At 37.9% G+C, this 63,678-nt stretch overlaps 3 protein-coding genes and 1 long non-coding RNA gene across 12 annotated transcripts; 1 reads left to right on the top strand and 3 right to left on the bottom strand.

Moving 5' to 3' along the window:
- Window positions 1-20,526: 20,526 nt before the first annotated feature.
- On the bottom strand, window positions 20,527-21,990 carry LOC132034330 (uncharacterized). The gene is made up of 2 exons (XR_009409049.1): window positions 20,644-21,990; window positions 20,527-20,559 (listed from the first exon to the last, which is right to left on the bottom strand). It is a non-coding gene; the product is annotated as an uncharacterized LOC132034330 (long non-coding RNA).
- Window positions 21,991-31,371: 9,381 nt separating this feature from the next.
- Window positions 31,372-34,212, bottom strand: LOC132035026 (uncharacterized). The gene is made up of 3 exons (XM_059425349.1): window positions 34,028-34,212; window positions 32,514-33,030; window positions 31,372-32,223 (listed from the first exon to the last, which is right to left on the bottom strand). Exons 1-3 carry the CDS (start codon window positions 34,210-34,212, stop codon window positions 31,372-31,374), a joined length of 1,554 nt encoding a protein of 517 aa, XP_059281332.1.
- A 4,233-nt stretch (window positions 34,213-38,445) lies between these two features.
- LOC132034329 (uncharacterized) lies at window positions 38,446-42,436 on the bottom strand. Of its 9 annotated transcripts, none has more exons than XR_009409045.1 (3): window positions 41,238-42,436; window positions 39,557-39,995; window positions 38,446-39,472 (listed from the first exon to the last, which is right to left on the bottom strand). XR_009409045.1 is itself a non-coding variant. In XM_059424643.1 (2 exons), exons 1-2 carry the CDS (start codon window positions 42,210-42,212, stop codon window positions 39,987-39,989), a joined length of 984 nt encoding a protein of 327 aa, XP_059280626.1. In that variant the 5' UTR covers window positions 42,213-42,436; the 3' UTR covers window positions 38,447-39,986. The 9 variants fall into 9 exon arrangements, 4 of the variants coding, with proteins under 4 accessions (XP_059280626.1, XP_059280628.1, XP_059280627.1 ...); XR_009409044.1 differs by having other exon boundaries at window positions 38,448-39,688; window positions 39,919-39,995; XR_009409046.1 differs by having other exon boundaries at window positions 38,449-39,472; window positions 39,919-39,995.
- Window positions 42,437-42,625: 189 nt separating this feature from the next.
- LOC132032396 (nibrin homolog) lies at window positions 42,626-49,213 on the top strand. The gene is made up of 10 exons (XM_059422014.1): window positions 42,626-42,879; window positions 43,241-43,550; window positions 43,657-43,745; window positions 44,583-44,713; window positions 45,927-45,973; window positions 46,079-46,187; window positions 46,496-46,564; window positions 47,026-47,188; window positions 48,277-48,545; window positions 48,619-49,213. The coding sequence occupies exons 1-10, from the start codon at window positions 42,843-42,845 to the stop codon at window positions 48,667-48,669; spliced, it is 1,275 nt and encodes a 424-aa protein (XP_059277997.1). The 5' UTR covers window positions 42,626-42,842; the 3' UTR covers window positions 48,670-49,213.
- Window positions 49,214-63,678: the final 14,465 nt, after the last annotated feature.

The raw sequence follows: 63,678 nt of genomic DNA, 5'->3' as shown, positions 1-63,678 counted from the left end.
AATCCCTTCACATCAAGTTCATAGTGTGATAAAACATTAGTAGCTTGTACATTTCTATGAAGCATTATTTGCTCCAAACTTCATGTTGTTAGAGTTATCGTAAATTTTAGCACATTTAATCACTTGCGACCTTTTTCTCTTTTAGGGTGCCCATCTTAGCTTGCCAAAGGGATTCCAATCAAACGGAATCTTGTTTTTATTTGATTTAATTCATTTTTATTGAAGGTAACTTACATAAATAGATATAGTTTGTAGGCTTCTAACCAATAATAGTTATTAATATCGTATGAAGTTTGTATAAAATGTTGTCGTAGTTGTATTAAATTTCATCCGAATTTCAAAGCGAGATTCAAATTTGTATGAATATTGTATGAAAGTTGTATTAAATTTCCAAAAACCTAACATGAACCATATATAAAATTTTATACAATTATATACATATTTCATACCTTCTTATAACGTTTTCATACACGAAAAATGTGAGAATTCTAAGCCTTGAGCGAGATATACATAGTTCATACAGTTTTCATACACAAAAATTTGAGTGAAATTTTTAAGCCTGAAGCGAGATATACCCATTTCATATAGTTTCATAAGCAAACTATTGAGCGAAACTTTTAAGCCTTGAGCGAGATATACACATTTCATACAGTTTTAATACATAAAATCGTGAGCGAAAATTTTAAGCCTTGAGCAAAAAAAATTCGTATATGTTTTGTAAGAAATCTATCGTTATGTTTTGTAAACTGAAAAGTATCGTCATATTTTGTAAATATACCCTATTCTTATGTATATATACATCACTCTCCCTTTTGTAATTACGATTCGTATCTACGTTTTACCTGTTTCGCATGTATTCGAATGTATTCAAATATTTAGTTTCAAAAATACAGTCAGTCAAATACATATGTATATAGATCAATTGAACAATACATACAGTCAAATACTTTACTTTGTCAAAATACAGTCAACCAAATACATATGTATATAGATCAGTCAAACAACACATACAGTCAAATACATCTAGTTTGCCCAAAAATACAACCAGCCAAATACTTACAGTCAAATTTTGAAACTGTATATTTGAATACACGTGATACAGGTAAAACATAGTTGCAAATTGTAATTATACCTTATACCTATGGTTTGTAATAAAATTAAAGTGTAGTTATTATACTTCAATACCTCTTATATGTGAGCTACAACACGTTAATATTCCTTTATTTAATCTTACAAAGCCAGCTCATGTACAACATGAGTTCTAGCATGATTATAGGACTCATTGAGTCCCATCAGGAATTTGCCAAATTTTGTGTAATTGAAAATGTTCATTGTACTGCTTGATTCTGGACAAGGACATGAAGGAGGGGGAACTAGGGCACCAAATTCATCCCAGAATTCCCTAAGTCCAGAGAAGTAAACAGATACAGAGGATACTCCTTGAGCAAGAGTAGCAACTTCTCTATGCAAGTAAAATGCCCTTGAAGCATTCACCTTATCGAATCTCTCTCAGATCTTTCCACACAGTGTGAGCATCAGATCCGTAAATCACAATACTGACCAAACCCTTAGAAACTGTGCTCATAATTCAAGCTAGTACAATCGCGTTACACCTATCCCAAAACTCATGTAAACTAGTATCATAACTGTCCTTGCGACAGGTTCCCAAAACAAAACCTAGTTGATTTTTACCTAGTAGTACAATTTTCAGAGATTTACTCCATAAGGAGTAGTTCTCAGAGCTTGAAGTTTTATAGAAATGAGAACCGAACCTTGTGTATTCGAATGATGAATGTATAATGGATGACTTGTAGTTCCATTCGTAGTTCCGATTGTTCCGTTGTTGGATTCATCAATTGTTGCCATTGTTAATCCTTAATTTGAATAGATCTAACACATGCAACACTTGAATCCATTATAATTGATACGAAATCGAACTTGGATCGATCAAACAGAGATCACAAATTGCGACTTTTTCTTTGAATCAAATCGTACAGAAATTTCTTCCGAACAGATAATTCACCTTGGCTTCAACTATACTGAGCTAATAGCAGGCTTAACCTGGTTGCTATTGTACCATGTTGAAGAGCTCAGTTATGGAAGCTTTAATGGAGGATGAATTCTCAGAGAAGGCAAAAGGAGGGAAAAATATCTCTTTTCTGTATTGAGAAGAAAGAATGGAATTGTACAATGTAACAAACTAACTGCCTAGTCTATATATATGCAAGTAGCCTACCTACTGTAAAATATCTAATTGGCTAGTGCTAATCAACTAACTAACTAATTACATTGTTAAGTATAATTAAGTTACAAAGCCTTTGGCCCCACATTCCTCTACGGATCTCAAGACTAAGAGGTTGTTTGGATTCGCTTATAAGCTGGTCAAACCTGTTTATAAGTCATTTTTAATTTTTTGAAGTGTTTGGCAAAATAGAAAAGTGCTTAAAATAAGTTAAAAACGGCTTAACATAAGTCAAAAGCAAAAAGTTGGTGGACCTAACTTATTTTTTTTAGCTTAAAAAGTTACTCCTTTGACCAAGTTTATTATCTTTTTACCCTTTATATTTTCTTATAACCTCCAAAATATCAATTACTAGTAGTCCCAAAACTCTTACCCCACACTCCTTTCGTCTTCTCCATTGATTAATACCGAGCATTCTTCATTTTGTTTTTTGTCATTTAACTTGAATAAACAATGAACAAGTAGTTAACCTGCACGTTCGATATTAATAATCTAAGGGATCAATTTAACTGAAGTCATTTAACTTTTCATATATTACACTGAAATCACAAATAAATTAATTATAAGTTGTTCTTTCAGTTAATAATTTTTGTTTAGTTAAAAATTAACTATAACCAATTTTAGAGTTAATTGAATTGAGATGTAAATTAAAATTTTGCAATAATCAATTTAGTTTTTGTCTTAATAGCTTTAAGGTCATTTCAGTCATTTTAACAGAAAAAGTACTTATCAAACCCTTCTATCCAAACATGTAACTACTTATTTATAAAATTAGCTCAAACACTACAAGGTGCTTTTCAAACTTGGTACTTAAAAGCTACTCCTTCCGTCTCAAAAATATTGTCTTACTTTTCTTATTAGTTTGTCCCAAAAAATTGGCACATTTCTATTTTTAGAAACATTTTAACTTTATGAGATGATTTACAACCACACAAGTATCTAAGTCTTGTTTTGGACAACACATTTAAAAAATCTTCCTTTATTTCTTAAACTCCGTGCCAAGTCAAACTAAGACAATCTTTTGGGACGGAGGGAGTACTTTTTTTAAGCCAATGCAAACAGGCTCTAACTGCAAATTTGTTAGTTAACTTGTGCTGAGCAGAAATGAAAGAAAAAAAAAACACTATTTTGGCCACAATGGGGTAAATTCATATGATTATTTAGGTCAAATTTAATAATTTATGCTTACTTAATGTCATTTCTATCTTTTCTTCACAAAGTTTATCTTAATTTAAAATTATACAATAAAGGTTATGGTGGTTTTTACATAAGTGTGGCCAAATTTGGGTCAAATTGGTGTGACAATTTAGCAACTCTCTTAGTTAATTACATTCGGAGTGTTAGATTATGGAAAATTAGTAATTAAGCACCAACAGGCACTTAATTGAATTAGCAAATTATGCACTCTCATAACTTGCTTTTTTCTAGGGAATTCTTATTATAAAACGCAACCTCTTAGTGCTACTTGTCTTACACCATTATTTTCGTGTGAAAAGTTGAAAAAAGTTACATGGATAATCATCTTTTTTTAGGTTCATAAAAGCAACTTTTTCGGGGGTCGCTAACGAAGGAATAAGTTTCAACAATCAGACAATTCTCAGCTATTTTTAGAACGCAACAAAAGCTTTTCCGATGCTCCAATTTTTATGGCGACTTTAATCACATGAAAGGTCTCATTTAGTGTGTTTTATATAATCCGGTTTTTAGCCCAATTTAATCCAATGCAACTCAGCTCAGCCTAAGTAACTTTTGGGCGGGAACCAATTATTAACTCAACCTGTTTCACCTGCACAAATTTAGCTCAACTCACCCGTTTGACACCACTTGCTGGAACCACAAAGCACTCTAACCCCATTTTATATCCACGCGGGGAAACTGCACATCTATGGAAATCATACTGTTATTTAAGCTTTAGTAAAACATTTGCGCTAGAATTTCTGTAATGTATACAAATTTTTGGAGCTTGACACCTATTCAACTACAAATATGAAGATATCAACAGACAACCATGTTGGCAGTGACATAATTAAGATAAAATCTAAAGTATTTAAGCCAGTAGAATACGTCGTTCTTAGCAGCTTGGCATTGCAAAACACGAATCTTGTCTGTTGTTAGCCAACGCGAGCTTGGGTGGAGTACAATGACAGAAATAGCCAATGCTATACAAAACACTTGTGTAGATCTATGTCTGCCACACGGGAACACAACCAAATGTGTCTTTGTTCCAATCGCCAAGTTAGCCCAATACAAAGGATAGGCTGCTAGTTCGCGTAAACGGAATCTTTTTTACGATCAGGTGACAGGTCTGAATCATGTAAATTGGTGGAAGTAATGGTGGCTTTAGATCCAGGAACAACTTTGGGAAGTCCTCTCTCTGTGAGCATTGCAAGTTTAAGGGACACATAAGATACTTGCTACAAACTACATGGATATCCCTCAGATTATAAGCCTAAAAAGAAAGAAGGATACTCAAACAGCTATGCCAACAATGTTATCAACACTAGTGGTCCATATCCTGACGAGGGCTATTCTCCTCAGATCAATGCACCTCCTCCTCCTCCTCAGTTCAATACAAGTCCATCAGTTCCAATCTTTTCTACAGAGCAGTATTCCCAGATCATTAATATACTGAGCCAAGGAAAATCTAAGGTGAATGATGCAGTAGTAAACTCTGCAATAGTTATTTTTTCTTCCAGCTTCGAACAATGTTCCCTTGGGTCTTTGAAGCTTCCAACATTGTCTGGGTGATCCATTCCACGGTTATGAAGTTGAAGGAGGTTCGCCTGATGAAATTTTTGTTTCTTTTTGTCCAATCGTACCAAACATCTGCTGTGTCCGATGTTTTCAGGATGTCGTAGGACTTCAATCCCCCTGAAAAATAGATGATGTTCTCCATATTGGTTCTGAAAAAAAGGCTAGGACAAGGAAAGAGGGAGAGAAAGGGAGGAAGAAATCTGAGAAGACTGGAAAAAGTCGCCGGAACAGATCTGAGGTTGGAAAAAGTAGGCGAGTTGCAGGGGAGGTCGGACAAGGACACATAAGCTTTGTCTTCCAATAGGTGAAAGAGATTAGACGCAAGAGTTTAATGCTTCAGTTAGTTAAGTAATCCACTTAATTTAGTTATGCCTTTTTCTTTTCGTTTTCTCGCTTTCAGAAGCATCCTCAGAAGAAAGATTGGACTTACCAAATTTGGAGGATGGCACCAAGTGTGAGCAGGGGCAGAGCTAGGAATTTTGTCAAGGGTGTTCGCATTCATATAATCTATATATTAAGGGTGTTCAATATGCAATATATGTCTGTAATACGTAACAATTGACATGTTTACACGGTATAATTTTTCGGCGAAGGGTGTTCGGTTGAACACCCTTGCCGGGCTGTGGCTCCGCCACTTAGTGTGAGTACAGACATCTGAGATAGCTTCGAAAGTGATATAAATAATCAATAGACTGCTCCTAAATCCCAAATTAGTTGAAGTTGGCTATATGAATCCTTTGTATGTGCCTTCTCTATTCACGCGCACTTCATTGAACTACTAAAATAATGACTTAGCAGAGGCAAATAAGGGGTTTTCTAAAACTAAAGATTCTTTAAATCTCACACTTATCCATGTACTAGTTTTTGAACACATGTGTTGCATGTGCGTCTCTAAATAAAGTACGAAGCGCTAGAATGAACTGTTCTTACAAGAAGAAAAAAAAAAAAAAACATGTGATTTTTACGGCCAATTAAGCCAAACTTGCTGAAAATTAATCAATTCTTGTTACTCCGTGTAATGTTTAGGTGATATGGTTTCAAAGAAAAGTAATAATATTCATGTCGATCTAGATTACTAAATATGTTTGGTTATCACCTTTTTGCTTCCATATACATAATAGTTGGATAACTTATATACTAATCTATGAAAGTCTTACAGGATACCAAAAAAGATGTGAACTAATAAATATTAGCAATATCCATATATTATTTATCATCTCTATAGTCGGTCCAATCAGCTAAAGCTGTTGTCTTGAGAACTAATCAACTAAAATGCAAATCCTACATAAAATACATCAGAGTTAACTATATATATAGAAATTATGCATATGAATATAAAACAAATATCATTAATACCTGCAAGGATGAAAACTTACAGTAAGTTGGAAGCTTAGTCCAGAGGAGTATGCAGTTCCAAGTTGTTCAGCTCCGAAATTTTCAGGTTTTGTTAACATTTTCTTCTGGTAATGGCAATTGTTAATGAGTGGTCAGCAGAAGGGCCAAGATTGTCTCCAAAACTATCAAGAAGTGAATAAGAACCAATAACTTATTTGGATAACAGAGAAATATCAACGTCATTTGCATCAACTACTTGTAATTCCAGCCAAGCATGTGGCTTACTCTATTTCACACTTACTTTTAAAATCAGAAGGATGTGCTGAAATTCTTTGGCAACTTGCACTTCCTAAACAACAAAAGTAAGTATTAGTGTATGGAAAATCAACTCCTAGCTAGATATAATTAGTTAAAGTACGTATGTGTGAGGTGAGTATTTACTTTATAAGACAAAATAATATACAGTACAACCGATCATTTACTTTATAAGACAAAATAATATACAGTACAACCGAAAACTAAGTAATAAGGAAAATGCAATTGCATGATCAAGTTGTTTCATGACCAGGTGAGAAGGGTAAAGAATCATCACTAATTTCTTTATTGATAGGAGAATCGTTGGTCTTGACGGATTGCTTCTGCTGCCGGCTAAAAAAATTGGAACTACATATTCACCTTTTCATCTCCATCAATGCCCCATATGATACTGATGCATAGCAATTAGTCTTGATATAATGGGGAGAAGGTTCTAAAGTCTAAAGGTTTCAGGTTAAGCAGGACCATAACAGAGCACCTGGAGTGCAAATTCAGTGACATAACATATGAGGCGGAGGTGAAAGTGAAGATTGATACACTATTCACACCCAAGAGGGAAAGCTTCAGGTATCTTGGGTCCATAAGATTGACGTCGCACACTGTATTGGAGCGGGGTGGGTGAAATCTAGGTCACCTTCGGGGTTCTGTGATAAGAATGTGTCGCCAAGGCTTAAAGGTAAGTTCTGCAGAGTGGTAGTTAGACCAACACTGTTGTATGGGGTTGAGTGCTAGCCAGTCAAGAACGTCCACGTTCAGAATATGGAGGTAGCGAAGATGAGGATGCTCAAATGGATGTTTGGGCATATTAAGAGAGATAATATTAAGTATGATGTTATAGGGTCAAGATGGGAGTAACCTCCGTGGTGGACAAGATGAGGAAAGCGAGGTTGAGATGGATCGAGCATGTGAGGAGGTGTGAGAGATTGGCTATAGCAGGAATGAGGTAGAGGTAGAATGAAGAATAACTGGGGGGAGGTGTGTAGAAAGTACATGGCACAACTTTAGCCGACTGAGGACATGACCTTAGATAAAAAGGTATGGAGATCGAGGATTAGGGTAGAAGGTTAGTACGTATCTAAGTGTTGTCACGCTTTGTGTGGGAGAGGTAGGGAGCTAGCCTCCTCCTATCCTCTTCTTCCTTTTAGTTATATTATTTAGTTATCACGTAGTTTTCTTTCTCTTTAATGTGTATTACTATATGTTGTTGCACTTGTTTTGTGTCTTGCTCTTTTGTTGTTCTATTTTTCGTACAATCTTTGCGTTGGTACATTTCTTTTGAGCCGAGGGTCTATCGGAAACAACCTCTCTACCCCATAAAGGTAAAAGTAAGGTCTGCGTATAACCTACCCTCCCCATACCCCAGTCGTGGGATTACACTGGAAATGTTGTTGTTGTTGTTGTGCTTTTTTTTTTTATTTTTTTTTTATTTTTAATGGTAACAATTAATCTATATATCCACTGGTATAACTGCATCCAAATGTGTAGTCCCCATTCAAAAGTATTACAACTTACATTGCCTTCCTATTTCCACTAAATTCACTACTAAAAAACTGCCAAAAATCGACGGACAAAAAACCGACGCACTGCGTCGGTTTAAAAAACCGACTCCCTACGTCAGCTTTTTACATTTCTAATTTTTTTAAATTATTTTAATTAGAAAACCGACGGACGACGTCGGTTTTTTTGGCAAAATTTTGAAAATATATATCCGCAAAAAAAAAAAAATTAATATAAAACCGACGGACGACGTCGGTTTTATTTTTAAAAATATTTTAAATAATATGTAATTCAATTTGTTTTTTAAAAAAATAATAAAAAAAAATTTTTTAGGAAACCGACGGACAGGGTCGGTTTCCTATTTTTTTTTAAAAAAAATTTGGGTCAAACGTGCGGAAAAAACCGACGGATAGGGTCGGTTTTGTCCGTCGGTTTTTCTTTAAAAACATTCCAGACGGGTTTTCATACCCATTTCTTCTCCTCTTCCCAATTAAACTCCCATTCCCCTCAAACCCTAGCTACCCGCCGCCCCCCTCCCCTCCGCCCAGCCCCGCCGCCTAGCGCCGCCGCCTGCGCAGCCCGTCCGCACCAACCCCAGACCCGTTTTGAAGTTAATTAATTGAGGTTAGTTTCTCTTAAATTAGGACTTTTAAAATTGTTTCAATTTTAGTTTTATTTGTAGATTTTAGGCCTAATGCTAATCTATTTAGATTTGTTAAACATCATTTGCAATGTTATTAATGTTGAATTTGTGAAAAAAATGTAAACTTTATTTGACTAGTTTAGTTTTTTTTTTTTTTGGCTTGAGATTGTGCTATATTTCACGTTCTTTGTCAATGTATTTGTGTTAGCTTAGTTATCATTCTTTGTAATATTATTGATGTTGAATATGTGCAAAAATGTATACTTTAATTATTTGACTAGTTTTTTTTTTTTTTTTTTTTTTTTGTTGGATTGTGCTTTTTGTTAGAATTCCATAAGTTATTAGAATTGTTATTGATCATTCCAAATTAGAATTGGTTGAGATTGTGCTTTTCAAAGTTAGAATTGTTAAGTTATAGTATTTCTATAACCTCAATACTAAAATGTAGATTTTATTTCTCTAGATTTACTTTTCAATTTTTAGAATTGGTTGGAATTGTACTTTTCAAAGTTAGCATTATTAAGTTATGTTAGAATTATTAAGTTATAATCTATATATATAATAAAAGAGAGACTTAGGCCCGGTAATGTGGCACTCTCTAAAGCCAGAATTGCTGTTTATCTTTTTTCTCATGTTTTTAGTTTTCTCAATTTTTCTCACTCACAAAAATTACTCTTTTAAAATATTGGTGCCTTTTCGGATTCAAAACCGTTTATCTCCGTAAAACTTATGGTGCCTTTTCACTATCAAAAGGTGAGGTACATTAATTGTCTATTAGATCAAACTTTATCTTTTGTTGTCACACACACACCGTTTGGATTTCGTCTCCCTTTCTTGCTTCTTTTTCATTTTCTCTTATTCAATCATTAATTTTTGTTTTAATGACAGACTACACTCATCTTATGGTTCCATCCAATTGTTATGACATGAGATTTGACGACAGCTTTAACACCAAAAAAGTTATGACATGGCAACGAAGGTGGCAGAAATGATGGCGGTGAAGGGAGAAGCGTGAAGATGCGGCAACGCTCAAATACATTTGGGTATGTGGTTAGTATTATTACATATAAATCATAATATAATTTTACAAATGATAAACAAATCGAAATCTCACAAAATTTTCATTATCCATAAGCTGATCATATTATACTCTCTTTTTCCTTTCCGTTGAACTTTGAGTCGTGATGCCTTTATTTTATAATTAGTGTGTTTTATATGCAAGAAACTGGTAAAAAATTGTAATTGGTAAAGATGATTTTTTTAGATATTGGTGTATTAGAAGTGGCGTTTTATATTATGTGCGATTTTTCAAGGAAAATTAATTTTGCTAACGTTTAGTGGTTGCTAGAGCAATGATTTTAGTTGCTCAGTATATATGTGCCAAGTTTAGAGGAGAAAGAAGAAAGAAGTTGAAAACAAAATTACGAAGAAAAACAAGGCAACTAGAAAAGAACAACAAAAGATAATAAATGAACAACAATATTAAAAAAAAAATTACTAGGTATAGATGATAGTCAGGGTCAGGATGAAAAAAGAAATATACTTATTTTCAAGTCCTATGAGGTCCAATAGTGTACAAGTTGGAAATCTGCTTAATGAAGTTGTAGTAGCCTTTGTTTTTTTAGTTTTCACACCCTTTTTACTTTCCGTGACATGTTAAAATAGGAAAAAGTTGTTAAAGTACTAATTTTCAACTATCTTTTAAGTGAAGAAATCAAATATTTACACCTACTTGTACCCACATAAAAATAAAAAGGTAATTGCCTAAGAAAACAAAATGTGTTTATAAAATAAAGATGGAGTTCCAAACGTTATGTAAGAAAATTTAAGCAATATTATTTATTTTTTCAAAACAACAAAACATCGATAATAAATTCACAACTAGAGATCTCAAAATGAGATTTCTTAAAAAAATATTTAAAAACATAAAACTGTACATTTTTTAAGAAAATGGAGAGTTAAATAAAATCAAAATTTTGTTATTCTTAATATCCAAAATTCCATCTAAAAATCATTTCAAGAAAAAATATTTTATAATCGCGCGAAGCGTGTGCAAATCTACTAGTATTTCTATAACCTCAAAACTAAAATGTAGACTTTATTTGACTAGATTTACTTTTCAATTTTTAGAATTAAAGTTAGAATCCATAAGTTATTAAAGTTAGAATTGTTATTGAGAATTCAAAAATAGAATTGGTTGGGATTGTGCTTTTCAAAATTATATTAAAGTTAGAATTTATAAATTATTAAAGTTAGAATTGTTATTGAGAATTCAAAGTTACAAGTGGTTCGGATTGTGTTTCCTTAAGTTATATTTTAAGTTAGAATTCTTAAGTTATAATATATTTCTATAACCTCAATAATTTGTGGGTATATTTTTTTAGATGGATCGTATGTGGATATATAATATGAAAAATAGTAATCATGTGGGTGTACATGATGAATTTGTTGAAGGTATTGATGGGTTTATCACACATGCAATGACACTTCACACTAGTAAAGCTTTCACTTTAAAACATGGCCACAAAAATTCATGGTTTGATTGTCATCGTCAATTCTTTCCTATGGATCACCAATTCAGGAAAATGAAACAAGCATTTAAAACTAGTTTGGATTTAATAATGGACTTATGTTAAAACTAGTTAATGGTACTTTTGGTTGGACATTTAAATATTTCTGAACTTTGAAGGTCTATTTAGATCGTATTTTATGTGTTTAGATAGTGTTTGATGTGTTTTATTATTACTTAGGGTGATTTTATGTGTTGTAGCTCTTTTAGAATTGATTTGGAGCATTTTAATGCTAGTTTTGGCTTGATTTTTAGTGCGGTTTTGCATGCAAAAAGTGTGCCGAAAATGCATGAATTGCATGCGGAAATTTTCCGGAAAACCGAAACTCGGTCCATCGGTTTTACGAAATTAATTTTGCAAATTTTCCAGAAACCCGACTCAATCCGTCGGTTTGAAATTAATTCTTAAATTTTATGAAAAAACCGACGCCTTTGTGTCGGTTTTTTATTTAAAATAAAAAAATTTAAATAAAAAACCGACGCAGTCATAAAATATATATTATTTTTATATAAGATCAAAAATCAGAAATTAAAAAAACCGACTCGATCGTGAGTTTTTTAATTTTTTTTTTTTTAAAATTTTTGGATAAAACCCAACGGACCACTTAACCGACGTAAATTGTCGGAAAAAACCGACTTGGTCCGTCGGTTTCCAAAAATCGAGGCTATGAAAACCGACGGACCGTAAAAGGTCGGTTTCCCGTCGGTTTCATTAAAAAAACCGACGGATCATCGTCGGTTTTTCCCCTTTTTTTAGTAGTGATTACAACCAGTCAATAGCTGTTAAAATATCTACTGTTTGATCTAACATTTCGTTTACACCAAAAATAATAAATAGCTAAACAATTCATCTTCATTTTTTGCATCTTTGCTCGCTTATCTTCAAAACATCTACGATTTCTCTCCTTCCAAACTCCGTCCACCATATGCTTCTTTGGGACAATCTTCCATCTCTCTCCTTCTTTGCAAAGCATTACCATCTACGTTCCAACACTTCATTACTTCTTTTATACTTCCCGATTTAACTTGATTGATTTTTTTCACTTTCTTTGAGAAAGAACTGCCACAACTGGTTTGTCACTTTGCAATCCAAAAAAAGATGGTTGACTGTCTCGGCTTGTTCCCCACATAAGTAACATCTAGAGCATAGGTGAAATCCCCTTTTGTTCAAGTTCTTGAGTCAGCACTGCTTCTTTTGTCAATAGTCGGGAAAAACAGTTTACCTTGTAAGGTATTTTGGTTTTCCATATCATCCTCCAAGGCCATCCTGCCTCCTGATTTGTTGTTGAACTCAAGTCTCTATATGCAAATTTAACAAGAAATTCCCTTTACTATCAGTTTCCATTCCAAAGTATCCCTCTCACCTGTTAAATTGTTGAAATGTGCCACTGTGTTATAAAATGCTGCTATCTTTGGCATCTCCCAATCATTCAGATTCCTTCTTAGGTGTAGATTCCATCCTTGTCCGGTCCATATTTCAACAATTGTGGCTTATTGAAGTTGGCATAAGGCGTAAAAATCTAGGTACATTTGCTTTAAAGGTTCTTGGCCACACCAATTGTCATCCCAAAAGGACACCTTCAAACCATTCCCCACATTAAATCTTGCTCTAACCTAAACTAAAGGCCATTGATTTCTGATAGATCTCCACAAACTGCAACCATAAGGGGTAGTCACCACTTCAGTCATCCACTTATCCTCCATCCCATATTTTGCAATGACCACTTCCTTCCAAAGTGAGTTGTCAGTTGTTGCAAACTTCCACAACCATTTCATCAACAAGCTCTTGTTCTGTCTACTCATGTGTCTGATTCCCACCCCTCCTACTTCCTTGTTGATTGTCAACTCCTCCCACTTAATTAGATGGAACTTCTTCTTTGTTGTTGTTATGATGGACAGAAGATGAAAGTAATGATTTGAAAAGCTGAATTAATACATATGGAGGAGTTTACAATTTTATCATTTACTTAGTTCATTATAGTATCTTCCAGTAATTGCCTTTTCAATTAACAGGTTAATTGCATTATAAAATTATAAATTTAGTGATCATTTATTAGAATATAAGTTTACTTTTAGTACAAAAATATTTTTGAAGTAGAGTTCAGAAGAAGGGTAAAATGTTTGTTCAATTTATTATGGACATTTTAGTAATTTAATTTAAGCGTTAGAGGCTTCCTACTTTTAGTATAACATGTTTATATATATGACGGGGACATACATGGACATTGTTCCCAAATGTGACAATGGCCTTGCAAGATCTGTGGGTAGCCCTTCCCTGGTACCTTCGCAAAGTCTAGTATAATATGTTCTGACAGGTTCCTGGTATCGCTTAAGCATCTCCTTTTTTCGTTCAAAAATTGCTGAGAGAATTACCCGTGGTTCGCCAAGAGAATTACATAAAGGTGGGATTCAATGGACTGCCATTAAAATAAAAATAACAAAATCTTAATGTTAAGGACTTGCCCACGGAATAGAGTGACTTCCAAATTGCAAGAACGTTGAGAAGCATACCTTCTTATGGCGCCCCATTCAACGCGAGTTAACCTTGGAACATGTCCCAATCCAACATGATACAGGTACTCCACAATTTCCCTTTATAAAAACCAAGGGTAGTCAATTGCACTGTAGAACCAAGTTTTAGTCAATTGCACTGTAGAGCCAAGTCATAACCCTTTCATACCCAATGATTGGAAAGGCAATTGGAAATCTTTTTTGGCATGCAATGTGTGAAAGTTAACACGTGCTAGTATCACAACAATGCACTACAACATGGAAAAAGATGCATGGGGCGTCATAAGGCGGAGCACTAGTATCATCCAAACTTTTATCACGAATCTTCAGATATTTTTGTCTTTGACGATATCTTAGGTCCATATTACGCCTGCTTCTGACTTTAGTATCTACAACTTCAGCTGGTTTTCCACAGGGATCTGTGTAGTAGATTGAGCTGAATCACTTTGTTCTATTCTTGGATCTGCACATGATTAATCTCAGTGACACCCTCTGGTAGGATCTTTTGCCCTTATTGGTGGGACTTCTTTGATGCTTCTTTTGTCAAAAGGATCATGTCAAATTTTGAAAACAATGCAGCTGAATAATGTATCCAATCGGGAAAAATATTAAAGCAATGGCTCAAACAGCTGTCTAGATCTCTAAACAATCACTTGCAATGAACAAAGATAAGAAAATCACCTCAGCTTCCAGAGATTCAGTGACATCATTGTAACATGACCTTCAGTTCTTCAAGCCGATAAGATTATCCTTAGAAGTGTTACATAACATTTAAAACATCTGAATATTAAGTAGGGATGCAAAGCTGTATCCCACTACCTTACACGACATTGCTTTTTGTACCCTCCTCACCTACTTTGTTTCAGGAATAGCAATAACATCAATAGATGTAACTTTACCATGCTTTGATGTCATACTGGGAGCAATTTCAAACTTTTCTAAAGGTTGACTCCATCTCGATCCGACCTCGTTGATCCACGTTTCTCTTCGTTTGCAGGCACAGCTTCCAAGGAAGCAGATTCATCAACATGATCATCAATTACATCCTTGGCATGGATCACTAACTCTAGATAAAAGATAATCTAATATTCTCGCAGTTGAGACAGGGAATAACAACTAAAAAATCAAATGGAAACCCATGACCTGTGATCAAGATACAGGATAGCCAGCATATCCAAAGCTTCAACTTTAAAAAATATAGATTTTTTTTCTTCAAAAAAAAGCAAACTTAAACACCGGAAGTGAAAAGAAAGTTAAAAGCACAAGTAGGAAAAAGTACTAACATCACAACTTTGATAAGCTGGAACAACTGAATGCAGTCATGCACTAAAAGTGTAGTAGAATTATAAGATTGTGAACTCTCTACAAGCTATTTGAACAGTATAGAGAGCACAAATAAAGAAAAATGGAAAATATTCATAGTCTATACCACAGAAGAAATGCACGAAGGAGCAGGCCATCAGATTATCATGACAGAGAATAATAAACAGAAATCTCATTCCACTGTCATTGTATGCACACTTACCTCTACAAGTTCCAGGATTTTTATAAACTTGCTTCAATTTATCCGGAATTCAATACACTTACTGATAAACTTGCCATCAAATTCTGATTAAGTTTGTGATTTAGGAAGAATGAAGAGAAGAATAATATTCAATATTGAAGAACAAAAGAATAGAAGGAAGAAGGTAGTTTTAGAGAGAGGATTTTATCTTCTTTCATTGATATAATATGATGAAGTAAATATTTACAATACATGTTGATGTATATATATAGGAGATTAAATCACTAACTAATCCCTCTAATCTAACCTATAATCAGTTCACTAATCTGTGAACCTAACTGCCTCCTTAACTAACTTTAGGAAGTGTTAGTAACTAACTTCCTGATTTCCAGAATTTACACTTTGACCCCTGATCTTTCTTCTTTGTTTTGTTCAACAAACCCCTCAAATCTAGAGGCTGTGAATATATTGAAGAGTCCTAGCTTGGAACATAAGTGTTGATGTTGTAGTCTGTTTAAGCCCTTGGTAAGTATATCTGCTGGTTGGTTTGTTGTATTAATGTACTCAGTTTTCACAAGTCCTTGTTGAATCTTTTCCCTGATAAAATGAAGGTCTATTTCAATGTGTTTTGTTCTTTCATCGAAAACTGGATTTGCTGCTATTTGAATGGCAGATTTGCTGTCTGAATATACTGTTACTGGTAGATTGATTTTGATTCCAATCTCTTTAAGTAAGCCAAGTATCCAGGTTAGTTCTGCTACTGTTCCTGCTAGGCTCCTATATTCAGACTCAGCAGAGCTTCTTGAGATAGTAGACTGCTTCTTTGACTTCCATGAGATCAAGGATTCTCCAAATTTAACTAGATAACCTGTGACTAATTTCCTAGTTTGTGGACATGCAGCCCAATCTGCATCACAATAGGCTGATATTGTTTCTTGTGAGTTGCTAGATAGTAGTACACCTTGGCCTGGTTGAATCTTGATGTACCTAACTATCCGAGGAAGCATTCTTCCTATCAAAATGAGATTTCTTGTTTGTACATTGTAGGAGCCGACTAAGGGTTTCTACACTATAGGATATGTCGGGTATAGTAACGATGAGTAGAGTAACTTCCCTATCGTCTTTGGTAGGCCCGATGTCTTGTATCACTGGATCATCTGTTTTTGGTGTTTCCAGTACATGATCACCGAATTTTTTTGTTATGAGCTTTGTCTTTGCAGTCAATAGGAGTATTTAAAAGCTTTGCTTCTGATAGACCAAGCTCAGATATAAGTTTCAATGCATATTTCCTTTGATGCATTAGTATTCCTTTACTTGATCTTGCAAATTCTATTCCTAGAAAGTACTTTAACTCTCCCAAGTCTTTCATCTTGAAGGCTTGTTGTAGTTCCAGTTTTGTTTCCTCTATTTGTTCCGCATGATCGATGATTAACATATCATCTACATAAACCAATACTAATATCATACCTTTATCGCCTTCTTCCTTATGAATAATGAGTGATCAAACTGAGATTGTTGAAACTGCATTTGGACCAAAGCTTCAGTTAATTTGAAGTTCCATTGTCTTGGTGCTTGCTTCAGACCATATAAGGATTTAATCAGCATGCATACAGGTTTGCACTCCCTCTAGCTATTAAATCCTTGTGGTAGGTCCATGTAAATCTCATCATGTAGGTCCTCTTGCAAGAATGCATTGTACACATCCATCTGATGTATGTGCCAATGCCTGCTAGATGCAATAGATAAAACAGATCTTACTATCACCATTTTGACAACTGGAGAGAAGGTTTCTTGATAGTCAATACCTTCTTTTTGACTATAACCTTTGGCTACCAATTTAGCCTTCAATCTTTCAATCTCACCTGATGCCTTGTACTTAATTTTGTAGATCCATTTGCACCCTATAGGAGTTTTTCCTTCAGTTAAGTTGACAATATCCCATGTGTGGTTATCTTGTAATGCACTGATTTCTGCATTCATAGCTTCAATCCACCTGGGGTCCTTGGATGCTTCAGCATAGTTTTTTGGTTCTGTAACCTCTGAAAAAGTAGTGAGATAAGCTTGATACTTTGGTGTAAGTCCTGTATAGGATATGTAGTTTGCTATGGAGTACTGAGTATTTGAGGTTGTGTTTGGTGTAATGAAGTCCTTCATCCATATAGGAGGTTGTTTAGCCCTTTCAGATTTTCTAGTTGGTATTGTTCTTACTAGTTGGTGCTGACTAGTCTGATTTAGAGTAGTATCTTGGTTTGAGACAGCTTGGTTTTGGCTAGTTTGGATTTGAGTATTTGTCTGAGAAATTGGATTTGAGGTGTGCATGTTTGTAGGATTTGAGCTGTTGTGGCTAGTTTGGGTTTGAGTAGTTGCCTGAGAAGTTGTGTATAAAGAATAATCTGGTGTTGGAATTGGAGTTGTTTGGTCTGGTGTTGGTTCTGCATGTATGTGTGAGTTGTTTGAACCATCAGTCTGACTAGGTAAGCCAGTTGTGTCTTTATATAAGAACCTGTCTTGATGAGAAATGTGCTCAGTGTCATAGTCCATTTCATGCACAAAGATTGGTGGTTCATTTGTTTTCCATTTGAAGGAAACTCATTTTCCCTAAAGCTTACATCCCTGTTTACCAGGAACACTTTATTGCTTAATTCATACACTATATAGCCTTTTTGAACTTCTGAGTACCCCATCATGACACATGTTTTGACTCTTGACTGTAGTTTATCAGATACTATTAAATCCTTAGCATAACACAGACAACCTATCACCTTAAGATGTGAAATAGATGGTTTTCTTTTGTACAACCTCTCATAAGGTGTCATTTCAATAGCAGATGATGGTAATCTATTCATGATATATACTGCTGTTTGCACACACACTCCCCAGAATTTAAGAGGAATATTAGCTTGTAGCCTAATTGCTCTTGTAATTTCCAATATGCATTTGTGTTTTCTCTCAGCCACACTATTTTGTTGTGGTGTATAGGCATAAGATCTTTGATGAACTATACCTGATTCTAGAAACATCTTCTTATGAGACTTCATTCACAAACTCTGTACCATTATCAGACCTTACTACATTGACAGACTTGTTGAATTGAGTTTTGACAAACTGTAAGAAATAATGCAGCACAACACACACATCTGATTTCATCTTAAGCAAATAGACCAAAGTCATTCTGGTAAAGTCATCTACTATAGTCAAGAAATATTTGTTTCCATCAAATGTTTGAAATTTACAAGGACCCCACACATCCAAATGAATGAGTTCAAAACTATCTGTACTTGTGATACAACTAGTAGGAAAAGGAAGTCTACATTGTTGGGCACAAGGACACACATTACATTTTTTTTACAGTAGTTACTATTACATCAGATTGTGCAGTAATCAATTTTCTCAAAATACGACTAGATGTGTGTCCAAATCTTGAATGCCACAACTTTATTTCTTCTTCAGGAATTGTAGTAGTTTCTCTAGCAGTCAGTCCCAACTTCAACTGTCCATCTCCAAGTTCAGCAGTTGACTTATTCAGCAATATGTACAGACCATCTTTTATTTTACCAATCTCCTTCACCCTCCCATTGTAAAGATCCTGAAACAAACAGAAATCAGGGTAGAAAGCGGTACGCATAACCTAGTTCTCTAGTCAACTTGGCAACTGACATTAAGTTGTACTTAAACTGAGGTAAGTAAAACACATTATTCAAGTGATATTGTTGTGCTTGAACCACTATGGGTAACACTCAACATTTCTCCATTAGGTTGATGTACGTTCTTGTTAGTGTTTTTGATCACTGAGGCTTTATCTAACAACTCCACATCAGACACCATATGATTTGTTGCCCCAGTGTCTATGATCCATTGTTTCAAAATACTAGAAACTAGTAAAGCTTTATGACTACTAATACCTGCTGCATTTGCGGAAGATTGAGCTTGAGCAGCATCTGAGGAGTGAAGTTGATTCACATTTTGATTCAGCAGCTTCACTATTTGTTCATATTGACACCTTGAGAACATAGGTGCTCCTCTAACTTGCATCTGGTTCATTTCTGCACCTTGTCTGGCATTCATCCCTGCAGTCTTGTCATGCACTTCATTTTGCTTATCCAGTCTTGCAGGTTCATACTCTTGATGTGCAACATCAGCATACACATTATAAGCAGAGTGCTCCTTTCTTTTGGACTTAAAACCGGGTGGATATCCAATCACCTTATAGCAGTTTTCTTTGGTATGCCCTTTCAATTTACAGACCTCACAGTACAGATTATTATAGTTTCTTTTGAACTTTTGAGGACCTGCCCTTGAGTACATTGCTGTAGGATCATGACTAGACCCAGCATTGTGGCCAAAACTAGTTGGCATAGCACCTAACAACCCTGCAGACTTAGCAAACACAGATTTTTGGTTCTCATCCCCAGAGATCATAGCATATGCTTTGTTCACAGAAGGCAGTGGTTACATCAGAAGTATCTGACTTCTTGCTTGCATATAGTTTTCATTTAATCCCATCAAGAATTGATATAACTTTTGCCTCTGCAGATATTTTACAAAGTCTTTAGATTTATCACAGGTGCACCCTGTGGAGGAACTAAAGCCTGATATTCTACCCACAAGTTCTTGAGTCTTGTATAGTATTCAGAAACAGTAGAAGTTCCTTGACTAAGGGTTGCTATCTCTCTGTGTAAATTTTAGGTTCTTGACCCATCAATCTTGGCAAACCTTTCTTTTAGATCCTCCCAAACCTCATAAGCAGTTTCAGCATATACTATACCACTAAGAATACTATACAGTGTTCATTATCCAAGATTGCACAATGGCATTCACCTTATCCCAGTGATCCCATAGTTCCTCTCCATAATTTTCTCTTTTACAAGATCCATTCACAAATACAAATTTGTTTCGACCTAACAATGCTAACCTCATTGACCTACTCCACAGATAATAATTGTCACCAGTCAATTGTAGTGAGATTAGAGATATACCACTTACATTTGAAGATTGAAGATACAAGGGATGGTTATGATCAAGAACACCACTAGTTCCAGTAGCTATTGACCGACTATCATTGTTGTTCACATTTTCAGTTCGAGGGATTCCATTAACTTGTTCTGGTGTTGAACCAATTCCATTCGCACCAGTCATCTTGAGTTAACCAATTTGAAACTTGATATACACAATATTCTTGAGGATATACTCTTTGTTCAAGCACTTGACAAGAACTGTAACTTTTAGAAACAGGATTTTGAGTTTAATTTTGCGGAAGAATTTGATCGAACAACTGAGTTATTACTCACTGCTCTGATACCATGATGAAGTTTGTGATTTAGGAAGAATGAAGAGAAGAATAATATTCAATATTGAAGAACACAAGAACAGAAGGAAGAAGGTAGTTTTAGAGAGAGGATTTTATCTTCTTTCATTGATATAATATGATGAAGTAAGTATTTACAATACATGTTGATGTATATATATAGGATATTAAATCACTAACTAATCCCTCTAATCTAACCTATAATCAGTTCACTAATCTGTGAACCTAACTGCCTCCTTAACTAACTTTAAGAAGTGTTAGTAACTAACTTCCTGATTTCCAGAATTTACACTTTGGCCCCTGATCTTTCTTCTTTGTTCTGTTCAACAAATTCCTAAATCTGTTGCCTCTTATGCAAACTTACAAAAACGGAGAAGAAGAAAAAATGGCAGAAGTATGTTACCGCTAGATGCACCCAATTTTACCAGCAATTAAAGGAACTAATGCAAGCATGTATAAGATTAATTTCGCTCTCCTTTCTGAGTATGTCACATGGTAATACATGAATATATATTTCCATCAGAAAAGTAAAGATTATATGAGCTTATAAAACAATATGTTGTCTGCATAGATGACATCAGGACACTATAAGCACATGAAGGGACATTGTTAGTTACTTCTACAGAAATTTTAAGAAGTACAAACACGTCCAACAGTTCCTTTCCAACAAATGAAGGTGAGCACATTATGTAGAATATTGTATTGATATTAGATAATAGCCGGATGAAGACTCTTTGACAGGACACGTGGAAAGCTCAGAAGAAACTCATAGTTAACCTCAAGTCTGTCGGTGACAACCTGGCCAAAGACCGAAATCTCTTAACCATCCGAGAATTTGGTTCCGGATCTATTTCGCCCATATCGGATAACAGTGACCCGAGACGATACGTCTCGAGGGTCCAAAGTGCCCGGGCAATCAACTTCCCAACCATGGCCAAACTCCGAGATAGCCGGGATTCCATCTTATCACGTCAAACAACCTCGGCTTATCCCATCCCTGTAACGTGCAAAATTCAAGAAGTAGGTTACGATTATATTATCCTATAAATACTCATCTTCCCACCATTGTAAATCATCTGAATACTCATTAACAAATACTGATATACAAATACTGGTGCACAATCACTGTTCATAGTTTGCTCGTAGCTATTGTTGGCTCTTTGATCAGCTCGCCTCAATCAATAAGAATCACTCTCTTTCTCGTTCTTTATTACTAGTATTCGTACCTGCAAATCGCGTCGATATGAAAAAAAATTAGTTATTTAAAAGTGTCATCTTAAATCTTTGAGCAGATTAATCTAATTATTTAATAAAATTGTTTTGTTTCCTATGCAACGTATCTATCAAAATTTAAAATTATAAAATGTAGATGGTAAACATTTAACCAAACTAAGAATAGTCGGCACATATCTTTATATACATTCTTATTACTAATTATTAATTAATTACACATTCTTTCCTTGATTCATAACTTAACCATGGATAATTTAGTATAAAAACCGAGTGTGGATAAACTTTCACCATTAAAGACTACCTTAACAGCTGTGCTCAATTATACAATGCCGAAATTCCTTCAATCACCATACAAAATTACTTGACAACGGATTTCTTTTTTGAAATCATATTTTAAATTCTATTTTTGAGTACATTAGATCATAATAATTTAACAAAATATTTAAGTTTTATTTTGTTTAAAGAAAATAAATATATCATACAGTCATGCAATAATCTTGTTTGTTTCTCATCTTTTATTACATATATTATTGCTTAATAATATTGTTATGTGGTTTTATATTATTAGCTTGTCACTTGACTTAATATCTTTGTCCGCTACACTCTTTTTAAAATTGCAATATCTATTTTTCTACTTCCTGAAGAAAATTATTGTTAAACTTTTATTCTGTTATTCATAATTCTTCAATTGTCTAAAATGAATTCAACATATAAATATCTTCATATTATCTCTATCATCCATCTTGTGCATTTTATTTTCTTTTACCTGATACTTAATAGTTTTTCCTTTTTATTATGTCCTATAACTTTAATGTCATATGTAAAATTACTATTTGATTTCGCATAAAGTAGAAACAAAAATTACATTTATTATTTTGTATAAAATCTAGCAAATATATGCACATAAGATACACGAATAATTTTATACCCATTATATGCTACATACTATATTTTTAGATAATATTTTAATATTGTGATACACATAAAATACACATTAATTACTAATATTATACACATTATATACCACTAATTTTTAGAGTTATGTAGACTTCTTGAAAGAAATCACCTATATTCTCTTTCTTCTTACTGTACTGGTATACACGAATCCCGGCAGAAAAAAAAAAAAGAATTGTTGGGAGGCCGGAGGAGAGTACCCTTTTTGGAGGGGAGGTTTTGGGTATGTATATTATTGAATGTAAGTTTTCTTTTCAAATATTTTTTATTAACATGAGGAACTTCTAAAAAAAATTCTAAAGAAACAAACTTCTGATTTTATTTCATGAAAGTTTCTTTTAAATGATTGTCTATGTATTATTTTAAATAACAACACTTTTTAAAATTAAAATAAAAAGCACATAGTCATCATTTCGAAGGAGTTTTTTTATGATATGTATACAGTTACAGAGAAGTGACTCAGAGAAACACGGTTAGACTTAGACTATAGCATCTAAACACAAATTAAATGATAGCTTTCATTTTCTCAATGCCTTGTCTTGTGCCTCCCAAAAAGAAAGTTATATAAAATACATAATGTTATTACGTGCATGTGTGTGTAGTGTAGGACGTGTGTGTGTGATGTCTAATATGTATATATATGACTTGATTATTCGGTAAAAAATTAGTTAACACCTAAACCTCGTATACGGTAAAAACCGGATGTATGCAAGACCGGTGAGACCGGGGACCGGGGATAAGAAGAGACAGGCATGAGTACCGAGTCTTCCCTTCGGACTGGTGGAATTGCACCAGCTGCGGCTGATCTGAGAAAAGTGAAACAAATCTGTTTAGTCCGGTATCTCCGGACCAAACTCCGCATCACAGCCAGTCCGGTTTCTCCATGACCGAGTTGATCGTGGCCGTTAGTCCGATTTCGGCATGGCCGAGTTGATCGTAGTCGTTAGTCCGATTTCAGCATGACCGAGTTGATCGTGGCCGTTAGTCCGGTTAATCAGTTACAAAATCACCACACGTCAACATCACTCTATCACATTGTACCAACAACCGTACGGGTGTCAGACCGTACGGCCCAACCTTATCCTTTTAGGGTTTTCTTTATTCTAAAAGGGCTTTATGTTGTATGCAAGGCCCATAAGGCAAAACTATAAATAGGGGGCATTTCCCTACTTTTAAGGGTTAGCTTTTTGAGATCTAGAGCATTGTAATAGCAAATATATATCAAAATATCATTTCTCTCTCTTTGATCCTAATCAGTGAAATATTGTTGTCTTTAGCTTGCTCTTCTAATACCATTAGCTTAATCATCCATAGCAACATATTTATTCAAGTTATTAACGCATATATTCATATATACATACCATTACACACATATATCCATATATACATTCCAAAAATAGATTAAAGTTTATCCACATATCCTATACCTCACTTACAAATTCAATTGATTACCTAAATTCGGGGTAAACAGTTTGGCGCCCACCGTGGGGCTAGGATAATAGTGGTCTTTGATCTTGGCTTCTATCTCTTACCCGTTAAGATTAAAAAATCTTTTTTTCGTCTCTGTGAAAACGGACCAAATGGCAAGCAGTGGACAATCTGGTCACGTCAACAACGAGATTGTGGCCGAAAACGAGAACAGTGGGCTACGGGGCTTACCAGCAGATCCCATCGACCCAAACTCCGTTGATTCGAGGGAGGGCCTCAACCGGCAGAACACCGTGAACCAGGAGAATGCCGCCCAGCCGGCCACTGATCCCTTAAATACTCACAATTCAATTACTTTGTCCCGGGCACAAGGCCGGAAAGTGCGGATACCCGGATGATATTAACTTACGTTTAATTTTTGAAATGTTGCAGGAACAGAGAGAATCGCCTATTGCCGAACAAGGAGTCGCAATAGCCCAGTTGCAAAGCAAAAATGATGAAACGGCCCCGGAGAGGACGAAAGGTGTTGCCGAACCCAGAAGGGACGAAACACGGATGGTCGAGAGTAATGGGTCCGGAGCTGGTTCATCCACCGAAGTTCTGAGAATGCTCGAAACATTGGCGAAACGGGTAGACTCAACTGAGAAGAGGGTGGAAACATATAACTCTCGGGTGGACCAGATCCCGGGGGCTCCGCCTATTCTAAAAGGACCGGATTCGAAGAGGTACATTCAAAGGCCTTTTCCTCCGAGTGCGGCTCCGAAATTGATCCCGAAGAGGTTCAAAATGCCGGATATCCAGAAATATGACGGCACAACGGACCCGCAGGAACACGTGACTTCATACACCTGTGCCATAAAAGGCAATGACGTCGAAGAGGATGAAATTGAATCCGTGTTGTTGAAAAAGTTTGGGGAAACTCTGTCAAAGGGAGCATTGACTTGGTACGACCATCTGCCCGAGCATTCAATCACTTCTTTCGAAATGCTTGCGGATGCGTTCATAAAAGCTCATGCCGGTGCCAAAAAGGTGCAGGTCCGTAAGGCGGATATTTTCCGTATAGCCCAAAGGGATGATGAGTTATTACGTGAATTTGTCAACCGATTCCAAAGGGAACGGATGGAGCTCCCTCCGGTTCCGGAGGAATGGGCTGCGCAAGCTTTTACCAAAGGGCTTAATCCTCGAAGCTCGACGGCCTCGTTCAAACTAAAAGAAAACTTGCTGGAATACGAGGCTGTGACCTGGGCTGATGTTCATAACAGATATGAATCAAAGATTCGGGTAGAGGATGACCAGCTTGAGCTCCCCCCGGGACCTGTAAATATGAGCAAAAGCTCTGAGAGATCGAGGAAAAATTACGAGCCGGAGTCAAGACCATCGAGGGAAAGGTATTGGCCGTACTCTCATTCAGAAAAGCCAAGCTTCAGGTCGGAAAAATCGAGGGTTGGTCCCAGTCAGTTCTCCAGTCGGGGTGATAAACGGACCGAGCGCCCGTCGAACAGCCGAGGTCTGTCATTTAGAAGTGATGCCGGGAGCTCGGCTACCAACAAAGACTTGCCGAGGATATCGGAGTACAACTTCAGCATCAATACTTCAGATCTCGTCTCGGCCATAGGTCGTATCGCAGAAGCAAGATGGCCGAGACCATTGAGATCAGATCCCGGACAACGGGACCTCAACGTGATATGTGAGTACCACGGAACCCATGGGCACAGAACTGAAGACTGTCGCCAATTGAGAGAGGAGGTGGCTCGGTTACTGAAAAATGGCCACCTTCGAGAGTTCCTGAGTGAACGAGCTAAAAGCCATTACAAGGAAAAGGAATCCCACAAACGGGCTGAACCAGTGGAACCTCAGCATGTAATCAACATGATAATCGGTGGTACAGACGCCCCTCGAGGGCCGGTGATGAAACGGACAAAGATCTCCGTTGTACGCGAGAAGCGGAGCCGAGATTACGTGCCCGAGGGTACCTTCTCCTTCAGCAATGAAGATGCACAAGGCATCATTCAACCACACAATGATGCTTTGGTAATTTATGTTCTTATTTTTAAATCACAAGTCAAGCGTATTTTGATTGACCCAGGTAGCTCAGCCAACATCATCCGGTGGAGAGTGGTCAAACAATTGAGACTACTCGATCAGATTTTACTGGTGGTTCGAGTGCTCAGTGGGTTTAATATGGCGAGTGAAACCACGAAGGGGGAGATTTCTTTACCGGTCAATATTGACGGCACCATTCAGCAGACGGTGTTCTATGTCATCGAAGGAGACATGAAGTATAATGCTTTGCTCGGTAGGCCGTGGATACATAGCATGAGGGTTGTCCCATCGACATTACATCAGCTGCTGAAATTCCCAACACCGAAAAGGGTAAAAACCATCCGAGGAGAACAGCCCGCTGCAAGGGAGATGTTCGCGGTTGAGGAAGCGCCACTCATTCCCAAAAAACCTGATAAAAAAGAGGATGAGTCAATCGGTGGCAAGGACTCTAAATAGCAACTAAAGTGTACGGGTTCGACAGTGGAGCAGCAGGGTTCGGACCCGGGGTATGAAGAAGATGATTTCGGTGTACCTAGATCATTCGTCTTGCCGGATGACTCGGATGCAACCAAGTCTACGATGGAGGAGCTGGAGCAAGTCATCTTGTTCGAATATCTACCGGATAGAAAGGTATACCTGGGCACGGGGTTAACCTCGGAGCTCAGGAACAAGTTAATTAAGTTTCTTCAAGCTAATGTCGATTGTTTCGCATGGTCCCATATAGATATGACAGGTGTGCCACCGGAAGTAACAACTCACAAGCTCAGCCTCGACGGGAGATTTCCCCCGGTGAAGCAGAAGAGGAGGCCTATGGCAGAACCAAAGCACGCCTTCGTAAAGGATGAGGTAACAAAGCTTTTGAAAATAGGCTCTATTCGGGAGGTAAAATACCCGGATTGGCTAGCTAACGTAGTGGTGGTGCCGAAAAAAGGTAATAAATTTAGAATGTGCGTTGATTATAAGGATTTAAACAAAGCATGCCCGAAGGATTCATTTTCGATGCCTCACATCGATAGAATGATCGATGCGACGGCCGGGCATGAGATGTTGAGTTTTCTCGACGCTTACTCGGGTATAACCAAATCCGGATGCACCGGAGGATCAAGAGAAAACATCCTTTATTACCTTCGGCATTAAAAAACGGGACTTACTCGTTACAATGTCATGCCCTTCGGATTAAAAAATGCGGTGCAACTTACCAACGCCTAGTTAATGGGATGTTCGAAGAACAGATAGGAAAAACAATGGAAGTTTATATTGATGACATGGTTGTCAAGTCCCTGGAAACAGAGGACCATTTAAAACATTTGCAGGAAACTTTCGATGTACTCCGTAAATACAACATGAAGCTTAACCCGGAGAAATGTGCCTTCGGTGTCCGGTCGGGCAAGTTCTTGGGTTTCATGGTGTCCAACCGGGGAATTGAGATTAACCCGGACAAGATCAAGGCCATCGAGGATATTGAGGTGGTAAATAACGTCAAAGGAGTGCAAAGACTCACCGGAAGGATAGCAGCGCTGAGTCGGTTCATATCGAGGTCTTCGGATAAAAGTCACCGTTTCTTCTCCTTGTTAAGGAAGAAGAATGACTTCGTTTGGACACCGGAATGCCAAAGAGCATTGCAAGAATTGAAAAGGTACTTGTCCAGCCCACCTCTACTGCACACACCGAAAGCGGACGAATAATTGTTTCTCTACCTTGCCGTATCCGAGGTAGCGGTAAGTGGTGTTTTGGTCCGAGAAGAATCAGGTACGCAATTCCCTATATATTATGTGAGTAGAACTTTAGGGGATGCGGAGACCCGTTATCCCCACCTTGAAAAATTGGCTTTGGCATTGGTAAGTGCTTCTAGAAAGCTCAAACCTTACTTTCAATGCCATCCGATATGTGTAGTGACTACTTATCCTCTAAAGAACATCATGCATAAATCGGAATTGTCGGGTAGACTAACTAAATGGGCCGTAGAGATTAGCGGATATGATATCGAATATAAGCCTCGGACGGCCATTAAGTCCCAAATCTTGGCCGATTTTGTGGCAGATTTCACTCCGGCCATGGTCCCGAGGTTGAGAAAGAACTTCTGCTAACCTCGAAAAAAGCTTTGGGTATTTGGTCGTTACACACGGATGGGGCCTCGAACCTCAAAGGTTCCGGGCTAGGAATCGTCCTTAGAACTCCCGCCGGGGATGCCATTCGACAATCCATTAGAACTATTAAATTGACTAACAATGAAGCCGAGTATGAGGCTATGATTGCAGGTTTGGAATTAGCTCGGAGTATGGGGGCCAAAATAATCGAAGCAAAATGCGACTCTCTCTTGGTCGTTAACCAAGTGAATGGCGTCTTCGAGGTTAAGGATGAACGGATGCAAAGGTATCTGGAAAAAATCCAAGTGATACTACACCGGTTTAAAGAATGGACCATGCAGCATGTACCCAGGGAGCAGAACAGCGAAGCCGATGCATTGGCCAATTTGGGCTCTTCAGTCGAAGGGGAAGAAATTAATCCAGGCACCATGGTACAGTTAATGAATTCGGCGATAGAAATCGGGCATGCTGAAATAAACACGATGGGTCTAACATGGGATTGGCGCAACAAGTACATCGACTACTTGCAAGATGGAAAGCTCCCGAGTGACCCAAAAGAATCACGGTCACTAAGGACAAAAGCAGCACGGTTCTGCTTAGTAGACGGCCAATTGTATCGGCGATCTTTCTTTGGGCCCCTGGCCAAGTGTTTGGGTCCCGGAGAAACCGATTATGTGATGAGAGAGATACACGAGGGGACCTGCGGTAATCACTCCGGTGCAGAAGCTTTAGTTCGAAAAATCATCAGGGCCGGTTATTACTGGAACCGAATGGAGGAGGATTCGAAGGATTTTGTCCGGAAATGTGATGGGTGTCAAAGACATGCCCCAATGATTCACCAACCGGGGGAGTTGCTACACTCGGTGATGTCACCTTGGCCCTTCATGAAGTGGGGAATGGACATTGTTGGTCCATTGCCATGGGCACCAGGTAAGGCCCGTTTTATTTTGTTTATGACTGACTATTTCTCCAAATGGGTTGAAGCGCAGGCCTTCGAAAAGATTAGAGAAAAGGAGGTTATTGACTTCATATGGGACCACATTATTTGTCGTTTCGGCATCCCGACCGAGATAACTTGTGATAACGGTCCTCAGTTCGTTAGCAGCAAAGTCAATGATTTCCTCGAAGGGTTGAAGATCAAGAAAATTGTATCAACTCCGTATCACCCAAGTGCAAACGGACAGGCAGAATCCACAAATAAAATAATAATTCAAAATCTAAGGAAAAGACTTGAAACATCGAAGCATCACTGGAGGGAGGTGCTCCCGGAGGTATTGTGGGCTTACAGAACCACAGCAAAATCAAGCACGGGAGAAACACCTTTTTCGTTGGTCTACGGGGCCGAAGCCCTCATCCCCGTAGAAGTTGGTGAACCGAGTCTCCGGTTCAGATACGCCACCGGTGAATCAAACGAGGAGGCCATGGCCATAAAACTCGACCTCACGGATGAACTTCGCGAAAATGCGTTGGTCCGAATTGTGCAGCCATAAAAATCCCACGGATGAACTTCGCAAAAATAGAGAATGGAAAGGTACTACAACTGGAGGGCCAATTTTAGACATTTTCAAGTTGGGGACTTGGTGCTTCGGAAAGTTACTTTGAACACCAAGAATCCCAACGATGGTAAGTTGGGTCCGAACTGGGAAGGGTCGTACAAGATAACCGGAATAACGGGTAAAGGGTCGTATCAGCTGGAATCCATGGACGGACAACGGTTGCGCAATAACTGGAATGTGGCTCATTTGAAGAGATACTACTGCTAAGGTATGGACACCTACCCTCGTGTTTGTTTTATTAATCTTTCTTTTTGCAGGTAGTCGGGTACCGGATGAAGTTAGATGTTAGGTCTGAAAACACGGGTTGCACTCTTTTCCTTAGTTCGGTTTTGTCCCAAATTGGGTTTTCCGACAAGGTTTTTAATGAGGCAACAAGTACAACGTGTTACTTGATAAAAACGAAGATAAGTGTCCATAAATTTGGGGGTACCCTACGAGTGGAACTGAATAGTGCTTACCCGATCATGCAGCTCGGATAAACACTAGGGGACTACTATACCCACATCGAGGCTTACCCCGGTAAACAGAAAACGAAGCAGCTCAACAAAGCAGAACGCCATTAGGTCCTCGAAATTTTATTTTTCTCACCTTCGTCCAAAACCGGACCTTCTGTATTAGGTTTCGATGTAAGGACCAAACGATCAGAATGAATCGTGTCCACTTAGTATTTGCTACGGCAAAAACAGAAGGAAACGGACGAAGTCTTCATATCATGTACGTGCAAATACTTGCAATACAAAGATTATTAAAAATTCAGATTATTGCATTTCGGATATATCTTCTTCTTAAACACCCCACCCTGGTGATTATCGCCGAATTTCGGCATCACTTTATTCAGATACCCTACACCGGGGACTACTGTCGAAATTCGACAAAGGCAATAAGGTCGCATTGAACCAAGCCAAAAACCTCTTAACACCCCCGAATGGGGACTGCCATGTCAAAATTTGATAAGGTTGGGATTCAGGTATCCGAACCTAATCCACGATAAGTAAGCGGTCCAAAAACATCGACCCTAAAAAATGCCTAATGTGATTCGGAGACGTCTGAATTCACAGAGCATAAATAAGTCCCACGGGCAGACCACTCGATCAAATCCCCGGGCAAAATGTATCGGACGAAGCCAATATTGAAAAGCCGATAACGAAAATGAATCCGAAAAATGCCTTTGCTTATCCTTTAAACGGGATCGACGATTCGGGAAAAAGTCATAATAAGCATTCAGATAAAAGAATAAAGAGAATCGACAAGAAAAATGCACATTCCATATATGAAGGTTTTTTACACCTTAAATTTCTACGAAGCTAAAAAACAAAAACAAGCCAAAAAGGCGAAGGTAAAATAAAACAAGCCAAAAAGGCAAAGGCAAAATAAAGGCTAAGTACAGGCCCTGATCTATCCGGTGCAGCTGGAACCGGAACGCTCGGATACTGTCCGCTCGGAATCCTCGGAATCGGTATCGAGGGCTCTCTTGGCTTCTTCCTCGATCTTTTTGGCTTCGAGTATCAGGGCCGGGAGGTCCCCAAAACCTTGTTGAGCTTGCTCGAGGGTGGCCCTCCGGGACTTCCACCGCTCATACTCCACCGCAATCGTGGTATGAGCCTCGGCAGCTTCCACACTCTTAAGGGCTTCTGCCAAGTCGGCCTCAGCCTGGGCCAATTTGTCCACCAATTCGGATCTCTCGACATCGAGGATTCTTTGAACTTGAGTAGCCGACTCGAGCTCGGCCTTCAGGAGGTCATTGGCCTCGGCTGTCTCCTCGAATTTGGTTTTGAGCTCGTCGCATATCCGGGCTCTATCCTCGGCTTTCTGCACAAATACCCTCAACTTGTCCTTGTACTCAGCATTCTCGGATTCAAGCAGCCGATGCCTCTCGGCCATGTTCACGGCATCAGTCTTGACCGAGTCAAGCTCTCTCCGAAGTTGAGAGATAGTGGCCTCGAGTTCTCCAAGCCTCGAAGAAAAAAGAGCATTATCTTGGCTAAGGCCGACCTTGTCCGCTTCCAGGAGCCGGTTCTTTTCGACCATTCCGGCCAACTCATCCTTTAATCGAAGATTTTCGGCCTTCGCTGCCTCGAGCTCGGGTTGAAGGTTGGAAAGGGCAGCTGCCCGGTTCAATTGATCCTCCTTCACTTGCAAAAGATGCTGGAACTTCTCCGTTTCCCGACCCTGGGCATCCAGCTGGCCCTTAAGGTCGTCAACCTCTTGCTGAGCACGGATGAAGGCTTCATTGACGAGCACCACACTCTGTGAAAGAAACGAGAAGTTAAACTTGGATAAACGAGAAGGTAAAATTCACACTGAACTATGGAAGGATAGGCTGATAAGCTTACTCGGTTGCCCGCGTGCATGCCCTCGTTAATGAGACTCTGCCAGGGGACTCCGGTCATCTTCCGCTTATCCGAGTCAGAGACGAGGGGCCTCAGATAGCTTGCAACTCCCACAGGACGCGACAAAAAACTGCAGTCCTCGGGGACGGTAACCACGGCCGATCTTGTCCTTCTAGGTTCCACACTCGGGGCCGGGAAGATACGCACCAGGCTATCTCTTGAACCAGTTTCGGTGGACCGACTAGCTGCCCTCGTGACTCGAGGGATAGGGAGATGTCCGAAACCGGCAGCTTCCCCGGTTGCAGGAGGAGTATCCGAGAACATATCATCAAAGTTATCCGACCTCGAAGCTGGAGTTGGGGAAGCCGGAACAGCACCAGCAGCCTCGGTAGGAGCAGGTGCCTCGGATGTTGAAGCTGGGTCCCCAGCGGGCAGTGAGCCGGTATCCTGTGGAGCCTCGGTCTCAGGGACCGGCTCAACTCTCTGTTCGGCCTCAGCAGTCGAGTCGAGCCCGGCTCTTCTAGTCCTTTGCAGGGGAGTCTCCTCAGATGAAGCATCACCTGAAATGTCAACATATTCAATTGACCTTAGAGGAGTCGGGTAAAGAACTTCTTCCCCACCTGTGTGCAGAGCCGGAGCTGAAGGTCCTTCCCCGGCTGAAGGAAATGGCGGAACGGAGGCTTCTTCCTCCGGAACAGACTCGACGGAGGGGGCCACACCGACCCTTCAAATAATTAAATCGGGCTTTGTTTCATCTCTTGGAGTCCGAACGACGCTCCTTGCCCTTTTCTTCGATTTCTGCCCTTTGTCCGAGGGCTTTCTCCGCCTTTTATTGGCAGCAGCAATGATACGGGATGTCCCCGCTGAATCAAATTCAGGTGCCGGCACAGCTGGCTCGGCTGCTGGCTCCGGTCTTGGCTCCACCGAGCCCTTGGGTAAACCTAAATACCGAAGAAGTTATGAAAAGGAAAGGAAAAAGTGGAAGATACAATATATTCCAACTTAAGCAGAGTATTACCGTGATTTTGGGCAACCCATCGGCCACGCGACAGGTGCCCCCATGTCCGTTCTTCATGGGTATGTTGACCGAGGAGTGCTCCGACCCATTCATTCATGTTCCGGACGGCCGGAGGTATCCATGCCACGGCTGATAAAAAAAAAGGGAGAAATAGTGTGAATACAAGTGTTTGACAAGGCATTCAAGTTTTAACTATTGAAGGGAAAGATTAATTATTGAAGGGAGAACTGAGAAACTTACGGTTATCATTCCACCCCTCCGGGAAGGGCATATAATCAGCCGGAATAACGTCCGCGGTCCTCACCCGGACAAAGCGCTCTAACCAACCTCGGTCTCTGTCTTCATCCATCTTCGAAAAGATCGGGTTCCGACCTCGCTTGGCGAGCTTTATCACGCCCCCTCGGAATAGCCTCGGGGAATATAAACGGATGAAATGTGTCATCGTAAATTCCCTTTTTATGTTGTTGGCCAATAATCGGACCAATTTGGGCCAAGGTTACGTTATATGTCGGCACATATCCAAAATAACCGGGTCGATTGGGGGGACCAATTTTGGTGTAAAGGGATACGTTATACAAAAACCTTCCTTATGATCGGGATAGATTCGTATCGGGGGCAAAACCGGACGATTATCCCATCCGCGGGGGTCGACTGGTCAAGTTTATCCTCGGTGATGGGCGAAGGATATGGCCTTACATCAAACCCTCTATCGGCAACCGGAGAAGGCTTCTCAACTTCAAATTCTTTGTTGTAGTTGGGTTTGTTCGGTACTATATCCAAAGCAGTGGGCTCAACGGCGGTTTTACCCTTGGGTTGTGAGGTTGGCTCGGCTCCTTGAGAAGAAACCGAGGGAACATCCTGGGAGGTGGTTTCGGTGTTGGCAGACATTTTGAAGATGTGGAAAAGAAGATTTGGTGAATTTGATAAGGGGAAAGAAACAAGTTAAAAAAATAAGAGAGGGAGGAGAAGCAGTTGAAAAAATTCGAAATGGCAAAGCGAAAGAACAAACAAGGCAGCACTTTCAATCGAAGAAACAGCAGATGAAAGGTTGGCAAAGTTGGTTTGCTTACAATCAAATATAAGCAACAAAGTTAAGGGATGAAAACGATTGAAACAAGTAGAAAATATGAGATGAAGATGATCAGAAGTGAAGGAGTGAAAAAGTGAGAAGTAAAATGGTGAAATGAAGGGGTGCATGGCCTTTTATAGGCGTGGTAACTATAGCGGTTGCAGGGTTTGGCCAACTGGGGGATGCCACGTGTCTAACAATTAATGAGACGTGATTTGAAACGACGTGCGTTACGGCGGTTACCGAAGTTGGCCGTTCGGGATGAGACACGTGGCTGATGGCAGAGGGACGTGACATAACTGTTCCCGCCAAAATGAAAAGATAAGAACGAGCTTATGAAACCGCCGGTTTGGTGACTCATCCACTTCCCGTTACTCCGGTAAAACCTCTTATCCGGGAAGTGTGGGGACTATCTGTATACGGTAAAAATCGGATGTATGCAAGACCGGTGAGACCGGGGACCGGGGATAAGAAGAGACAGGCATGAGTACCGAGTCTTCTTTTCGGACTGGTGGAATTGCACCAGCTGCGGCTGGTCTGAGAAAAGTGAAAACAAATCTGTTTATTCCGGTATCCCCAGACCAAACTCCGCATTCAAGTTGATAGTGGTCGATAGTCCGGTTTCTCCATGGTCGAGTTGATAGTGGTCGATAGTCCGGTTTCGGCATGACCGAGTTGATCGTGGCCGTTAGTCCGATTAATCAGTTACAAAATCACCACACGTCAACATCGCTCTGTCACATTGTACCAACAACCGTACAGGTGTCAGACCGTACGACTCAACCTTATCCTTTTAGGGTTTTCTTTGTTCTAAAGGGCTTTATGTTGTATGCAAGGCCCATAAGGCAAAACTATAAATAGGGGGCATTTCCCTAATTTTAAGGGTTAGCTTTTTGAGATCTAGAGCATTGTAATAGCCAATATATATCAAAATATCATTCCTGTCTTTGGCCCAAATCAGTGAAATATTGTTGTCTTTAGATCTATTCTAATACCATTAACTTAATCATCCATAGCAACTTATTTATTCAAGTTATTAACGCATATATTCATATATACATACCATTACACACGAATCCATATATACATTCCACATACACCTAAAATAGATTAAAGTTTATCCACATATCCTATACCTCACTTACAAATTCAATTGATTACCTAAATTTGGGGTAAACAAACCTAACATGTCTCTAATGTTTTAGAAATGGAAGAGATTTGTCAGTATAAATTAACTTTAGTTTGTTCATATTGAGCTTGTTCAGATTGAGCTTAAACCATATCATCTTTGACTCAAGATGTTCCTACGCAACATTCTCCATTACCGAAGTTTTATCAAGTAAAGTTAAAGGGAAAGTTAAAAGATGTAAGAAGAAAAACAATGGAGAAGAAAGGAGAAAAGTAAACACTTATGCTGAGACGTGTTGAATGAAACTGCTATTCTTTTCTTGGATCATTGGAACGATACACGGCCAAGGTCACACCATATATCATACGAAGAAACTTCAACTGTCCACATAAGAATCTGGGCAACATCTTGCTGCAGAAACAATAGTATTATTTTTATAAACACATAGTAAGCAAAATTTTAAACGTAAAGGAGATGAAGAAGTATTATTTAACAAAAAAAAGTTCCCTTACCAAAATGACTATGTTGACAAACCTCTCAAAGAACTTTGTTCAGTTTCTGCACGTAATTCACCATCTTCTGATCATAGGATTGCGTTAGGTGTGTTACTGTTTCCTTCTTATCCTGAGTTGCATTTGACCCGTTTCCTTGCAAACTCAGATGTAAGCAAACATGGCGACACTGTCGTCAGAGACGTAGCATGAATCCTTGTCCACCGGATAATCCACAGCAAGAATAGGCCGCTAGGATACAAAAAATGTATACCTCCGTGATACTGCTTCCTTCAATTTCATTGTTCTTGTGCTACATTTCAAAAATGATTAAGCCTTGAACATAGACATCAAGTAAAGCATATATATAGAATCCAGTAACCCAAATGTTGCCATTTATAATAATTTAATGGAACTTTGACATTTTTTTTTTTCAATTTTTAGAAAAATTAGCAAACATATATACACACACACACATCTGCCAGTAAACGCAATTTTGATGAACTTACGCATACACCACATGAGCCTTCTTCCCTGATAATTGTCTCTACGTTTGAGACTTTGTTTGTGAGTAAAACTGTGAGTTACCTGCAGAAATTTTTGAAACTGCTTCATGAAATTGAGCCCGCAACACTCCTTACAAATCTCCTACCACTACCCGTCATCTTATTCATACAATTCAAAAAATATAACTGATAAATTACATCGTTTGTTAATTATCTCAAAATAATGTCACGTTGATTCTTATTTCTTTGCCACTTGGCTTTATTTATTTATTTATTTATTAGAAAAGTTTCTGCCTGTTTTAAATAGTTTGAAAATGTTGTTTTTGGTGACATTTGGGTCAGTTACGGAAATCATAAAAGACATTAATTTTATATTTGAATTTTGAAACTAATTAACTACTCTAATTCAAAATTTTAAAATTTAAAATTACAATGGTAGTTAATTTAATTTTTAAAATTATTAATTAAAATGAGAAAAAATTAAGAGGAGCTTAAATTTAGGACACAATTGAGTTAGTGGAGAATGGGGTATGTGTTGATTCTGAATGAATTTTATTTTTATTTTTTTGTTATTTTTATTTTAAATTGAAATACTTGGCTCCTTGAATCATTTTTGCAACTGTTGCATTTTTATTTTATTTTTTGTATTTTTACATCTTGATTTTTATGGTGATGACACTTGTCATCCTACCATGCTTTTGCTTCTCCTATTCTATATAGATAGGTTTCACTCTGATTACTGCTGTTATCACGTCATTTTTACTGTTCCCATATTATCAAAGGATCAATTAGATTTGGATTCATCACTTTGCTTGTAACCTCGATCTTATATATTTAATTAGTTGACCTAATAAAAAAAAATTAGGTTAAATAGCTTGGCGCTCGGCGTGGGGCCCTAGCAATTGTGTGGTTGTTCCAAAACACTATTGATCCTTCATTGATTTTGTGTTTGTTGCTTTTGTGGAGCTTAATGGCAGGGTAAAGCAGATCACAATGCCACAATCGACTCCAATCCAATTTTTTGGGAACTCGGCACATCAGTCCAGGACTTTTGAATAAATACCTACTCATGGGACGTAAGAATTAAGAACTACATCGAAATACAAAGAAACACTTTCTTCTTTCTCAAATTCTACACTTTCTTTCAGCAATCTCAACAGGAGAGGACATGGAACCTGTTTGGATGGCTTATAACTTGTGGCTATAAGCCAAAAGCCATAATTTTGTTCTTTTAGCTTAAAAACAAGTGCTTAAAAACACTTTTTTATCTTACCCAAACATTACAAAAGTGCTTAAAAGTTGTTTTGGCTTAAAAGCACCTAAAATAAGTCAATACAAACAGGCTCATAGCCAGACACGAAATCCACCCCTTTAGCTACGGATTCGCTAGAACCCAGTAGCTTTGGTTCAAACCTTGAATTTGTGTTGAAATTCATTTGATATGTATAAGAAATATATTCATAACCCAATAAACAAAAGAAATTGTGGTTCAGAATCCATAAACTAAAAATCCTGGCTCCGTCTGTGGATATAGCATTATCTGTCCGCTGTCCTACAGTTTGGTGTCTGCGAGACCTGCGGAGAATCACCTATTTGTGAAGCTTCTGTTAAAACTAATGTTTTCTTAACATCATCACCAATGGTGTCTTCATGTAGTTTCAAACTCTGCCTACTTGGAGATATATACTTCTCACGCCTGGGATTTTCAAAAGAAAAAAGGAAAAGGAAAGTGTGGGCTCTTTTTCCAACAGCATGAGGCCGGCTCCCCGAAAGGCAAATCCAAAGAAACTTTATCAATAACATCACAGGACAATCGCTCAATCCTTAGATAAGAGAAAAAGAAAGTAGGCTTCTCTCTTGAGTTACAGATAATAAACAAAAAGAAAGATTTTGTCTATCAACATTCAAAGAGGTCAAGCCTCTGTTCAATTTGTAAATAGGTCATCTGGAAAGAAGCTAAACCAAATGAAACCATGAGAAAAGCCAATACTGCTTGTAAGTATAATGCACTGGTGACAATGAACAGTAAGAAAGAATAACAAGCAAGAAATATTTTAATTTAGGTCAATTAGAGATAATCTAATCTCTCTTTTTTTTTTTTTTTTTTTTTGGTAACTAACGAATTTATACCAATTATAAACTTTACACAAGGAAAAAAAAACTGAACACTAGCTGATGGACACAAACATCTACTACAAGCCTATGTTTAAACAACTACCTCAAGTACGACTTCCACTGCTACTAACTAAGGATAAAAGTTTAAAGACTCTAAGGTTGGTGCCAGTTTCCTATTACTACTAGTCTTCAGGAAAACCTCTTGAATAATCACACAAACAATAGCTGAAGGTTGCCTCTGTATGTTCTTGAGCACTCGTTGATTTCTTTCTAGCCAAATGTTGTAGACTGCTCCAGCCGTAACTACTCTGTACAATTCGGCTTTAGGACTCTTCCCATGCATCATAGTACTTGCCCAGATCACCTCATCCTGCCATCCTATTTGATTTCTTGCCAGCCATATGTTATGAGCTGGTGCACATCGGAAAAACAAATGCTCAACAGTTTCATCTGCATCTCCACACAGTGGACAATTTGTGTGATCAACAATACCCCATCCAAAGAGTCTATCTCTAGTATATAGTCTGCCCAACACAGCTAAATATAAGATGAAAGTCCATTTTGGGGGTCCACTATTGGTGCAAGTGAGTCTCCTCCAAGATACTCTATTCTTTCTATTCATAGGAATAGTTCCTCATTTATTTTAACTTATCTTTTCTTGTTTCAGGAGGGGTAGAAGGGGCAACATACCTCCCAAATGCTTCTTCTTCAACACAGTTAAACAGCAATGACTAACTGCTAATGGGGATGCCATCTCAGATGTTGTAAAAATATTAGACGAGCAAATTTTTGAGATGTTCCAGCATCCTCATTACTTTCTTGCTCACTGCCTTGCTTCCTGACATCCCATAATCAAGTTACTTCAACAGCAAATACTTGAAACAAAACTCAGCTACAATATTTAAACACTATAACTCACAACCATGAACAGATATAAGAGGTAACGTCGAGCAGAAAGTTTTTCTTGTCCACAGTAAGACCAGTGCTTTGCTACGACATAATGGATGGCCTCATCTTTCCAGATGTTGATTTAATAATAGCTTGCAAGGACTTTCTGTTCAAGACAAAATGCATTTTTTTAAGTGTTAGAGCAATTCCATACTTTAGATGCCAAAAAGCTAAAATTCTAGTATCTCATGTGCTATTCTACTCCTTCAGCTTGAATCAAATAGGAACAGAAGGTTAAGTCTGGTGGATGGGGAAGGGAGTCAGGATGTGCGAACGGATAAAACATATAGCCCACCATCTTCCTCATACTCAAATTCAATATATTTTAAATCATACCAAGTTGCAGTAATGATTAATCATCTGGCAATCAGCCCAACCACAGATGCAGTTCCCTCTGGAAGAGACTAATAAGCCTGAATATACAGTAGAATGAAGTTAGGATAGGATTTTCTTCATTTTTATGAATTAATAATATACACAATTTTGATTATTTACTCAGTGTCGTTTGTTGTTCTAAACTGTAAAATCTTATAATAATATCACCACAGAAACAATCATCAAATTGTCGCTGACTTGTTTCTGGCTAAAATCAAGACCATGATTTATGAAGATTTTTTTTTTTTATTATTGGTACGAATTATGAAGATTTTTTGATAAGAACAATGGTTTATGATGATTAACGTGGCACTCTATATTCTCTCGTATACAACTGACAGCACCCAAAGTAGCTATTATAAACTTGGAAGCCTTCATATATCCATAAGGAGCTTGAGATATAAGATTAAGGAAAGAAGCCATGAAGGTTTACTGTCTACAACATGCTAGATTGGAAGTTCTAAAGAAGGAAGCGAAACTCGAGTTCAAGAAGTTCAAAGAGGAAAGTGCCATCTCAGAATCGCGATGGCGGTTCTCATTCCGCGGCAACGGAATGTGACGAAAAGCAAAATCCGCAACTGCAGAATGCCCAGATTTCTGTTAGTGTTTTCCAATTCGGTCCACTTAGTTTCTAGGCCCTACTCTAGGCTATTTTGTGTATTTGTTTGAACCCATTCTGATCCTTAGCATGAGTAGTCTTATTAGGTCTTTTCTTCAGTCCAACTTGACTATGAAAAAATTGTTCTTTTTGTGAGATTAATGGTGGAAAGCCTCTGTTGACGTCCAAACTTCAGGGAAACAAAACAGCCAGCAACTGAATGCTTTCCAGCACATGAAAAATTACTTCGTTTTCAAATTGAAATTGATATTTGATGATATAATAGAGAATCTGCAATAAACATACAAGGAAAATTGGAAAAGATGCAATTTTTAAACAAGAGAACTTAAAAAGACAGCAAATTCTGGACATTAGCCAACACAAATCTGCAAGATGTTATCTAGCACATGAAAGCTATAGATACCAAAAAAGAACAAAGAATTCAAGAAAATCGAAAAACATAGAACATCTTACGTAACACGCTTTCTTTTTTAATTGGTTGATTTTACAGCCACGGAAATCTCATGATTTGATTAATAACATCAGCAAGTTTATAAAGAATTTTTTTTTTTTCTTTCTTACAGTTTGTTGCCGCATCAAAGTTCACATAAAATGAATTGGGAGAGTACAATCTTTAAATGCTAGCCTCCAACATGTCGTGCTTATGACGTTTATTGCTAACCTCCAATATGTTGTGGTCAGGACGTTTACGGCAGCTGGAAGAGGGCGAATAATGCAAAGGATAAACAGCTCGACAAGTTGGGCACGTATTTTTCTTTGATAGCCATGATAGTAGACACTTAGTATGAAATTCGTGCAAACAATTAGTTGTAATCACCTGACTCTTTTCTTTAAAATCTTGATAGCAAACGGGGCAAGTTTCGTCCATTAGATCTCTGCTATCTTCATTGTGTTGGTAGTGTAGGAGAGTAGGAGCGGCTCTGAGTTCCACAAGTCCTTTTGGTACATCTGCAGCAATAGGTGGTTTAGTTGGGCAAATTCCAGCTTCACCAGTATATTCCCTTAACGCATAGAGACACTGGAGGACTACACCGTAGTAGCCATGATATGGATCATTCATGAAATCAGTTGTAGACAGACTACGTGCGCAAGTACGAAGTTCCTCTTCCTCATCCCACTCTTTTTCAAACCTACAAAACAACGGGATAACGGGAGGTCTCCAGGGTAAAGCACTCAGCTTAACAAAAGCATGTGACGTGTAATCGATAAAGAGATTGTGTGAAATTTCAAGGGCAATCACATATGTAGGTCGTGGTGGTGGCGGTGGTGGTTGAGAAAACTCAAATTGAGTGAAAAGGCAAGTAGAGATAGATTTGGTGAGTTGTAGAATGTTTTTAGAGGGGAATTGAAGAGTAGCAGCTAGAAGCATACGAAATAAGGATGAATCCTTGTTTAGTAATCTTGAGAGTTCAAAGGGGATGACAGTAGAGCAACAACTATCCTCCAAAGTATCGCAATCAGAACTACCACATTCACAAGGATTAAGCCTCATGTATTTCCTTCGAATTATAATCACACACAGACCTTCAGATTCTGATACCTGATTCCTCGTTAGTTCCTCGTTCCATAACAAAAGCCTAGCCGAAGTGCACCTGGTTTGCTCTTTCGCCTTCACCATCAACTTCACCATCTTCATCGTAAATTCTTTTTTTTTTTTTTTTTTTTTTTTTTTTTAACAGAATAATTAACCCTCTAGCAACCATGTATATATAGGTTGGGACTGGTAATCCTAATCCTACTCTAATTCCGAAGTTTCCTAAAAATATTAACGCGTTCCCTAATTCTGTTCTGCTTCTGAAAACTTTTCCATGGCCCGACTTGACAGGTATTTTAAGATTTTATATATATTGGGTCAAAATGTGAAAAATAAAACTTAATAGAAATAGAAAAGAAATAGGTGGAGCTCCCACAGAGTAATGTAATAAGATAACCTAAATTGGCGCCTTTTTTTTTCAAATAAACCCTATTAGGTATTTTAAGATTTTATAGATATTGGGTCAAAATGTAAAAAATAAAACTTACAAGACAAAGTCCAAAAATTCATTAAAGTATCACCACTCAACTTAATAGAAAAGAAATAAGTTGAGCTCCCCCTTAAATTTGAAATATTTTTAGTCACCGTTGATTGAATCACCCAAATAATCTTTACTTTCTTCTCTATAGTCTCTACTCTCACAGCAAATAGCAATCTCTCTCTGGACTTTCTTGAATCCCCTGTCGACGGCGTTACGTTCACCTTCTTCACTGTTACCAAAAATCAAGAAAGATGGTTTGGGGACTTTTTCCAGTCGACCCACTTCCAGGTTCCACTCAACTCAAGAAAATGACTTCTTTTTTTTTCTTTTCTTGCTTTGCATTGTAGGTTGAAACTCCTTACTTTATCAAAATTTTTTGGTTTCCCCACTTTGTGGTATGTTGTTGTTGTTTCATTTTAGACTAGAAATAGTCAATTTGTCCTTTTCTTGATAAGAAACCTTCTTCCATCAATGTAATAAGAGCAAGGTACTTTCATTAAGATAATAATCAACTTGCAGTAGATAAACATGAGTACCTTTACAGATTGGAGACTCTCGTTTCTAAGTTCCCGATAGCATTCTGATGATTGTTAACTTTGGTAATTTGTGCATGCACTAATACATGCACTGCTTGTTGTTTATGTGACAGGTGAAGATAACTACTATTTTTTTGATAAAGGTACATATAAAGTGGGTCGAAAAGGATGTGATGTCATTGTCAAGAAAGATAAAGGAGTTTCAAGGATCCATGCAGAGATTTCAATTGATGAGATGAGTTCTTTGGATCATTCGTTGTCAAATATTTTATCTAAAGTACGCATAAAAGACTGCTCAAAGAATGGAACATATCTGAACAAGAATGTGGGCTCAACTGAGAAAGTCCATGAATTTCCCAATAAAGAAACAATGCTTAAGGATGGGGATCTAGTTTCATTTGGAACTGGTGATGCAACTTACAGGTGATTGAAGTTACATATTGCAACTCTTACCTCCTATATATTACGTCTTGTTAGTGTCATCAATCCCACTGAACAGCATATTGATGTGATGATATATGTCAAACAGATTCTCTTACGTCTCCTTCATATTTTTCATTTGCTGCCCGAAGAATTCTAACACAAATCAACTTATTACAATGAAGGTGTCATCAATAGGTGAGTGATCATTATGCTATGTACAGAAATATCTGCTCAGATCGTTTATGCCTTTTTGTGTTTCAGTATGTTTATAATATTATTGGTCTGGTCTGTTGAATTCATGATGCTCCTTTGGTTGAATATTTTCCTCCGCTAATGTTAAACCATTGTTTCCTATGCGGTGGAGAAAATGATGCTAGGAATGATCACAATTCAGAAGCCAAAAATAAAATAAAGACTTTATGTGAGTCATCTTAGTCTTAATGCACAAATTCTGGTTAAGTGACAGAAATACAACAAATTATTTTTATACCTATATTTTTATTGGGCTGTGGTCAAAAGGACCAAGAACTGCAAGAGAATATCAAAATATGACCTCATAGATATCCCTAGAGACCAGATTTGCTACTTGTTCTACTGTAGCTACATTTAAAAGAATAAATACCTAAATATTATCAAAAAAGAATAAAACCTACTCCCTCTGTTTCAGTTTGTTTGTCTTACTTTCCTTTTTAGTTGGTTTGAAAAAGAATGACACTTTCTATATTTAGTAACTTTTTGCACCTAACATCCTACACGATATACGTAAGACCAGAAGATTCAAAGGGCATTTTTGTACGTTAGACACATCTTTAGTTTAAGACCCCAAGTTCAAAAGTCTTTTTTACTTCTTAAACTCTGTGCCGCGACAAACTAAGACAAATAAATTGAAACAAAGGGAGTATATTATTTGCACTTACAAACACAGAAAGTATCTTGAATGCTTTCATGCCTTTTTAGATGCCGTGATCATAGATTATAATCTCAAAACTAGCAGATTATATCAGATTCCTAAAAGTATCAATCTCCTTGCAGGTGCCAATATAACTAAAAAGTGGAGTTTGGACTGCTCACATGTGCTTGTAGATGACTCCTTTCCAGTGAGTGAGGATCTGATTAATGCTATTGTCGCTAGAAAACCCTTGGTTCAATATAGTTGGCTTGAGGTACTCTTTCTATAAATCAGCTTAGATTTTTGCGAGTGTAATCTGCCAACATACATGTCTATTTGCATTTAGAGTTGCTAATATCTAGATACACAAATTAGTACTTTTAAGCTATGATACTGTAACCAAATGTAAACAGATGGAAATCGTTACGCATAGATTTACTAATATGAGGAATATGATTTAACTGTTTCATGATTATGCTTTTCGGCTTTTCCTATCTTACATTATGTTAGATCTTTGTCCTTTCAGTTCGTTAGTCTGAAGATTTGAGATAGTTATTCAATCTTCAAGAGGGATCCAAATATAAACATGTGGGTATCATTATGCGTGGACTTCATAATTTGAGTGATATAATCAATGGTAGCATTATGCTTTTATTTCTGTGATACTCTGTTCCCTTTTCATCAGGGAAAAAAATGGTTTAGTTATTGAGTCTTGCTATAATAGACTATTTTTGCTATTCTTTTAGAAAGGACGAAATCGAGAAGAAGCACAAGTGTGGTCTGAAATATTATCTCTATGCATTATGTTGGTTAAGAAGCCAAATGATTTTTTTGAAGGAATCAAGAATTCCCTACACAGCTAGCAATACTTTAGTTTACGGTTCAGCTTAAAAAGCGTACATGATATAAGTGTTTTCCTGGATTAGTGGCTCCCTACCCCTTGAAAATGGACCTACGTCAAGAAGAAGCACAAGTGTGGTCTGAACTATTATCTTTTTTGTTTTGAGAAATGATCTGAAATGTTATGTTTCTGCATCATATGGGTTGTATGGATTATGCATTATATGGGTAATGGATTATACTTATACAGAAGAGAAGCCAATTTTTCTTTGAAGGAATTAGGCATTCCCTAGGTAGCGTCAGACTCTTTAGTTTATAGTTCAGCTTTCTGGTGCACCTTAAAAAGCGTGCATGACAATAAATGTTTTCGTGGATTTTGTGGCTCCTTATTCTTTGAAAAGGGACCTACATCTTTCTACCTTTTGTAATTTTGAGCTCATAACTTCTTTTTGCGAGTTGTTGAAATGGATACTGTTTACTCATTCAGAAAACAGAAGAAAAGTGAACTTAGCCTTAGCTCTTTATTTCGTAGCATCAAGCTCTTACAATATCCAACCATGAAGAAAGTTATTTTCCTCTTGTTTATTTATTTTCATTCAAACTTGATATCTGCAATCATTTTCTAATTGGTTGAGTATGAATTTCAGCTAATAGCAGGAAAAAATATCTGCACCGCTATTCCAAGCTACAGTTCGTAAGTACTCCATTAAGATTAATCACATTATGCTTTGCTGGTCTGAAATGTCTTGTACATATTCTTTTGTACGCTAATAAGATTGTTCGTGCTTTGGTTACCCAGTCATGCACCAACCTTGATGCTGGAAGGAGTGTCCGTGAAAACGGTCGATCCTCCGTCTCGGAAGTACTGTTTGAAAGGATATACATTTTTGCTAGAACCAGAAAACGAGGTGATCGTTTCCCTAGTTCTTCCAGTATTCTAGTTTCTGTTTTGTGGGTTCGATTCAGAGTCGTCTATAGCTTATCTAGATTTTTGTTGTGATGTAGTTATGCATAATAAGTTTAACTAGTTATCCCATTAGTTCAGCTGAGATTCAGAAGTAATGCTGCAAAGTTTTGATTTCTTTGCCTTTATTTAGCCTCTGCTAATGTTTTGCACTTTTGCTATTACATAAAGCAAGTCATGCAAGATGACTTGATTGGGAATTACTTAGATAAATGTGCTAGGCTAAGACCATCTTTTTCCTTTTCCTTGCAGTATAAATTTCAGGGCAGGTTGCAGTCCTTACTGGAAGCTGGAGGTGCCAACGTTTCTTTGGCTGAAGTGGTCTGTCCTAATGTCCTATGTTATTGTTGCCTGCTCCTCCTTCCCCTTAAGATTGAATTATTTTGGTAACTCCTAGCATATCTGAGAAAGGTACAGGGCACAGCCTCTCGAATGATGTATTTCTTAATGGATAGGGGGTCAAGTTCATAAATCTGAATGCTTGTTAGAAGGGGGAGGGGGGAGAACGGCAAACATTTTGAAGATACAAAATGCCTAAACAAGCATATTAAAAACTGTCACTCACTTAAGTGCATCCTTCTTGTCCTTTTTCCTTTTTTCATAGAATTGGTAAATGGCATTGTTTTGTACTTGTAACAGAAAATATATTACTTAGTTTAGTGTATATAAAGGTGTCTTCAACAGTCAGCCAAGTGGTGGTAATTTTCTTTTTGAGTTGATTCGAGACACAGAAGATTGTAAGATTAGTGCTTAAACTTACTGTTTATTTCCTCTACTTTCAGGCCTTGGAGAAAAGTGACCATGTGATATGTGTCGTTCCAGCAGGATCACACATCGTAGAGTGTTTCCCAAACCTTCGATCCTTGCCTTGGGTGACTGAGATAGATCTAGTTTCCGCGATTCTATCCGGATATCTAGATCCTTCTCTAGTCGCATCCCCACCGGGTGAGTGTTCTCTTGCCTCCTTACCAACCCTTCTCACCCCCTCTTAATTTTTGTAAGTTCAGGATTTCGACATGTCAATCGGCTTTCTCTTCTTCTTTTTTTTTTTTTCTTTTTTTTTTCTTTTTTTTTTTTTTGAGAATGGTAACAGTTTTATATCTAAAATTGACCACACAAGCTGTATGGTCAAGCCCAAAAGTAAGAGTTACAAGATGGTTCCCGACACATATCTAAATGTAATCTAACTCCCAATCATTGAAAAGTCTCCTAAAAGTGAAATACCACCCTTGTTCTGCCCATAGCTCTCCTACAGTAGCTCTCTGCTGTTGATTAAGGTTGTAGATATCAGGGAAAAATTGTTTCATGTCATTCCCACTGTAAAACTTGACTTGCTTAGGAAAGTTGGCCACAAATTTCTGATGGTTTTCCAAACACTTAACCCATAAGGAGTGGAAATTGGTTTGGTAATCCAGTTGGAATCCTCATCAGATTTAGTTCTGCTCACCTCCTCACCAGATTTAGTTCTGATCACCTCCTTCCATAGAGAGTTTTCTTCAGAAGCCATCCTCCACAGCCACTTCATTAACAAACTCTGATTCTGGATTTTTAAATTGCAGAGACCTAGCCCACCTTGTTTTTGCTCTTTATCAAGGTTATTTGGCCAGGCGTATCTTTTTTGTATCAGCATTGCCTTGCCATAAGAAGTTTCTTCTCAAGGCATCTAGACTCTTGATGACATTAGAGCGGATAGGGAACAAGGACATCATTTATGTAGGCATGGCGTCTAGTACACTGTTTCAACAGGATCTACCATTGGCTTTTCCAGTTTGAAAGTTTCTTCTCCCTCTTCTCAAGCACTCCATCCTAGATTCCTTTTTATTTGCTTTTGGCTCCCAATTGCAAACCCAAGTATACTGTAGGAAGCTCCCCTATTTTTCCCCCTAGAATTCCAGCCAAATTTTGTAATTGCGGCACTTAATTGATTGGATAAATATAGCTCTTGCTCCAGTTTATATGTAGCCCAGAAACTGCTTCAAATAGAATAAAGATAACCTTTAGCATTCTGATTTTTTAATTCTGATTTCTTGTAGATCATTTTAAGAAAATGATTCGTGTTGGACCCAACACATTTGGGTCGGGTTTTCGGACGGGTTTGAAGGACCGTCTACATCTGAAGGACTTTCCAGCGGTTGATCCAGATGATTATGAGGCCATGCCAGTCGAAATGTTTGGCATGGCCTACTTAAGGGCTTTTGGACACGAAGTGAAGCTTGATAAGAATACTGTTGTGCAATCTGCCTGCCGTCCAGCACGGATGGGCCTTGGATATATTCCACCCTGCCTTACTGTTCCCCGTCAGGTACGCGTATCTAAGATTATTTTACATAAGTAGTTTCAGCCCAAATCATCTAGTGAGAAAAATGATTTCACAGGTCTCGGAGTATGGAGATGAGCTGCCCAGCCCTTCCCACGATGAGGAATAGGCACAGATACCTGCTTTCTTGGTTTACCAACTAATAGACTGTCCATGAAGAGAGATGTTTTCCCACGCTCAGATTCCTTAGTAAACAAGGTTTGGAGGTACTTGGAAACAGCCCTATGTAAACAAACATCAATGAGAAACTCTGCCAGAAATTTTGTTCATAAACAATAATAGCATCTTGCTAGAAATATGTCATAGGAAGATCAGATAACAGTAGAACAAATAGCCCCTGTCTAGAGGTAAAAGGAAAGGAGGCCAAAGCCTTCGGACTAATATCCCTGTTGTCAACTTCGAGCAACCATGCATCCCATTTGTGTCATGTAAAGTTTTGTTGTAAATAATTGATATAGTAGTAAACAAACTTGACGTCAGCTTTTGATCCCATCCCATTTATGTGACACTTGACACATGATTCGGTGAGTTTTTCTGGTTCTATTTTTAAGATTCACTGTGAATTAAGATTGTGATATTGGAGTTGTGGTACCATTGTGGATTTGTATGCTGAAATTAGAAGACCACAAAGTTATTGGAGTTGGACATATATCATATCTATCTATCTATATTTTCTGAAGTTGGATGTAGAATGTTATGAAATTAAATTCCAGCCCTCTTACTAAGTCAACTAACAAATTTAAAAATATGCAAGTTATCTTATATTAATGAATTTCAGTAACTTTTGCAATTTACTCTCTTGCTTTTATAGTAAAACCATACTAACATAAGAACAATCGGAAATTAAATCTATTGTTATTTTAGAAATAGAAATCTTGGCGTAGAAATGTATTAAATGATCAAGGGAGGATGAAATTAGTGCCCATCTTTCATTTAAATAGTTTGATAAGTCAATTGAAGTTTTGTTTATCTCAGCTTCAATGATATAGAAGTAAAAGAATATAAGACATGCACAAGATGATAACTCAAATCGTCATAAACCGAAACTATCTTTTCGTCAGATTTATGACATTATAATTCTTACATATCGAAATTGGTTTTGTTGAAGGGGAAAAAACTAAGTACCTAAAATTGACTTCCAGGAATTACATCATAGAATTAGATTTATGTATCTTGGCTTGAAACTAGTTATACTAAAAAAAATAGAAAGCTCCTACCTTCAATGTTAGTTTATCATTTTGCCCTACACTAAATTAATATATATATATATATAAAATTAGTCATAGATAAGGTGATGTGACACCTCTGTAAGGCCTCCAAATGCATTTATCTTTTTTCTTATTTTTTTGAATTTTTTCCTCATTCTAAAATTAATCAGTATATATATATATTACAAAGACAGAAAGATCACTCTCTTAATTCTATTAATCACACCTCTTAATTCTCTTAATTACACCTTTTCCTCTTCTTCTATTAATTGTTGCTACTCCATAACCACTGGTGTAATGTAACGGAGAAGAGACAACCAATATAGTGGCAGAAAATGGGAGCGCTTCTGCTCTCATTGATGAGTCTAGAGATGCAACCCCAGCCCCGGCCCAAATAAAAGGTCAGACTCTTACCCAGTTTAATAAACTATCCAGTTTCTAATTTTCGAATGTTTGATTCAATTTTTTGACATAAGTTTTCATCCACAATTTATTGTTTATTCGTAGGATTAGGCTTGATATTGCATCTTGCGGAATACTATCTTATTAGAAATTTCGTGGATCATGTTTCGGTTTCCCTTTTCTGTTAATTTGTTCTTTATGGAGTACATGTTTTATGACTATTTAACAGTTTTTGTTGTTGCTGCGGTTTGTGTTCAAGGAGTGACCCTTTCATATCTTTTTAGAAAAGCTGCTAAATTCAAAATTTGGTTTCATTTAAGATAATATCTGTTTACATAATATGTCATACAAATGCATTTAACATTTCTAAGCTCAATATATTCTTTGAATTAAAGCTTCACTTTCGTTTTGGTAAAATGTTAAACTGAAACTTGAAAGAATAACATTTATGCAAATTTAAATGTTAGAATAATACCAATGTACCAATTTGTATCTATCAAAGAAAGGAGGTGCATGAAAAATTCCATAAAAAATTAAGTACTAGATTGTTTGCTCCGTGAATCTTTTGTTGTATCATGAGTATCAGAACTTTAGATGACTATTTACATAATGTTAAAACTAAATTCAAAGTTTGTCATTTAAGGTAATATCTGTTTACGGTAAGAGTTAACTTAGTGAAGTACTTAATTTGTGATTGCGATAGGTGGTGCTAGGCTCCTATTGCATTAGCTGGAGGTTATATTAGTTAGATGTCGTATTCGTAAACTCCTATCTCAATATAATTTCTAATGTTTTTGTTGAACTCAATTTGTGAATAAATGGTGATAGGTGGCTTTTTTTTTTTTTGGTTTTCCATCCGGTGTCCGGTACCCTCATTAGGGCCCGACTAATCCGGATTCATGCCGGGTAGTCCCACATTGGGGGGCAAAGCACTCCCTAACACTAGTGGCTCCGTACCCAAGGGGGCTCGAACTCGAGACCTTGGTTAAGGATGGAGTAGTACCAGCCACTACACCACAACCATTGTTGGTGTGATAGGTGGTGTTGGAATTAGCTGATAAATGATAAAAATATATCTTCTTAATGTACAATCAATTAAAACTTAGTTTTTTTATTTGTATGTCAATTAGTAGTTTAACAATTTTACAATTAATTGTAATTTTCCCTTTTTATTCTTTAGTAATTCTTGAATCATCCTTAACTACGTAAAACTTGTGAAAAATTAAAGTTAATTTTTTGGAAGAATAAAAATATCATAGATATTTAGAAGAGTTTCTAGGAAGTTGTAATGTAATATCTTTGATATATATTGTATTTAGGAAATGTCTAGAGATTCTAGACACTTAGATATTTATAGTAGAAGATAGAAATATCTAGATATTCTAAGTATAAGTAGTGCTAGAAGATAGAAAGATAACTAGATTTGTCTTATGGATGTATCTAGAAGTATTTCTAGAACCATCCCTGCACAAGTATAAATAGGGGTAGCCTTAGTCATTTGTAACCAAGCCAAGTTAAACCAACACAACCCACTTCAAAGCAATTCAAGTAAACACTTCCTTTCCAAAGCTTCCTCTTCTTTAGTTGAATCTTCCGATCTTAGTAACGATCTTGGGCTATCAGAAGGTCTCTCTGATTTTTCTTTTCTTCTGCTATATTTCTCTACATGGTATCAGAGCCATAGCTACAGGTTGGCTTCTGGATTTTATTTCAAGATCGGGTTAGTGGTATTCTATTGAGCCGAGGGTCTTTCGGAACTTGTTTGTCCTACCTTGGTAGGAGTCAGGTCTGCGTACACTCTACCCTCCCCAGACCTCAGGTTGTGGGATTTCACTAGGTTGTTGTTGTTGTTATTGTATCGGGTTAGTGGTAGGTTCAACTGGTTTCTCTAAATGGATTTGAGCGGCCGTGTTAATGGACTGGGGATGGAGTTATTGAATCAGTCCAATTACAAGGTATGGAAAACATGTATAGAGTCATACCTTGTGGGTGAGGATTTGTGGGATGTTGTTAATGGTAGTTACACTAGTCCTCCTACCGACGGACCGTAAAATAGCGGCGCATACAAGAAGTGGAAGCAGATTAATGCGAAGGCGGAGTTCATCCTAATGAGGTCTATCTCGCACAACTTGTTTGATCATATTATAAGGTGCAAATCAGCTCATGAAATTTGAAGGACCCTTGATCGTTTGTTCAATAAGAAGGATGAAGCGCGGCTACAGATCTTGAAGAATGAATTGGCTAACACCATTCAAGGTAATCTTTCTATTGCTGAATATTTTTTTAAGATTAAGAACTTATGTTCAGAGATCTCATTATTAAATCCGAATGAGGCTATCTCTGAAGCACGAATGAGAAGAATTATCATTCGTGGTTTGAAGAAAGAATATATTCCTTTTGTTACATCAATTCAAGGATGGACTCAACAACCATCCTTGGAGGAGTTTGAGAATTTGTTGTCATCACAGGAGCTACTAGCCAAACAGATGGCTAGTGTGTCTATCAAAGAAGGGGAAGGAAATGCTCTTGTTGCTAACAAGAGGAATTTTAAAGAAATACAAGAGTGAAGTGGCTCAAGAGATATGACACATTCTCAATTCCATGAGGGTTCAAGCTCGTCAAGACAGAAGGAGGATTCTTCTAATCATTATGGTAAGAAGTCTATTAAATGTTACCGATGTGGTGAAGTAGGACACATAAAAAGATTTTACCGAGCCAAAAAAAGCAACTTGGCTCAAACCAAGAAAGTTGCTGAAGAAGAAGAAGAAGAAGAAGAAGAAGAAGAAGAAGAAGAAGAAGAAGAAGAAGAAGAAGAAGAAGAAGAAGAAGAATGGGGAGAAGAAGAAGAAGACTGGGGAAGGTGCTTCGTAGCTGAGACTAGAGCAGTAGATGCCTTAGCCTCCCTCAATTTCGAAAAAGACCGGATCGTGGATTCAGGAGATAATACAGTCCATCAAGTGGAGAAAGAACGCATTGGTGTCATCAACAAAAAGCAAAAAGATTCTGAAGACGTTCAGACTGGTGATGTGGCAGCTGCCATCGAGGAAATCAACGAAGCAGATCCTGAAATTAGTAATAAAAGTCTGGACGTGGAGGATGTTGAAGTAGATCCTGAGCATGAAGTTTCTGAAACTATATATGACAATGGTGACCATTCTAGAGAAAGCATTGAGGGAGTTGTAGTGGAAGTTGAAGTCTCCGGTCAATCATCTGCCATATCAGAGTCAATCACGAGCTCAGGTCAAATACTCGAAGCTGACGGAGAAGCTGACGGTCAAATAAATGAAGAGGTTGACCTTGAAGGCTCAATTTCATATGGAGAGACAGATAATATGGTTCTCGGATACTCTGAAGCTAACAAACAGTTCATTGAGGAGCTGAAAAAGGAATCTAGTGGTGGATCCTATGGTAGTGCTGAGTCTTTGCAGGAAATTAATGGTCAGATCGTGACCGACTCAGGTGTTTCTCCAGATAACACAATTGTCAAGGAGCTAAGAAAAAGGGGGAGTCTGGAAACTCAAGAATGTAAAACTCAGCATAAAGATGATTCACGTGGTTCACAAAGGTCAAAAAGAAATACTGTTAAGCCAGCTCGCTACAAAGATGAAAAGTTTGCCGGTACATATTCATGCTTCTTTGCAGGCCCAATTAATGGCGGAAAACTTTCATCATTTGAAGAAGCAAGAGGAGACAGGAAAGCATGTCTGAGATTTTCACCAAGGCATGCCCAAAAGCTTCGTCTGAGTTCTTCCGCGACAAGTTCAGGATAGCTTCCAAAAAAATATTTTAAGGGAGAGTGTGAAAAATTAAAGTTAATTTTTTGGAAGAACAAAAATATCATAGATATTTAGAAGAGTTTCTAGAGAGTTATAATGTAATATCTTTGATATATATTGTATTTAGTAAATGTCTAGAAATTCTAGACATTTAGATCTTTATAGTAGAAGATAGAAATATCTAGATATTTTAAGTAGTGTTAGAAGATAGAAAGATAACTAGATTTGTCTTATGAATGTATCTAAAAGTATTTTTAGAACCATCCCTGCACAAGTATAAATAGGGGTGGCCTTAGTCATTTGTAACCAAGCCAAGTTAACCCAACACAACCCACTTCAAAGCAATTCAAGTAAGCACTTCCTTTCCAAAGCTTCCTCTTCTTTAGTTGAATCTTCTGATCTTAGTAACGATCTTGGGCTAGCAAAAGGTCTCTCTGATTTACCTTTTCTTCTACTATATTTCTCTACAAAACTTAAATAAGTTTCATTGTAAAAGATAAAAATATATCGTCTTACTATATAACTAACGAAACATTATTATTTTTATTTGTATGTCTATTAGTAGTTTAATTATTTTACATTTAATTTTAGTTTTTTTTATTTTATAGTACTCCTCGAGTCATCCTTAGCTACCTAAAGCTTAGATAAGTTTCATTGATAAGCGATAAATCCAAGTGCTTTTTGTTTTGATGATCGTCAAACTGATTCAAAACCAGATAGAGACCTAGTCTGTAATCTGCTTGTTGTGTACCATGCATCGTTAGCAGAGACAGCTGTAAAGCTGAGCTACTCACTACATATAAGTACATCAATGAGCTGGTCCATGCTTTAGGTCAAACTATTGAATAAGTGGTCTCTATCCATCCCACATGCTTCCCACTATATATACAACATGTTGCAACATATTATGTATCACTTGGAAAACCTAAAAATCACCCAAAAGGTGCAACCGTCGCAAGACTCTCCAAGTGTTCAACAAAGCCAATCACAAACTGAAGGACCTGATTCCAACACTCAAGATGCGTTAGTCTCCTAGTTTGTTTTAAGCTTTGTTTCATGTGCTTTTACTTGTAAACCTACTCTTCTCTTATAAGAAGCTGTTGTAGGTATTTCAAACTCTTAATAGTTGTTAGACAGTTTACCTTTCAATCTATTAAGTGGTACCCTTGACTAGTGTTAGTCTAAGGTGTATTAGTTGGGTCCGGCTAAGAGGTAGTTGACCTTAGTTTCCTTGGCTAGAGTTAGTCAAGTGGAGGTATTTGCAATCGGAGTATTGCAAAGGTTGAGGAACTATGGGAATTAGTTCCTAGGTTGCTACTATCGTAACGGGTGAGGGATTATGGGAGTTAGTTCCTAGCTTACAATAAGTTGTAATCTGAAGTTGCTCGGTTAGCGGAAGTGAAATCCTACTGGAGTAGGTCGTGGTTTCTAATCCCTTGAGCAAGGAGTTTTCCAAGGTAACATTATGTATCCTTTACATATTGCATTGCATAAGGGAAGTGGTACATAGCCAGGTCCCTCTATATTGTGTTTGCTGGACGCACAGCCTATAATATTTGGTATCAGAGCAGGTGCTTTCTAAAAGGTTAACACCTAGAAAGAATCTGTAAAATGGCAGTCCTATCAAATATGGAAGAAGGACAGTTTTTCACTAGGCCACCTAGATTTAATGGACAATACTATGGGTGGTGGAAGACTAGGATGTTATACCTCGCATTTTATGCGTATTCGGAAAAATTGAAATGATTTGGAATGGTAGGAATTAAGGTTCTAGGTGGATTTTACTTGGTGTGCATGTGAAGTTAAGGAAACATTGACGTGGAAATATTGGAAACGACTAAGGGCAAAATTGGAATGTCGGGAAAATGGTTTCATGAATCACCAAAAATGTGGGCTAAGTAATTGGGCTCGGAATAATCAAAAAAAAAAGAAAGAACAAGTTGGCCCAAGGAGAGGCCCAACCGGCCATGGGATGAAAAAAAGAAAGAAAATGGGCCAAGCCCATGAAATTAAAAAATTGACAATATAAAGGGAAGTAAGGGGGCCAAGTGTATATTCAAGAAACTTCAAGAAATTGAGAAAGAAGAAAGAAAGAAAGAAGGAGAAAGACAACCATGGCCATTCGGCCATGGTCCTTGAATTTTGTCTCCTCAAAATCTTGATCCCAAAATTATTTTCTTGCTATATTCCTACCAATTCAAGGTCCCTCTACAACGTGGTGCAATTATTTCGGAAGATAACCCGTTGGTTTTGTCGATTCAACACTTTGGTGGATTGAAGAAACTTGAAGAAAAAGGTAAGAATTCATCTTTTCTAATTATGTTTTGAAGGTTTGTTTGTGTTGTGGGATATGGAAATGAGTAGAATAGATAATAATATGGAAGTTTGCATGGTGGAAATGCATGGGTGCATGTGGCCGAATGGTTGTAGTGTGATGATGTTGAATTTTGTGTTGTATTTTAGTTGTGGTTATTGTGGAGTTTGTATTAGAAATGAAAGTTGAATAGAATGGGAGGGAATTGGAATTTTGCCTCTTGGCCGTGTGGTGTATGGCAATGGAATAGTAATGGATTTATTTTGTTTAATATGTTGATTGTGTTGTGGTGATTATTATGATGTAAATGAAGCAATTATGGGTTGAGTTGGTATAAAAACGGAATGTAGGAATTTATGTCGTATTTGTATGATTTTATGACATTATGGAAATTGAGATATTAAAGTGTGAATCATGATGATTATTGATGAATTCGGAAAATGGAAATGAGTTATGAATAAGTATGCCAAAAATTAGAAGTGTTGGATGAATTGGGACTTTGGTGGAAAGTTTGTATATTTTGTATATTTTGATAATATATTGTAGAAATGCTATGGAATGCTTCCGGATTATATTGTAATGATCTTAGTCCGTAATGAATGAGAGCATGTTGATATTGGTTTGAAAATGTGGAGTCGAAATGGAAACTGTCGTATTATGCCGAAAAGTAAACTAGTTATGTATGTTGTGGTTTGTAGTAATTGTTGATGTTCTTGGTGTTGTTGTTGGGTTGTTGTTGATCATTTTGAGCCGAGTTTAATTCTCGGGGTGTCGTATTTATAGGGGAAGTCTTTGCCGAAATTTCGGTAGCCAAATAGAAACCAAAGATTGAAATGTCGACTTGCATGAATAGTAAGCGGTAAAGATGACCATTTGCATTTCGACGAAATGGGATTGGAGTTTCGACAAGCGTAACAAGCGCAAAAGGTATGTAAAGCTTACCTATTTCTTCTCTTGGCACGTCTTAGGGTATTAGGCTTGACTTTGGTCCTTGGGGATATTCCTACTTCCGGAATGCGTTTGAATTTTCCCTTTTTCCTTGATGAAGATTGAACCCAACTAGATCATGAATAGCTAGAATGGTCTTAGACGTATAAAACTCCGTCCAAATTCAATCCGACTACTCTAAAACATTTATTAATGATATTATGAAGTTCGATATGCATGTTTTATGTTCGCCACCTCGTTTGACCGAGGTGAGCCCACTATTTCCGACTTTATTCTTTTGTAAATACGATTCGTTTTCGAGCGGCTTTCAAGAAATGTTTTGATTACTAAACAAAAATCGTTTTAAACATTCTATCAAGCCCTATGAAATGTTTTGATATGTACTTCGACTCTGAAAGTTCTGTTGAGATAATCCGCCGTGATGTCCGAAAGGTACGTATTATGATTCGATCGATTTCATTGATTTGATTCGTTATTCGATATTCGTTATCCGATATGCTTCATTGAGTCTCGGATATTTTTATTGCATTAGTTTCTCACTACTCCACTCGTGGATGCCTCAATGTTTCCCACACCGAGCCGGGCCAGGATATGTTCTCAAGCGTATGTCTGCATTGTTCGCCGCGCCCGGTGTGAGGGCGGTATATACGTGCATGGGTTGTGGTGTATCTTTGTGCCATGTACGCTTATTCGATATCCGATTATGTGATACGATGTGGCCACTTGGTATGTTTTGATTTGTTTCGGAGATATTCCCCACTCGAAGTATGATGTGTTTTGGCGCGGGACGGCGGGAGCGCCTGCATTCGTTCACCGAGTCCCATAGCGGGGCCGGCTTTGCATATGTTTTCGCATGCATTACTTATGATTTTACGGTATGCACTTTTGATTCCCTATGTATCTTATGCTTCCTCCGCACATTCTATTCGATTTAGATTTTATTTATTACATTTTACTTTACATATTCGGTACATTTTCGTCGACCCCCTTTCTTCGGGGGTCAAACGCGTTTCGTGCCGCGCGGTACGTACGACCGATTTGCGGATCCGTTGTTTAGGTTATCGGCTCGGTGTTGAGTGCTCCTTTGTCCGAGCCGTGTTTTGGCATAAAATTTTCTCACGCATATGTACGTATTTATTCGGGTACGGCGGGGCCCCCGTCCCGTCATATGATTATGTTTTGTTCGGGAGAGGGTCCGTAGACATGTGGTGTGGGTTACGCATATGTTTCGTGAGATTTGCGTACGTTTAGAGTTTGTCTATGTTTTGTGACGGCCTTATCGGCCTTCGTGCGGCATGCCCACTTGTCCTTGTTAAATTATTACTTCTGCCTATTTGTAATATTTTGCTAATGTAGGATGAGGTACGTACGAGTGCCCAACTAGGGCACGTGTCGCGGCCTACGGAGTTGGGTCGTGACAAAAGTGGTATCAGAGCGGTTAGGTCCTCGGAATGTCTACAGACCGTGTCCAGTAGAGTCCTGTTTATGGTGTGAAGCGCGCCACATTTATAAACAGGAGGCTACCGGGCATCTAGGAATTGTTGACCTTCTTTCTGTCTTAGATCGTGCGATAGAGCCAAGTCATAGGAAATAAAAATTCCTTGCGTGAGTTTTGCATACGGCGGAAAATGGCAAGTGGTGACGGGAAAGGTCACACAGGTAAGTTCGGATATATTTATTCCGTTACCCGAAATAGAAGATTCTGAATGGCTAGCGTGGGATACGAGCTGTATATTCTGCATGGTATTATGGGTATTTGCGGCGTACAGGGTTCGAGTAACAAGAATTTGCAAAGGTGACTACCGAAGGTCAAGAAGGGTAAAATAGTAATTGTACAAGAAAGGACGTGTTGCGAATATGCCTCGGGATCTGTAAGGCCTCGATTAGCCTCATTAGTAATAAAGGTCGTGTGTGGAAATGGACGTGATTATATCGACATTAAGGGACTAGAATCCGTCGAAGTTGCGAAGTTAAGCGTGCTCAGGGGAGGAGCAATTTCAGGATGGGTGACCCCCCTGGGAAGTAATTGAAAAATTTTGCGAACTTGGAATTTAAGGGGATAAATGGAAATTTGGGGTAACCTAAAGGAAACGGGAGTCCGTGAAGCGGATAGCACCCTTACAGAAGTCGCGCAGACCGGAGCAGATTAATGAGGAAAAGGAAGAAAGCGCAATATCGCTTGGAAATCAAGGTAAATTTAAGTAGCGATTGGAAATGTTTATAAGTAGAATAATAATGAGTGTATATATATATGTATGTGTATGACTTTCCCCTGGTGATTACGTTGATTGAAAGGCGAGTCCTAACGACAAAAGGTTGCCACTAACGGAAGGCATTACGAAACGGAACATAAGGGGTGAAGAGAAAGAAAGTACAGTATAGCCTCGGGATTTGTATAGGCTTGAACAACGTTGGAATTATTTTGTGGGATAGTCGATAATAATCATATAGGTGTGTGAATGCGTACGATATTCTGCATGCAATTGTATTGGTAGGTAAGTAATTCCCAGCCACCGGTGCTACGGTGTGGGAAGCCGGCAATCGGACAAAGACATCGAAGTTCGAGTAACAAGGAAAGATATGGTACAGGTGTTGTAAGATGAGTTGCTACTCTTTTCACTATGGATTAAGGTTGGGAATTGAAGTATTGGAAGGAATTAAGGATAAGAAGTATGATCAAAAAAAAAAACCTTTGGAGGAGCCGATAAGCGAAGTAGGAAACCATTATGTAAGAATGAGAGAAGCAAGTTTGCAATCAAGCGAGAAGTAAAACGCGACAAGGAAATTTCCGTGGGTCTCTAAAGGAGTAGTAAAAGTAGTCTGACCCTGAACGCGATTCCGTATGCCATATCTCTGTGCCCCTGACTTCGAAGAAACTCTGTCCATTATACCCCGGTACTACTGAATCTAATTATGCTTCCATCTGCTATACCTCTGTATGTCCGACTCTGACTACAAATCCGTCGATATATCTCGTACGATTGATTCCGATCATGAATCCGTCCGACATACGTCGCGCGTCCGATTTCGACTATGAATACGTACGGTATATGTGCGGTGCCGACTCCGACGTCGATTTATCCAATATAGTTCGGTACGTCGATTCGACCGTGGGATCCCCCGATATGTTTCGCACGTACGGCCTCGATTTTGAGTCTGTCTAAGATAATCGTCGGAGTATGATTCTGTTTGTTGTACTGTCGTACTTCCGATTCGGATATGACTCCGTTCGACGTCCGTTTGATCTTCTGATTCCGACGAAGATTCAGTTCGCCGTATATCCGATTTAAGACCCCGAACGGTCCCTAGTAAAGAGATGTCAAAGAATGACAAAGGAAGTTAAAAGATGAAGACCCTCACAAATGCTTGGTCAAGCTCAAGTCGTGTTTGGAAAGAAGGAAACCTCCCGAAGTGTTATGAAACCCCATAAGGTCAGTTGAACATTCGAGGACGAATGTTCTAAAGGGGGGGGAGAATGTTATACCTCGCATTTTGTACGTATTCGGAAAAAAAAAAAAAAAAATTGAAATGATTTGGAATGGTAGGAATTAAGGTTCTAGGTGGATTTTACTTGGTGTGCATGTGAAGTTAAGGAAACATTGACGTGGAAATATTGGAAACGACTAAGGGCAAAATTGGAATGTCGGGAAAATGGTTTCATGAATCACCAAAAATGTGGGCTAAGTAATTGGGCTCGGAATAATCAAAAAAAAAAAAGAAAGAACAAGTTGGCCCAAGGAGAGGCCCAACCGGCCATGGGATGAAAAAAAGAAAGAAAATGGGCCAAGCCCATGAAATTAAAAAAAAATGACAATATAAAGGGAAGTAAGGGGGCCAAGTGTATATTCAAGAAACTTCAAGAAATTGAGAAAGAAGAAAGAAAGAAAGAAGGAGAAAGACAACCATGGCCATTCGGCCATGGTCCTTGAATTTTGTCTCCTCAAAATCTTGATCCCAAAATTATTTTCTTGCTATATTCCTACCAATTCAAGGTCCCTCTACAACGTGGTGCAATTATTTCGGAAGATAACCCGTTGGTTTTGTCGATTCAACACTTTGGTGGATTGAAGAAACTTGAAGAAAAAGGTAAGAATTCATCTTTTCTAATTATGTTTTGAAGGTTTGTTTGTGTTGTGGGATATGGAAATGAGTAGAATAGATAATAATATGGAAGTTTGCATGGTGGAAATGCATGGGTGCATGTGGCCGAATGGTTGTAGTGTGATGATGTTGAATTTTGTGTTGTATTTTAGTTGTGGTTATTGTGGAGTTTGTATTAGAAATGAAAGTTGAATAGAATGGGAGGGAATTGGAATTTTGCCTCTTGGCCGTGTGGTGTATGGCAATGGAATAGTAATGGATTTATTTTGTTTAATATGTTGATTGTGTTGTGGTGATTATTATGATGTAAATGAAGCAATTATGGGTTGAGTTGGTATAAAACGGAATGTAGGAATTTATGTCGTATTTGTATGATTTTATGACATTATGGAAATTGAGATATTAAAGTGTGAATCATGATGATTATTGATGAATTCGGAAAATGGAAATGAGTTATGAATAAGTATGCCAAAAAATTAGAAGTGTTGGATGAATTGGGACTTTGGTGGAAAGTTTGTATATTTTGTATATTTTGATAATATATTGTAGAAATGCTATGGAATGCTTCCGGATTATATTGTAATGATCTTAGTCCGTAATGAATGAGAGCATGTTGATATTGGTTTGAAAATGTGGAGTCGAAATGGAAACTGTCGTATTATGCCGAAAAGTAAACTAGTTATGTATGTTGTGGTTTGTAGTAATTGTTGATGTTCTTGGTGTTGTTGTTGGGTTGTTGTTGATCATTTTGAGCCGAGTTTAATTCTCGGGGTGTCGTATTTATAGGGGAAGTCTTTGCCGAAATTTCGGTAGCCAAATAGAAACCAAAGATTGAAATGTCGACTTGCATGAATAGTAAGCTAGTAAAGATGACCATTTGCAGATTTCGACGAAATGGGATTGGAGTTTCGACAAGCGTAACAAGCGCAAAAGGTATGTAAAGCTTGCCTATTTCTTCTCTTGGCACGTCTTAGGGTATTAGGCTTGACTTTGGTCCTTGGGGATATTCCTACTTCCTGGAATCAGCGTTTGAATTTTCCCCTTTTTCCTTCAGTAAGATTGAACCCAACTAGATCATGAATAGCTAGAATGGTCTTAGACGTATAAAACCTGTCCAAATTCAATCCGACTACTCTAAAACATTTATTAATGATATTATGAAGTTCGATATGCATGTTTTATGTTCGCCACCTCGTTTGACCGAGGTGAGCCCACTATTTCCGACTTTATTCTTTTGTAAATACGATTCGTTTTCGAGCGGCTTTCAAGAAATGTTTTGATTACTAAACAAAAATCGTTTTAAACATTCTATCAAGCCCTATGAAATGTTTTGATATGTACTTCGACTCTGAAAGTTCTGTTGAGATAATCCGCCGTGATGTCCGAAAGGTACGTATTATGATTCGATCCCGATTTCATTGATTTGATTCGTTATTCGATATTCGTTATCCGATATGCTTCATTGAGTCTCGGATATTTTTATTGCATTAGTTTCTCACTACTCCACTCGTGGATGCCTCAATGTTTCCCACCCGAGCCGGGCCGGGATATGTTCTCAAGCGTATGTCTGCATTGTTCGCCGCGCCCGTGTGAGGGGGCGGTATATACGTGCATGGGTTGTGGTGTATCTTGTGCCATGTACGCTTATTCGATATCCGATTATGTGATCGATGTGGCCACTTGGTATGTTTTGATTTGTTTCGGAGATATTCCCCACTCGAAGTATGATGTGTTTTGGCGCGGGACGAAGGGAGCGCCTGCGTTCGTTCACCGAGTCCCATAGCGGGGCCGGCTTTGCATATGTTTTTGCATGCATTACTTATGATTTTACGGTATGCGCACTTTTGATTCCCTATGTATCTTATGCTTCCTCCTCACATTCGTTCGATTTTGATTTTATTTATTACGCTCTTACGCTTTACATATTCGACATTTTTCGTGACGACCCCTTTCTTCGGGGTCGCGTTCGTGCGCGCGGTACGCACGACCGATTTGTGGATCCGTTGTTTAGGTTATCGCTCACCGTTGGAGTGCTCCTTTGTCCGGAGCCGTATTTTGGTATAAAGTTTTCTGCTGCATATGTACGTATTTATTACGGTACGGCGGGGCCCCGTCCCGTCATATGATTATGTTTTGTTGTAGAGGTACGTAGACATGTGGTGTGGGTTTGCGTATATGTTTCGTGAGATTTGCGTACGTTTAGAGTTTTCTATGTTTTGTGACGGCCTTATCGGCCTTCGTGCGGCATGCCCACTTGTCCTTGTTAAATTATTATTTACTCGCCTATTTGTAATATTTTGCTAATGTAGGATGAGGTACGTACGAGTGCCCAACTAGGGCACGTGTCGCGGCCTACGGAGTTGGGTCGT

Source organism: Lycium ferocissimum, chromosome 10, assembly GCF_029784015.1.
Source record: "Lycium ferocissimum isolate CSIRO_LF1 chromosome 10, AGI_CSIRO_Lferr_CH_V1, whole genome shotgun sequence".
In the NCBI taxonomy this organism is placed as follows: domain Eukaryota; kingdom Viridiplantae; phylum Streptophyta; class Magnoliopsida; order Solanales; family Solanaceae; genus Lycium; species Lycium ferocissimum.
This window is presented reverse-complemented; position numbering and strand designations above follow the sequence as displayed.

Coding starts and splice junctions, on each gene's coding strand:
- LOC132035026 (XM_059425349.1), bottom strand. CDS start 34,212: ATGTCTGCCAACACCGAAACCACCTCCCAGGATGTTCCCTCGGTTTCT. Junction 33,031..34,027: donor TCTCCGGTTGCCGATAGAGG/GTTTGATGTAAG, acceptor AATTATTTGAAG/GGTCGGTGTGGCCCCCTCCG. Junction 32,224..32,513: donor CTGGTTCAAGAGATAGCCTG/GTGCGTATCTTC, acceptor TTTCTTTCACAG/AGTGTGGTGCTCGTCAATGA.
- LOC132034329 (XM_059424641.1), bottom strand. CDS start 42,212: ATGAAGATGGTGAAGTTGATGGTGAAGGCGAAAGAGCAAACCAGGTGC.
- LOC132032396 (XM_059422014.1), top strand. CDS start 42,843: ATGGTTTGGGGACTTTTTCCAGTCGACCCACTTCCAG. Junction 45,974..46,078: donor GCTATTCCAAGCTACAGTTC/GTAAGTACTCCA, acceptor TTGGTTACCCAG/TCATGCACCAACCTTGATGC. Junction 47,189..48,276: donor TCTAGTCGCATCCCCACCGG/GTGAGTGTTCTC, acceptor GATTTCTTGTAG/ATCATTTTAAGAAAATGATT.